The sequence below is a fragment of the Elaeis guineensis genome, chromosome 10, assembly GCF_000442705.2.
Source record: "Elaeis guineensis isolate ETL-2024a chromosome 10, EG11, whole genome shotgun sequence".
NCBI classification, from domain to species: domain Eukaryota; kingdom Viridiplantae; phylum Streptophyta; class Magnoliopsida; order Arecales; family Arecaceae; genus Elaeis; species Elaeis guineensis.
In genome coordinates, this window is record NC_026002.2 from 49,321,260 (window position 1) to 49,393,348 (window position 72,089).

Consider the following 72,089-nt stretch of genomic DNA (forward strand, 5'->3'; position numbering starts at 1 on the left):
AAAATATTGAATTTGAAAAGCTTCTTCAAGGGTGTCAAAATTAAAGATTTTGCAAGTTGGAGATATTTTTGAAGCCTTTTGAGAGTGCCAAATCTATTTAAGAGTGTTTGATAGTATTTTGGTAAGTTTCGAACTTTAAATATATGAAAAATTGGATTGAAACAAAATAGGACGACCCAATTAGGTCATCTCTTTGTATAGGGAAGCCAGCACGCACTTGTTTTAACTTGTGGCACACGGTGGGGCGTCCCATGGGTCGACTCCTGAGATCCTGAGACCAAAACAGAGAGCATGATTTTTTATCTGGCTAAATGAGGCAACTCATGGATCTACCCATTCCCAGTGAGGCATCCCATAGGTCGACCCATGCTGGGCAGGCATGCGTAATGGTTAGTTTTCAGTCTATTTTTGATGTATTTAATACACATTAAACACACTCCATTGGCTCTTAACCGACTCTAAGATACTCTCAAAACTAAATGAAGACTATAAATAATTTCTAGAGATGAAAAATAAAAAAAAATAAGAAGAATTGAAGCTCAAATTTGTGAAAGAGAAAAGAAAATTCCAGAAAGAGAGAAAGAAGCATTCAATCAGCTCACCAATCACTCTCCAGCTGCATTCAAGTGTCCAAATCATCTAAGGGTATTCAACAAAGACTTCTACTCTTTGAGTATTGTGCTTTTATTATTTTATTGTACTCATTTAAGGAGCTTTTTTGTGCTGAAATTTCCGTACTCTTTTCTTTTGCTATTGTACTTTGAGTTTTAAGTTTTGGGGAGTTCCAAAACTCGGATAGGTTGATCCGAACCTGTAATTGGAGGATTTGTAGGTTGGTTTATATTTGAAAAATAAGTATTCTTGCTTGGACAGTAAGGGTCAGTGTAATCCGACGAGTTGTAAATTAAAATTTTTTTTAGTGGATTGAATTCTCAAGTTAGGATTTGGAGAGTGGATGTAAGTGCAAGGTTAGCACTGAAGCACTATAAATCCCTTGTGTTTGATGTGCTTGCATATTTTCTTTTCCTCATTATACTCTATACTTGTTCATTTGTTAATTGTGTTTGATCTTCTTTTTTTAGTTAATTAACTCACCTCACATATCAAGTTGAGCACATTCTTTGTGAGCACTAATCACTAAAAATTTTAAAAGATCCAATTTACCCCTTTTCTTGGGCTCCACATCTGGACAACAGTTGGACTATCTTCTCGAAGCGACACCCCAATAATGATATTATAGTTATCGAAACGACAAAACGAATGAAGATCTTTCGTATTTCGAAGAATCATTAATGTCTGCAGTCGAATCGGGGCTTGAGACAACACGTGGCAACTCCCTTTGTTCAACATGACAGATCACGTGACAACATGCATGTCAGACTATCTTGGACTTGGAAGTGGAGGGCAACTGTTGGGGCGATTTAGTTAACTCCCCGATTCTAACTTTCGATCAGCCTGATAAGCATGACTTGCTGACTATTAATCGATTGGCTGACTGACAGTCGGCTATCGACAAATTTGATAGACTCCAACTATGACGACTCGACTGATTTCAGACCGATGACCATCGGCATATCAGAGTTACCGACCGATGGTCATTCGGACTTCCACAACTACAGACATACGATTGACATATTTTAATTACCGAGATATAGTCAGCTTATCATAAACTGTCAGCGCAGAAAGCGCATAATGGTCAAAACATGATCAGTGACGGATATAACCATCTATCCCACAATCACATAATACCAGAACAAGCAGGATCCATATGTCTAACCATTACGGATGGTTACCAACTACTCATTTATAAAAGAAGGTAAATGAACAGCATTTGGTAAAGCCTCTTGAGAGCTAAAACTCTATCTCTTTGAATTTTTATCTGCTGTTCACCACTCCTCATTAATTTAAGTATCGAAGGGTTTCTGTCGGACATAATTTCAGTCAGTGTAGACTTTATTTGGCAGATGCTCTTCACCGACAATAGAGGACTGGCCGTAATAATTTCTATTTGGAGTCAATAATTAAAAATTTAACGTAAGTCACAGCATTGCCAATATGTAATTACTATATTTATAGAGATATATGTACAAAAAAATATTTTTATATGAATAAATATTTTTTAATATGCAATAACCATATTTATAGAGATATACCTACAAAAAAATATTTTGTATCAATAAATATTCTTTAATTTTGCCAAATAGAAAGGGCATTGGTGGGGCCTAATAGTGTAAATCTCTCTGCCACATGGCATTCATTCCTGAAGCAGCGATGGACCCGTGTTTGGTCCCGGCCTGGCCTGCGCCTGAGGACACCCCTTTTGCTGTCCTGTTCAACGTGGCAGGAGATGATTGGGTCAATACACGAGAACAGAAGCTTTTTAAGATAAAATTTTGTATTCTACCATGCCACGCCGGCACTTGGTGGGATGAAACTTGTGTGGGGCCGCGATCGGTTTCGTTTTCTTAAAAGAAGAGCCAAAAACTTCCATTGGCCTTGGGAGAGGATGACTAGGCGGAGCATATGCCGTCAGAACAAAAGCATCTCTCTCTTATCCCTGCTTTATCCCTCCCCTCTTCGACTCTGATGTCTCTTCCTAACTTAAACCCACCTCCCCCCTCTCTCCGCTCCCCGACCTTCTTCCCCACACTCCCATGGCGGCGAACTCCTCTCCTCTTCTCCGCGATGCCTCACTCTCTTCATCTATTCCCATCTCCTGTCCCTCTCTCCCCTTCCTCTTCTCCTTTCGTCCCCAATCACTTGCCTTCCGCAACTCCTCCAGCTCCCTCTGCTTCGCCTCCTCCTCTTCCTCCTCTCCTTCTTCTCCTTCTCGCATCATTAGAGTCTCTACTGCTCCCGTCGAGCACGCCCCAGCCCCGGACTTCGACTTCGGGGAGGAGATCGCCCGTCTCGATGCTATCCGGGCCCGCCTCCGGGAGGCGAAGAGCTTGAACGAGAAGCTTCGCGTTCTTGACGCAGATTCTAGGGTTAGGGATATATTTTCCGCTCGGAGGGGAGGTATTTCTAAGGTTTTGGGTTTTCTGGAGCCGGCAGAGGTGTTCCTGCTCAAGTGTCTGGTTGCGGCCGGCCAGGGGCATGTGCTTGGGTGGGAGCTGCATTCGGGCGGTGGCGGGGGGCATCGAGTGGAGAGGAGCGCGTTGAAAAGCGCGTTCGTTGCATTGGCGGGTCTTATAGAGAAGGGGAATTTGGACGGTGAGTGGGTTGATGGTGATCGAATTGGTGATGATGGGGTTGGAGATATCGGGCTGCTGAAGAAGCTTCTGAAGACTTTGAGTGAGGTCGAGCAGTTCCATGATTGCATTGGAGGGATCATCGGGTGAGTGTTCATTACTTGATAACTTGCTCTGCTTGCTTTGTTTTCCCTTTTTCTCTATATAAAATCCACCTCATTGATGATGAAAATTAAAAGGAGAATGAAAGGAATTAATTTGATATTTTAGCATGAAAAAAAGGCCTAATTTAAGCCCTAGTTTATTTATGTACTTAAGAGTTCTATTTACCTTGGAATTGTGATGGAAGCCACGGACTTGGTAATTGAAAGGAGAAAGTCCATTATTACATGACTGTTGGAGAATGGCTTCACCTCTATTTTCTTATGAGGTGACACATGATTTAAGAGAAGCTAATAGCCTGCAGATTGGATGGCTACATATGTGGCTGATCGTACTGGAACTACTTTGTGGACTGCTGTGTCAGGCATTTCTGTTGATTTTTCACGTATTTTATTTCATATGAATGCATTTTCTCTAGATTCGTATAAATAAAATTCCGGTTTTACCAAAAGAAGAAAAGGGAGAAAGTAGCAGGAGATAAAAGGAGATATGAGAGAGAGAGATAACAAAACTACAGCACTTTTTTATTGCAAATAATCTTTCAAAATTGGTAAGCTTTCTGTTGAAATAAATATACCCAAAATTAGATTTTCTAGAAAAATAAGTTTTCCAGGCAATTTCCTTGGAAGCCAAAAATTGAAAGTGCTCACCAATGTTCTAAACTTTGTCTTGATTATGTCCTCCTGATTACTTGCCCATTGAAAGATTGTTGTATAGTGAAAATTCTAACGTATTGTGTTATAAATGCGGATAGAGTGATATATGATGATAATAACGAAAATTTGTCATTTGGCAGAGTGCCCATCAATGTATACTATATGCAAGGACAAAGAGATAAAGGGGGAATGTCCATAGAAAGATTGTTGCTTAGTGGAATGTCCATCAAGTTATAAAGGATGGAGAGGTATATTAGGATACTCAGCGTATTTTAAATTATTCAGCTTCATGGGGACTAAATTCGGAGTTTCATTACTTTAGATCTTTTTTTTCTTTTTCTTTGATCAAAGCCATTTTAAGAACCTTCTTTTGAGTTGTGCTATATTTCTTTGTTTTCTGTTTTCTATTTTTTTTCTTTGTTTTGCATTCTTATCTTTGCTCTGCATGTTTCGTAGGACTTGGAAAGAAAGACTAGAGAAGTGCATTAATTGAAGGTAGGATTTTTCCTAAATGAGGCAGAGTTGAGGAAAGCCATTTTAGGATAGCCTGAGCATGTGTGGACTTTGGCTAGAAATAGCCTTTCATGGGGGACAGTTGCCTAGATTAATTACTATGGCAGGATGGAGATGAAAGAATACTGAGATGGAAGTTCAAGGCATAAATATTGTTCTAATTTTGAAGGATTGCTCTTGGACAAGAACAGTTGATGGAGTTTGGTCCAGAACTTAAGCCATGACAATGCTCTAAGTTTCAATGTTGTTAGTGTCAGGTTTGTGAAATGTCAACTCTTATGCTTGATTGAGACTAGGAAAGATGTTTTTCATGGTTCTCCTATTCCCCTTATTATACTTAAAAAATCTATCCCACTGCCAAAGGTAGTGTAAGTTTATTTAAAACATCGGACATTCCTGGCCAGCTTTATCCATGCACATATTTCCAGTTGGTTATTTGTTTATTACAACAGAGTAATATTGAATTAAACTGCATCTACACAGTTTGGGTTAAGTAGTTAGATAATTCATTCCTTCTCCTAATATACCTTAACATGCATGCTGTATCCTATATATGTGTTTGGTTTGAGCTTGATGGATCAAAACATGATTAATTTAAATCTGGGAACATTTCTAGTCTAGGAGATGGGAATCTCTTTGCTACCCCTGTTATTTTGAGGAAACGAGAAATAAAACATTTATGTTAGAATTTTGAAAATATTTATGCTCTGCTTTCCTTTCACAGGTATCAGATTATGGCATTACAGCTTCTTTCACCCCCAAAAGTTGATAGGAAGACTCTGAACGGGTCATCTCACTTATGCAAGTCATGGAAAAGCGAAGTTGTGGAGATTCATGTTCCCACTGGGCTTCATCTTTTGGACAATATAGAATATGCATCTCAAGCTGCTTTGTGGGGAATTGAGGTTAGCTTGATATAATTTGTATCGCTGAATAAAACTCCTCTACTTTTGAAATCATGCTTTTATAAAAAAAGAATTCTCAATGGCATCTTTAAGGTGATTAATTAAGTTTCCTTCTCTTTTAGGGTTTGCCAGAACTAGGTGAAATTTATCCTCTTGGTGGTGCTGGGGATCGTCTTGATTTGGTTGACACTGACACAGGTGAATGCCTTCCAGCTGCAATGCTTCCTTATTGTGGACGAAGTTTGTTGGAAGGTTTAATAAGAGATCTACAGGTAGTAGACCTTTGTTTGTTAGAATTTGTATATCTCATCACATTAGTCACTTTGTGATAAATTAAGCATTCTAAATACTACCGTACATGGTAATGATTTATATGCTGTTTTGTTGCAGTTGCATTATTTCCGCTCAAGCTTGTGAACTTAGACTGATTTTATTTTTGACAAGTTTAGAAAAGATATTTCTTTTATTGTCTTATTTTCTAAGTGCTTGATTAGTTGCTTAGTGCTCACTGGAATATCGGGCTTTGGACCTACATAGAGTATTTTCTGATGGTGGCTGTGCTAGTTAGGTAAGACAGTATGGGGACTCTACCATACCATCAAAACAAAACACACACATGGCCCTTACACTATTTAAGGAAGATTAAGATATACAGTAATATGAATTAAAGTTGCATATATTGTGCAAACAATGATGAAGAAAATATAAACCCAAAATAGTTTAGGGAACTATGCAATAAGAGGTGAAATAAGAAACCTAACCTACCCAATTATATATTAAGTTTTGTTAGGTTAGACTGTCTCCACGACTATAAATGTCTACTCCAGGAATTGACTTCATCCAAAACTTTGACTCCGTCCCTGCACAACTTATTTGTTTTTTTATTTCTTGGTTTCTCATCCCAATCCATTTTATTGTGGCTTTTCCTCTCCCCCTCTCCCAAAATGCTCTTACTGAGGGGGTCTCAATCCTTTTTCTTCTTATTTTTGTTAATTGCAGTAAACGTGGTTTCTTTTTCATCGACTCCATCAAGCGACTTTTGTTTGATGCCTGCATTGCACATGCAGAACACAAGTCTATCTCGGTTTGGCTTTGTTAATCCTCATTCATAAAAAAGCATATATACTACTAGATTTAATTTTTAAAAAAGGGTTTAGAAATTTGTCTGAACATATATTATTTAAAGTGCTTTTTCTAATATGATATGTCTCACAAGAATTTCCAGGTTATGAGGCAGCATGGTTAAGTGCCCTTATGTGTTGGTGGTTTGAATTTGAAGGATTACAACTTCAGGATGCATCTAAATGCTTCTATCCTAATGTGTTCATGGTACACTATGATTTCCATAAAACAAAATTATTTTTGAGTGTTGATTATACTCGTGGCTATGTCCTTAACTGCCCTGTTTTCAGAAAACATCTGACCCTGTTTCCTCCATCTTCTTTCTCCTGATTGTTTTCATCTTACGAAAATGTTTTTTTAATTAACATAGGAAAATCTACAATGTGCATCATGGAGTTTGATATGAATGGATTACTGATCTATTCAAATGTTGTTTAAATCTTATTTCTTGTAGACAATGGATATGTACATCTCACGTATTAGATATGCACCATCCAAGACTTGGCATGAACTCTGTATCATACAAAATTGGAGGGAAGGTGGTGTTTTTTATAACTGATAGGCTTTGCTTTCATTAATTGTCATGTTGGTACTAGTATATATATGATTTACGTCATATAGAAAACAAAAGTAATGACATTATTTTTCTGATATTTATGTGGTAGACCGTTAACATTATAGAATTTACCAAATCCTTGTTCCATATTTTAATTTTGATGTTATTAAAAGTTTTAAAATCTACTTATGTGAACCAATAATCTATTACACTATTTTATTAATTGTTTCATACCAATCTGCATGATATTTTACACATTCTTTTTCAGAACATAGCACATAATATACAGCCTTTAAACTGAATTGCATCAGTATAAAGCTAGTTAATCTCTATACTGAATGGTAGGCTAGAGAGTTCCTCCATTTCAAAATCTATGGGAAGCAATGTATAACCCCTGTTGCAATCATGACAAGCTCGGTGAAGAATAACCATCAGCATATAACTGCACTCTTGGAAAGACTTGAATGGTTTGGGAGAGGTCGACAAAATTTTCAACTTTTTGAGCAGGTATAATTTAATTATACTCTCTAATTTCCTCATTTTTGGAAAAAAACTACGCTTTTGATTCATTGCTTTTTTGGTGTCCATTTATTGTTTGAGCCAAGATATGCCTATTCTGTTAAATCTTTCTCAACAATTCCTTACTTTTGTGCACCCCGCCCCCAAAGCCTTTGGTACCAGTTGTGGCTGCTGAAAATGGTCAGTGGTTGACAAGCAGCCCATTCATCCCAGTATGCAAACCTGGAGGTCATGGTGCAATCTGGAAACTTGCAAATGACAAAGGCATATTCAATTGGTTCTATAGTCATGGAAGAAAAGGTGCAACTGTACGACAAGTCAGGTTTTCTCTTTGTGCTTTTGCTAAAGAGAACAGTTATTCTTTTGATGCACCCTGGCATAGTTGTTATTAATAATCAGTACATTTATAGCATAACCATAACTACTTTGGTGATTTTGCAGTAATGTTGTGGCTGCAACAGATCTAACTCTTTTGGCATTGGCTGGACTAGGCTTGCGCCACAAGAAGGTACAATTTATGGTTGGTTTTAGTTGGCTACATTTGATCTTTCTAAACTATCTTTGTATACATACCCAAGGATTTAGGTCCCAACAGAACATCTCGCGAGACACCGGGATGGGGTACCATCCCATGTGTCAGAATAAGGCTGTTCCACTGGCGTCCCAGGCTCCCGACATCTTGATCGGGATGTCTTGGGACATTTTCTGTCTTAAGTGTTGGGATGGGACGGGACGGGATAGCCGTGTGTCCTGTTCCATGAAAAAACCAAGATAGCCCCGTCCCATGGGATTTAAAATCTTATATATACCTATATAAATTTAAAATTAAGAATCTTACATGAGTGCTTGGAAGCTGGATTCTTTTTTGCTTGTTACCACCAACAAGGTTGATACATTTTCATAATACTATAGACCATTAATTTTCATACTCTGTCGATATAATTAAGATCTTTTTTCTGAATAAAGTGATGAATAGCATCTCAATTCTCAACTACTATTTTATCTCTGAAACTTATGATTTTGCTACTTGCATTGTCTTGTGTAGATTTTATGTTCTGCTTGCTATAAATGAGAACCATCATAAATGCACTTCTTGCCTGATGTTTCAAGTGTTGCAGAAATTAGGTTTTGCATCCTGTCAGAGAAATTTAGGAGCTACAGAAGGAATAAATGTGCTTCTTGAGAAGCAAAACCTGGATGGGCAACGGGCTTATGGTATTACATGTATTGAATACACTGAATTTGAGAAATATGGCATTAGGGATATGCCTATTTCTCTTCGCAGGTATGCATGCTATCTGTTACTTAAGGTTCTAAAGTCATGTCATAGTGGCAAAAGAATCCATTATGTTCTACCTTGGGATGAAATATCTTATTCCTTGCGATCATTGGTTTTGATTTCTCAAACTATTGTTATCTAGGGGTTGTTTGTTTGCCTATAACCTAAGGGCAAGCCTTGGTGTAATGATAAGGTTGCTCCATTATAACTTGGGTGTCATAGGTTCAACATACAGAAACAGCCTCTTTACACGTGGGGCTAAGTTTGTGTACATCTGACCTTCTCCAAATCCTGCAGTAGCGGGAGCCTCATGTATCGGGGTGCCCTTTTGTGTTTGTTTGTAACTGGGCATCTTAGAGTTGTGAATGCTGCAATTAAACTGCAAGGATTTAAAACAATTGTTTGGATGTTTGCAATTGCAATTACACGCTGCACTTGAACTACAAAAAGGAGTCTAAATTTTACAATTGGAACTGCAGGCAAATTTGATTGCAGATTCGATTACAAGATTTATTGCAATTTGAAGCAGCTCTCAAAGGAGTCCCCTCACCACTCTCCAACCATTAAAATTTAATATCATATAATTTTCACATATTAAATATATATCAATTGTTCTAATAAATATTTTATAAGATAAAAATTTATTATTAAAATAATATATATTTATCAGAGTATCAAATAAATTTTATAATATTATATTATGATAATAATTATTGTTAATCTTAATGATGTTACTATTATTTCGACCATTATATTCTTCTTAAATTATTGTTATTATTATATGATAGTGATTCCTTTTATAGTTTATATGTAACATAATAATAATAATGAAAATTATATAATAAATATTAATTGTTATTTTAGTAATATATTATTAATATATTATGTTTATAATGATATATCTAATTTATGTAATGTCAAATTATTTTAAAGTGATGTAACTGCTATAGTAATTATTGCTATAATAATCCAATAATAATTTAACAATAATGTTGTTTTCTTTTAAAATTGTACAATTAATATGATAATTATTGTGTTATAATAGAAAAGCATAATTATTGTTATAATGTTGTTATTATGATCATAATATACTTATTTAATAATTATTATAATGTAATAGCAAAAGTTAACAGTCTACCATTTTCAAAGGGGTAACCTTACTAGGTCATTTATAGGGTTACCATATTTTTTTCAATATCATACAACCAAATAGCTGCAACTGAATTTGTGGTCTCCAATTACAAACAACCAAATAGAAGCAGTCTTTGCAATTTTAGTGTCAACTACAATCTATATTTGACTTGCACGTAATTGAATTGCAGGCGAACAAACAGCCTCTTAATAGTAAATCTCATATTTATTCTTCATAATATTTTATCATTTTAAGTTTTCTTTGATAAGGAAGATCCTCTGAATCATACTACTAAAATTACCACCCCATACAAATTTCCTGCCCTTATGCCAAATGGGTTTTTCCTTAGGTTGTGTTCTTCTGAAAGGATATTTGTCATCTTTGTTATGGGATGCAATTAGTTTAGGGCCTATTTGGTATTATTGATGTTTTGTTTTCTTGTTCCTTGACACATAAGTGAAAAACGACTTGGAGATTGATAGTAGAGTTAGCGTTTGCACAGCATTCCCTGCTTTTAATTTCATTTTATGAAAGCAATAATCTTTTCTGCTAAAAGCTCTAAAGGTTTTGCAAACAAGTTAAAAAAACAAAATGATTTCATCATACATTTTGATTAGTTTGGTTCAATGTCTTCCTGAAATTTTGAAAATAAAAACAGAAAATAGAAGCAATACTAAACAGTCCCTTAGTTTATGTATGTGCTGTTATAGATAGCTGCCTGGCCACCTCAGTTGCTCACCCAGGTACTTGAAATGGTATATGCTACCTGAAAGAAGAGTGTCCTATAAGCCAATCGCAAGTGTGTTGCGATGGGACTTTTTTTTGTAATTTTTCAACTTATGTAATGATATTTATTATTTGATAATAAAATGAGGTATTGATTCATCATTTTAGCTGCATCTTATTATGTTTAAGATAATAATAAATCCCAAAAATTAGGATAATGATTTTAAGAGACATGAATGGGTCATGCTAGTGAGACCTAAAATCCTAAAATCCTAATCTTAAACATTTCTGATTGTAGGAGCATTGAGTCAGGAATCAATGTTCCGGATAGACTGGCATATCCTATGTATGCTCGATGGAGAGAGTGGCAGATCTCACTAGCCACTTGTGTATTGGATAAGAATATAAGAATGTGGGTGCTCATTTGGAAAATGAATCCACTGAATTGACTCGATGAAAGAGAATATCTTATGGAAGCCTTACTTGCATGTCAAAGATGGTTCTCTAATTGGAAGTTGTGTATATGATCCTTAGACTTGAGACCATCATGGAATCTTGTGCACAAGAACCCATATTTTAGTTCATATCCAGGCATGACATTAAGAGATGTGCGGGGTGTTTTGGATATGGTGGAGTATGTATGGAGGTTGTGAGTAGGTCAACATGGAATCGATCACTCTTAGTAAGAGGAGATCGCATCCCATGTATTCTCAATTCTAAATGACTCGAAAAAGTCTTTTGGCCAAAAGCAGGAAGGAGATTAGAAAGAGTTTCTCATGCTTCTTGATCGGAGTCATCATTGGTTAATTGAAAATCGATATGAATATGTATTTGAGTTTGACATAGTTCCATACTCATAAATATATTTCGGATACAAGAATGATTGAAGGATTGAATTGCATGGTAACTTGCCAAGGAAGAATATATTCGATATTTTCACCAAATTCTACATCTTTTAGGTAGTCATGATATGTTGCTAGACGTCAATCTTGACTTGTAGGTTTTTGATCGAATTAAAAAGTTTAATTCGATCGTCAATTAGAAAGAATTCTAATTGTTGAGCTTGGATGAGCTCGATTGGACCTTAATCGATTAGATTAGAATCTAATCAAATTAGATCAATTTGCATCCGGACCTACTGCTGGCTAGATATGGAACCCAATGGGTCACACATAAAAATTGGCCAAGGATCTTTTTGAAAAAGGTTGATTGGAAGTTTGGATTCAATCAGGGTTTCGGTAAGCATGCTAGCACGTGTAAAAACTCTAGCTCCTTTGGAGATCAATTTGGTCTCATCCCTTGCTAATTAGCTAGCCCAATTTGGTGGGCATTCGGATCAGATCGTGCCACCTGGAAGTAGCCCAAATGAGGGCATCAAATCCCAAATTAACGCCATTTATGAAGAGTCCAAGTTGTGGTGGACTCTTGGTGCAAAACAAGTTTTGCACGTGCATGTTGGCATGAGCAGAAGAAAAGAGTCCTTCTGGTATGGGATTAAGACACGTGTGGCAGCCTACATCACCCTCCATCCTCTGGTGCACATCTCAAAGCATGAGATGGATTTTTTTTTTGAAATTTTTGGGGTGGAGAAAAATTAAAAATGAGAAGTGTCTCTCGCACGCGTGCAGAAGCGTCGCGTCTCTCCGCGTTTTGGAGAGTCCTTCTCTTGATCAAATATTTTCAAATTGGAACAATTTTTTGTGATAATGTTCTACATTTGATAAGCTATTTTTGATAATTTTTCTGTAATTTTTTCAGACTTATCAGATGGCCAAATGGACGTTGGAAGCTTCCTTGCATGCGCATGCGCGCGGTGATCAGCACTCGTGTGAAGAGGTGTGAGGATCACTTCTTTTCGTGGATTTTTTGATCTCCTTATCAGGTGATCTGAGATCAGGATTGAATCCCCTATCCACGTGGATTTTTGTGAATTTTTCTGATTTGAGAAGGGATGCGAAAACATCCCTTCTCTGATCGCGCACGCAGAAGAGGGTGCTGATCGACGTATTATGGATAAGAGTCCTTCTGCTTGAAGAAACTCTTATCTCTGATAATCAGATCAGATAAGACTTTTTTATGGGGCATGTCCCTCCCTTTTGGCGTCCCTCTGATGGCTATAAACTGGTCGGGGCGCTGGATGTCCGAGGCATTCAGATCGAGTTTTCAATTTTTTCTCCGTTGCTCTCCTTTTTTTCTTACAACCTATCTTAGTTTTAGAACAAGGTTTTGGGATTTAAGACAAAGCCTTATCTGGTCCTAATAAGGGTTGTGAGGGTCCTAAAGAAGGAGAATTAGAAATCCAGAGGAGGTTCTGAGAGGATGGAGTTAGGTTCTTGGAGAAACTTAACCGGTACAGAGCTAGTCGAGTTCTAGGGGCTGGAATTCTTGAAGCAAGGAGAAAGAGTGCTATTTTTGGTTCAATTTTCGTATGGATCACTGTTGGAGGGCGGACACTTGGACGCCTCGTGGAAATTGGATTAACGCTACAGGCATTCTTTTGATCCAAATTTACATTTATTGTACTTTGATTGATATAGTCAAAGGTTTCTGGGCATTAGGGTTTCCGGTGCATCGGGTGTTTTGAATGAAAATTTTAAACACCTAGTCCTTCCGTTGCGCCACCGGAACCCAACACTACCTAGGTGCTTCCCCCCCAAGTTTGCTTTGATAGTTGTCTACTCCATCTTTAGATGCTTAGGCAACTGGTAATTGCTTTTTGTCCAGTTGTCTGCCCAAAATGATTTCTTGATGTTGTAGAAAGCATTGCTATAAGTGTCAAGATAGTATGTTTTATGTGTAATATTTTGGAGTTATAGATTGGTTACAAAAGTAATAAAATCTTGGGCTCAAAGTTCAACTGGGTGGCATTTGAATTGTACATGGGCCAATTTTTCATGTGCATTATATATGGCAAGTTTTTTCATGCCTTTTCTTTTTGTATCAAAGAACTACATGCGCTGTTATCTGAAATTTTTTAGTATGTTTATAGTTGAACACTGGTTATTTTTTAAATTGAAATAATATTTTGTTTGTTAGAGTATAGGGATCTTGAACTCCAAGATTCCATATAGGGACCTAGGCACTTGTTCCAGGTAATTTTACTGGGCTACTGCATCAGATCCTCTTGATCTCTGACTCATGCTTGAAATCTCAAATCATACTTATGATTGCATTGGGATTTATTTACATCACATTCATGTGCCATGCCTGCAAATGGAGCACTTATTTTTGATGCCCGTTTTTACACATAAAAATTTATTACCAGGGGATGAATACTTTATAAGTAACCTTCTGGTGATTGAAAAGATGAAACTGAAAGGTGAAATTCAGGAGTTTATGCAGAACCTCTGCTATGAAACCGGTATTATCGAAACAGTCTTTGGCTCTAGCAGTTGTTGATGGTGATGTAATTGATGATAATATCTTGGTTATCGGCTTGCTTGGGTGTTCAATATCTTCAATTATCTGGGAACTTCTTCGATGCTGTACTCTTGCTTTGTCCCTTGTTAGCAGGAAACCTATGCCTAGGATATACACATGCTCTGGAACTCAAACTTGCACCCGCTTCCTAAGTGCTTCCTTACTTCAAGTGCCCTTTAAATTACTTGCTTCCTGCATCCACACCTGTTCCTGATTCTGGCAACCAAGGTCTGTCCTCATAGATATCCAACCTTGACTTATAGATGAACCATCATTTTCAATATTATGCATTTAGCTAATTATTTTCATACTCATGTAGTTATTGTTCTAGTTCCTTTTTGTCATTTTCTGTGGTTTTGTCATATCTACCTTTATAATGAAGTAATTTGATTTTCACTGCAGATGTCATATACCTTTTTTTTTCTCTTCTTTTTTCTTTGTTTTTGAATTTGCTTCTGTTTTGCATCTAAGTTTGCAGGCAGAGTTTCCTGCAAATACAAACATTCTTTATGTTGATTTATGTGCTGCTGAGAAAGTTGGATCTAGTCAAGATGCAAGTTGCTTACCAGGCATGGTGTTAAACTTAAAAAAGCCTATTTCTTATGTTGATCATCTTGGAATTCAGCGTAGGTACACGTTTATCCAGAAACTGATATCTGCCTTTTGTCATTTTTAATTCTATTTCACAGCTATGCTCTTGGTCATTCCTGTATTTGCAGCTGCTAATCATCTTTGTTAATGAGTTGTATATTTATTATTATAAAACATAAATTTCTTCCATCACCCTCCATGCTTGAAAGAATGATTTGAGGCAGTTTTTACCTGACATTTTTATCCAGATCTGGCAAATAGTTTCTCAGATTCATGATTAAATAGTTGACTAGATTAGGCATTCCTGTTAAACAGATATGTACATCACACTTCAATTTTTCCAAGTCAAAACATGTATGGAACAGGGGTTTAACTATTTAAGTGTTGTTGGCCTGAGGCGCCATAGTGTACCATGCAGTGCTGTATGGCATTGAGCTGATGCAAATGTGCTGTGCCATGCCATCCACCCACAACCCAAAAAAACAGGGAAAAGGAAAAAAGAAAAAAGAAAACAAGATACTTCAAAACTCTTATTTTAACTAAAAAAGTTGAAACAATGATCTCATATTTGCTGTTCCCATGCATTGTTGGTGCTTGTACTGGCCTGTTGTTGTATTTGCCTGCCACCACCGTCTGGCATTGGAAACCATGGTACAAAATAAGAACATACAATGCTTATTTGGAAGAACTCATATATTTGTAATATCTGCTTCTGATAACATATTCATCTACTTTACAAGCTTCTTTCAGTATTTGTGAAGTGAAAAAAACAAAAAATGGATCTTGGAAAATGTATATATTCTAGAAATCAAACAATTTCTCACCATCAACCATCCATGGCTGTTGAGCTTTCATCCATACAGGTGAAGTTCCTAGCAAATCTTTTTTACGATGTATTGACAATTAAGAAACAATGATCTTGGTTTCAAAGTATTGGTGTGTAATTGGTGCATACATGCTGCGGTCTCAGTAGTGTGATGAAGACTGTTTTATCTTGTAAAATCATGTATCCGTACGTTTCAGACAATTAATGAGCAACATCACATTGATCAATTGCATATTGACAGATGACAGGTACCAGTAATAAATTTAACTGCACCCTACCACAAAGACTTGCATGTCAATATGACTCTTATCTATCAAACCCTGATCTTTATTTTTTTTTAATGTTTGTCTTTATAACCTTGCAATATGAAGTTGATATTATGTATGTGTATTTTTTATTACTTTTAGTTGAAGAAGAAAAGAAGTCCACATCTAAGAAGACTTATGGTGAGATGTGTTTGTCATAATAATTACATGCATGTTAAATCTAAAGGGTCTAGATCATGCCTATACATCTACATAGAGCTGTGATAGGTCAGTTAAATGGTTTCTCCTTTCTTGTCTTCATAAATTTCTGGAGAGACAGATCTATACGTCTTTGCATTTCTACATGTATTTTTCTGTATATATACCTTAAATATGATAATAACTATTAGTGAAACTTTGGTTTTACTTGACATACTATATTTTCTGTTTTCCTTCATTGGGCCTTTATTTGAAACTCTGGTCATATATGACTGAAAATTAGCTTGTCAATTCATTAGGTTCTGGCATAATTTAGGATTTTCGTGGGGGCATCCAATACAATTCATACTATAAAGCAGCTTTAGGTTGGTTTTTTAGTCTTACTTGCTGGACATTGGAGACTACCTTTGGAAAAAAAAATTGTAATTATATATTATACAGAAGTTTAGCATTCACATGTACATGTTTGCAATGATTGCATTCCCATGCTAGAGCTTTCTTATTTATGCAAATACAGTTATTGCTCGTTAGTGTTTTCTAATGACTTCAGTTATATTGCATTGACAAGCCTTTCTTTTCCACATGGCAGTGCTTATGGTGGCAGGCTAGAATGTACAATGCAAAGCATTGCAGATAACTTTTTGAACACATATAACTCTAGATGCAGGGAAGGCATAGAAAGTATGAAGCTATTATGCTTGTGGTACCTTAATAAGACTCCTGAAATTTTGTGCTGTTTTTTTTTTTTTACAAGTTTCCTTTTGCCTTATGTTTACAGATGAACTGGACACGTTCATTGTATACAATGAAAGAAAACGGGTCACTTCATCAGCTAAAAGGAAAAGGAAACAGACAGAGAAATCATTGCACCAGGCCTGTGGACTCTTTCACTAGACCATGCATGAAAGCATTTCAAAAATATGAATGATGAATTTCTGTTTGCTCATGAACTCTTTTCTCCAAGGTTTATGTGATTAAGACTTGTAGTGGCTTATCAAGATACCATTTATATATACATATATATGTATACACAGATGACTTGAGTAAGCCTTATCCCTTCTAAGTGGTGCTCGTTTGACATATTCTGGCCAAATTTGTGAATTCTGTTTTGCCATTTTTGTCTGCTATGAGGAGCCATCTTCTTTATAGGTGGAAGTCTTTTTCAAATTCTTCTTCACAACTTTATTCTGGTTTCATGGGTCTCTCCTCCATTTTTCGTACTTTTTCATAAAAATCACTGAGGCCCTGCTCTTGTCAGGACTGTGTATTCTAAACTTCATTTCAGAAGTTCATACCAATGGCGAGCCTTTCCTTGCAGGGCCTATATACTCTTAGCACCCAAATGGTCATTATCTAAATGTCCTAAACTCCTTTAAATTGTAGCAGATTGTTATTGAAGATGCAGAATATTCTTGTAAGTCGAGCAGTCATTTCATATGCTAGCAATTGCATATGACATGAGTTTGGTTTCAAGTTGCAACAGCTTTTTGTAGATATGGTATATGATATAGTTTTATTTCTATTGCTGGCATAACGTTATTTGACAATTAGAAAGGCATGATTTTATTTCTAAAAAAGAATTCTTTTTGTCATTGTCATTCCTTTGGTAGTTCATTCGTGCCTATTTCTAGCATCATACTTTAGTTATCAACTGTAATGGGTAACAGAACCCAAGGGCTTACAGGGCACATGATAGTTTGGATAACTAAGCATTTTTTGGATTGAAAGAAGACCCGCATGCATATGGTGAATGGATTTGATTGACAGATACTCCATGTCTACTAGTGGCCTCTTATATTTGTGCTTTCTGGTCTTGTATAATGTTAATATGTTTCCAAGCTGTCTTCTGTCTGACATTGATTAATGTGCACAAAAGCAATAAGCAAGCTTAAAGGACACTTTAAGCAATGTTGCAGCGGTAGCTTTTAACTTCTATGGTTTCACCTAGGGATGGCAATTTATGACCAAACCCATTAACCCAACTGCAACTGATCCACTTTAGGCAGGCTTTGGGTTTGGCATGAATGTGTTCTGGTCATAAATGAGTCCACCTGCCTAAACCTATTTATTGAACGGGTCAGGTTTAGATTTTGGTCTTTGACCCATTTAACCTGTTTTGCCCCATTTAAAAATTAGGTTGGGCCATGACTATTCTTGTTAAAATAATTTTAAGATTTGTTTAATCTGTTTAAAACCTATTTAACCCATTTCAAACTCGTTTAACCTAATCCACATAACTTTTTAACCCATTTAATCCCATTTAACCCATTTAAAGCCCACTTAACCCATTATGCGGATCAGGTCGGTTTACTTGTTTAATAACAAAGTCGGGTTCCATTCTGGATTTGGACTTGTTTAATACGAAGGTTAGGTTCGGGTTGACAAATTTTTGGCCCAATCCATTTCCCATCCAACCTGATCCAATTGCCAATGCTAGCTTCGCCTGCGCATAAAAGGCATAATTTATTCTTCCAGCACCTGTCTTTTTTTGATTGCCATTCTTTGTTTAGGGCTTGCACAGTATGTTGACTCCCTGTACACAGGCTAGTGTTTTGCACACAGTTACTCCTGTTTCTCTACATGGTTATATTTGCTTCATATGCAGTACTGCATGTCATAAGTCCAGGGACTAAACACAAAATGGCAATTGAAATCAAGGGGTGGGAATAAATTTTTAGTGAGTCAATCTGGGGGGCAGATGTCAATTACCCCTTTGTAAAACAATAGTGGTACTCCTATTTTTGGTTATGTCTGAATTTTTATTTTAGTTTGTTAAAATACTATTTTTATTGTTATTTTTGTAGTTAAAATTTTCTTTCTTGTTTTGATATCCAGACGCCGGATGGTTCACTTTTGGATGTCATGCGGAACGCCTATGATCTTCTGTCATATTGCCATATAAAAATTCCTAAGGTATATCCTGTAAGTTTGTTATTTTTTAAAACCAAACTACTTTAGTTTCCTATAGTTATCCTTCTTTATAACTTTGTAATGTAGTAGATACTCCTTTTCTGGTATTTATTATATTGTTATCCATTAAAGAACATCGTCTGTTGTGCATTCCTCCCTCTTCATAATGAGTTCATTATATTTTGTTTTTAAGGACAAATCTGTCTCTGAAATTAATACCTGTTCCCTTCTCAATTATATACCCAATTTTTTTTGTCAAGTATTTATCAGGGCACCAATCTTGTGTTATATTCTTGAGATAAATCAGTCTCTAGGCATTTTGTTGCATGGGCATAATTTTCATGACATATCCTGAATGAGTTGAGTTCACATGAGCTTCTTGACACTCAAAATGCCGCCTCATTTCTCATTTGTTCGTGCAAATATCTATTATAGTTTTATTGAGTTTTCTTTTGATGTTTTTAACATTTTAATGTCTTCTCAAACTTGTTAGGTTGAAGACAACAACAAATACTTGCATTCAGAGCCCCCATTTCTCATATTTCTTCATCCTGGTTTAGGTCCACTTTGGGAGATTACTAGACAAAAGGTATGCTCAATGTTCATTTGTTAATTTTATATCTATAAGATTTTCTTTTTTTTTTTGGTGAACTTTTCTCCATGTATGCCCTTTATATGGTAGTAGTTCCTGTTTTAATGTGAACGAGTAAACTACCAGAGTTTACCATATGATATAGAATGTTGGGTTCTGAAAAAGGAAAACAAGCATAGATAATGGTATTATGGAGGTTGAGTTGTGCCTATTAGAACTGCTATGGTCTAGAAAGATGTTGGATGGTGATTGGAGGTGAAGGGAAATGTCTTCAAGGTGTCAAAATACAGTAATTCATAGTGCTTAAATTGATCCCAAAAAACTTCTGTTTTCCTTTGTATCTTACTGGTTGGTATGCTTTAACGCAGTTTAAAAATGTGAACCCCAAACCCAGAAATATCAGAATTATGCCCATCCTAATATGGTGAAAAACTAAGTATCAGTCAGTATAGCCCCATATTTAGTTATTCTTTCTTCCTTTCTTTCTTTCTTTTTGAGTCATGGTGGAAGCGCAGATCATTTCATAGAAATAATGTAACTGCAATCTATGTCAAGTACTTGGGAGTCATCTTCCAAAAGTTCAACATGAGACCTCCCTCATCAGAAGGGTGCAATGTCTAGGCTGGAGCCCTGTTTCCATATGCATTGATACTTACCCTGCAATGATTATAGACACTGAAGTTCTCCTTATCTTTTTCTGTCGCTTCTCCATAAAATTCTATTTTTTAGAGTTTGATTGAATAGTTTTCTCTACATTCTTTTCATCTCATGCTTAGAGTTTGTGTAACATTTCATTTGACATGCCTGTCCATTATGTTTGCCTTTTAGATTATGCTTATGGTCCTCACTATATAAGCATTTTGGAGATGGTCATATCTATTAGTAAGCTTGAATGGAGGAAATGCTTTATAGAATTCAAGATAGAAATACACAACAGATGATATCAGTTCTGGAACTTCTGGAGTTTTATTCTCAGATATAAACTGATTTGTAAGGCTTAAACTAATGCTTTGATTTTCGCTAATGTTGCTACAAACCTCGACTCTCTGCGTTGCAGTAATTGGGAATAGGCCATTCTGATTACTATGCAAGTTGCATTCAATTCTTTCGCTAGAATTTGTTAGGATCTGAAGCATGTTGAATAGGTTTGATAGGCGTATGCTTTTGTTTCTTAGCCATGAGCGGTAGTGGTAATCAAATTGTCAGTTTATTGTCATGAATTCCTTGATTTTGTGGTCAATGAACATTAAAAGGTTTAAAAGATATGTTTTCTCTTACTTTAGAAAACAAGTCTTCATACCTTGATATTATAACTATTATCTTGGTTTTTCAATATTCACAGTTCTTTGGTGGCTCGATTTCTAAAGGTTCTGAATTACAAATAGAGGTAGCAGAATTTTTGTGGAGAGACGTTCAGGTAGTCATCACCATGTATCATTTGGTCTAGTTACTGTTTGTGCATCCCGAAATGAAATTTCCTTTTCGAACCTCAGCTTGAAGGAAGCCTTATTATTGTTGCTGAGAACATTATGGGCTCAATTAGGATGAGTCAAAATGGAGAACCAACACTGCAATATGGAAACAGGTATTATACCATCACAGTTCAATTTAACACTGTTAAGTACTTCAACCTGAACATTTTATATTGATATATCAAATTTACTTGTCGAAGATGCGGGAGATGCAAACTGCAGAATGTTAAGGTCCAGAATAAAGGAATTGACTGGACATCTTCAAACAATGTCTATTGGAAGCATGATGTCCAGAGATTGGAGTGTCTGAAGATTATTTTGCATGGAAATGCAGAATTTGAGGCAACAGATGTAGTCTTGCAGGTGCAACAAGCAGAACATCAGCAGAATCCATTTGGATTATTGTCTTAAATTAGAATACTTACGTTCTTCCTCTATCCAGGGTAGCCATGTATTTGAGGTTCCGAGTGGTTACAGAATGTGCATTAGCTCAGATACTACAGGTATGTGATTTAATTGCACTTTGTCGGTACGGTGCTTCGCTTCATCTGCTTAACAAATATAGCCCTGTCACAGTACAGAAGGCTGCCCGTACCATCATGCTAACAAGTGTTTTGAGTCATAGTTCTTTTTAAACATGAATTGCTGATAATTAAAAAATTTCCTTGAATAAATAATTCATGAATGAATCAAAAACTTTTGAATTGTTGAATAGTATACCATCTGTAAATAATTAGGAGAGATAATTCAATGGAGAACATTGCTATTATGGTGTAACCATAACGGATTTTCTTGAAATGTTAAACTTCTTGCCTAATATTTTGCATATATTGTTTTTTTTTCTTAAGTCTCTCTATTAATTGCTGATCATTTAGCCTGCGATTTTACTTTGAATTCAGGTAATATTGTTAAGTTAGAGCACATAAGAGAGGACCTCATGGATAATGGGAGCTGGTTCTGGAAGTACAAGATAAAGGGCACGCACATTTACTTGGAAATGATAGAGTTATAGTATCTTTATGAACCATTAAAGCCCCTTGCGGGTCACGGATTGATGCAGAGGTCACTTTCTCACCTCAAGCAAGTTCCATTCTTGATCAGTGTAACATTAATTATACACGAATGTAATTTTTGCAGTAGGGTATTTTAGAGCTTTCTCATGACATAATGTGCTGTGTCCTTATTTATACCTCTTGTAATATAAAGGTATAAGCCTGATGACATTATTTGATAAGGTTAATGAATTCATCCAATTTTTAAAGACGCACAAAATTTGTGTTCATAAAATGAAATTTTTGCCTGCTGGATGTCATCATGTTTACCTGTGTACTATTGTCATGGCACAGCGATCTATCAAAATAATCCAGGTATTCCTACATCTCCATTTATATGGAAAAATTGCAGTGTAGTGTTAGTAGTAACTGTGCTATTTTGAGGTTAAAATCTGTGGTCTCAGGCTGAAGTTTCAGATAGAAGTACAGGTTCTATTAAAGCTGCTGTGTCTCCTTTAAGGACAACATTCTCACGAGTCAGCAATGTAAATGTATTTTTAGTCGAAGGTTTGTTTCAAGCGTGTTGGGTATTATCATCTTGACTCTGAGATGTAAACTATACTAGTTTATAATCCCATGCGATGTATGGGATGGGAACCTAAGAAACCCTATAATCTCTCTCAAGTGCTCTTTTTTCCCACAGATCTCTGAAAAAGATAATGAAATAGATCTCTAAAAAAGATTATGAAATGAAAAGAAGAAGGAAAAAAAAAAAAGAAAAAGAAACAGAATTCATTGCAAGTATCTATACATTCATGGATGGTGATATCTATCTTCCTAATTTCTACAACTAACTTGTTTTACTGGTGCCAGTACACATGCAAGATGCAAAGATGGGGCAAAAACAGAAAGAAAAAGTGATGAAGAAATACTTGCATCCAGTTTTAAGAATCGATCTTATGGGATGTAGAATCCTACCTGAGGTAAAAAGTAGCAAGACGATGGTGTGCCCTGCCATACGAAGGATCTATCTTGACCGCCTCCTTGATCTCCCCCAGGGCCTCAAGCAGCCGGCCCATGCCCATGAGGTCGGGCGGCAACCTTGTCGCTCCAGTGGGACACTTTCTCTGGAGATGAGATCAAGCACACTGTGGTTGGGGGTGACGCCGCTGGGCGCGCGGATGTTCCCAAGGTTCGCGTAGAGTATGACACACTGGTGGTCGTGGATCATGTTGTCGAACTCGCCAGATAGAGGCCGAAGCTTTTCATTCTTATAGAGGCTGCGAGCACCTTGGTCGATCTGGGCGGCGGCCTTTCGGCGAGCATCTGATGATGATCATGGGGAGCGGCAGGCACATCGGAGGGTGCCGAATGATGACGTTTGGAATTGGAGCGCTTGAGCTTGGAGAGGTTCACCGTCGAGGGGGTCGGCTGGTTTTGAGGGGATGACGAAGCATTGTGCTGTGGGAAGACCATCATCGCAAAGCATTAGATGGCCTGCGTTGTCCGCTGGTTTTCCTCCCTCGCTGGCCTCTTCTCATTCTTTTTTTAGGACACGTGGTAGCCTCTCATCCTTTCTAAAACACCGTGGGCCAAACGGAGGCTTCTCAACTCCTAAAAAAAAAAAAAAAAAAAAAAAAAAAAAAAAAAATATATATATATATATATATATATATATATATATATATATATATATATATATATATATATATCAAATAAGAGGAATGACTTAATGTGAGAGATGAGAGGACATCATAATAATTTTTAGATCTATATCAATAATTCAGATGAGCACCGCACAGACGTTAAAAAAATTAAAAATAAAAAAAAATAAATAAATTTTAAAAATATTTGGATAATTTGGACAATCATATTCTCAGAACCATTAATGTGGTTAAAAATTATTATTATATTTTCTCATATTAAGTCACTCGTCTCACTTGATACACTTTATATATATATATATATATTATATTACTTCAGATTATTCATGCATCGTATTGAACAGTATAATGTTCTCCAAATGAACATTCATAATCAGCATTTTGCACTTTTATTGTGTTTATTTCTTACCCATTTTTTCTTCCTGAGATTTGCTAGCTTGGGTGTGCTTCGTATTTGCTATTTTTTGATGTTACAGTAGCAGGAGGATCATGTTTGCATTGCATTTTAAACCATATTTGGAGGTTTTCCGGCTTTCACACTATTCCATTTGCCACTAAATACACCCCTTTGGTTCACATTTAGAAATCAGTGCTATGATTGCCAAAAATTATCAGATTTTTATCTATCAGTTAACGGATCATATGAGAACTGATGAAGATGTGCCCGATCTGGACGAAATCGTTAGGTGATAAGGTCACCGCCATCCATCAAATCCTCTTTTCTCCGTAATCGTCACGGGAATTGCATGTCCCAATGATGAGCTCGAGGCTTCCAATCCCTGATTATAGGCTGAAGCCAGAGACCATGTTCAGTGACATGCCGTATGATCTGATGTTATCTGAGAATTTTGATTGCCCGAATTCTTTCGTTGCCTTGACGCTGGGTATCATTATAAGTATGTTTAAGTCTAAATATTTATGAAGACAAAAACACTTTGCCTTTGAACAACCTGAACTTCTGACGTTACCAGCACCACATTCCTTGCAAAATCAAGCTATAGGAGAAGTGCTCCTGGCCTCTCAAGTCCCCGTGAAGAAATTTTGGGAAGAACTGAACGACAACGTTCTTTTTAAATTGATTTAGAAAATCAGAAAGTTTAGGATGCATTTGGTTACAATTTTAATTTTTAAAAAATATTTTTTATTTTTTTCATTTTTATTATTGAGTAAAAATAAAAAATGTTTGGTAACTATGTTACTATAAAGCAAAAAGTAATGTTTAGAGGCGGCAGGTGAAGAGCTCGATGAGGAAGAAGAGTTCAGGAAGGGAGGGAGAAGGAGATAGAGAGGTGAAGAGCTCAACGAGGGAGAAGAATTTGGGCTCTTTACTTTTTGATTTGGCGTTTTAGATATACGAAAGTAAAAAAAAGCAGAAAAGTAAGTTTTGAAAAGTAAAAAATTTTTGCTTTACATAAAAAATAATTATTTTAATTTTTTGATTTTTACTTTTTGCTTTTTATGGTGTTACCAAATATTGCTTTTTAATTTTTACTTTTTAAAAATTAAAAAGTAAAAAAATATTTTTTTAATGATTAACCAAACGGATCTTTGGGGTGCGTTTGGTTACATTTTTTGATTTTTGATTTTTAAAAAATATTTTTTTTGATTTTTGTTATTGAGTAAAAGCAAAAAAATAAAAAGTATGTTTGGTAACTACGTTGCTATCAAGCAAAAAGCAATATTTAGGGACGGCAGGTGAGGAGTTCGACAAGGGAGAAGGATTCAAAAAAAAAAAGAGAAGGAGGTGGAGAGGTGAAGAGCTCGATAAGGAAGAAGGGTTTAGGCTCTTTACTTTTTGATTTAGCGTTTTAGATATACAAAAGTAAAAAAAATAAAAAAATAAATTTTAAAAAATAAAATATTTTTATTTTACATATAAAGTAATTATTTTGATTTTTTACTTTTTATGATGTTACCAAATATTACTTTTTAATTTTTATTTTTTAAAAATTAAAAAATAAAAAAAATATTCTTTTTAATAACTAACCAAACGCATCCTTAGATTTTTTCAAGATGCAGTGCAAAAAAAGTTCCAAGTTTTGATTGCTAGTTTTCTGTCCAAATTAAGAATATATACATATCCATGGTGGTCATAATGTTTATAAAATTTGGATCGATCGGGACTATTTCTTTGATTCAAGGTTGTGTAGTGAGAACTACTTTTCAGTCCTCGTTAATTATATTTTGTAGAATAAAATCGAAAATATATATGTTCTGCTCCATTCGCATGGTTTGTAGATTTTGGACCAACGTGGAATCTTATAAAAATTGCCAATAGATCTGCTAGATCTTCGAGTGGCAGACAGACCAAGAGATTGGCTCTTTGATGGAAGTCACATTTCTGCTCTGAGGAAAATCGCATTATGCTTCAAGGACAAGCCTAATTAATTTCAAACTACTTTCTCCCTGATTCATTCCAAATTTATTTTCAATAGACTCATTCGACAATCTATTTGGTTGACTTCACCGTGTCCATCTGATGTCGAGCTGATGCCCTTAAATGGACCCAGTCAAGACTAAGCTTCCGCTCACCTTAAGAGACGATGAAGACTCCTGGCCTTTACCCTACTCTAGCATAAATTTTTCTTACCAAACTTAATAATCTATTCCAACCCAAAGCCCACGAGGTTTGCATTGCTATAAAAAATAACTAATAACTGTTTTCCATTTGCCATTCTCAAGGAATACTTAACCATGGTTTACCCCACTAAAAAAAAAAAAAAAGGAATCCATTACCATATCCACATTAATATCCATTACATTCTTCTTCCAGAATCCAATCAATCACCCCATACAACGAGACATACAAGCGACCTTCTCGCATCGCATCAGCCCGACAATTTGGCAAGCTGCTGCATTGCAAGGGAACTCCGAAAATGCTTAGTTACAGGTAAACCAAAGTATACCACATGCACACAATATGCACTTACAAATCTTCTTACGGATTGAATTACCCAGCACTTCCAAGAACAATTGTGTTACGCAATCACGGCTGTCCACATTCTGCACGTGAGCCATGATGCAGCAGCTTCCATGTACCGCAGCAAAAGAAGGGTGGCCGTGATTGCAGGAGTCGACTCTCAATTAGTTCAACAACTCAGGATTTGAGAGGATCCGAAGCTTAGAAGAATCATCATCCAATAGGATTGTGAGACTGCGAGCAGCATCTGTTGAGCAATCTGAGGAGGGCCTCAGCCTTCCTCCTAGCCTTGGGAGATCCAGCGGCAACCAAGCTTTGGAGAGACGGAAAACTCCGAGGATTCATCAACAAACGCTTGCCCATCTCCTCCCCTCCATCCCTGCACAACCCCAACAGCACCGATATAGAGTTCTCCTTCCCCTTTGGAGACCCAAACCTCAGGAGATCCACAAGTATGGGCACCACCAACCTGCTGTCCCCAATCTCCTTCATCCCCTCTTCACACCCACAAAGAAGGGCCAGTAGCGCGAGCACATCATCGGTCACCCCGGCCTTGTCGTCCGTCAGCAAGTCCACCAGCACCGGCACCGCCCCAGCAGCCAGCACCCCAGCCCTGTTCGCGCTGTACACAGCAAGGTTGTGGAGCGCGGTGGCCGCGTCGCGCTTCCCTGCCGCTGTCCCTTCCCTGAGGAGCCCCACCAGCCCGGCGATCGCCCCCGGCCGTGCTCCGATCACAACCTTGTACTCATCCACCATGGAAAGGCTAAATATGGTCGCCGCTGCGTTCTCCCGTGCTTCCATGGCGGTTCCCTTCTGGAGGACGGTGATGATAGCGTCGATCGCCCCGGCCGCCATTATGAGGGTCTTGTTGTTGCCGAGGATGGAGAGGTTGAACAACGCAGTGACCACGTCCTCCTGGGTCCGAGAATCCGGAGACACGAGTAGGGTAACCAAGAATGGAATTGCACCGGCCTCGGCGATGATCCGGCGGTTATCCATTCCGGTCTTGGCCAGCAACCGTATCTCATAAGCCGCCTGCCGTTGAATATCCGGTGAGCCCATCGCCAGTTTCCCCACCAAGAACTCCGCAGTCATCCTGACGGCCTCCGTCGCCGCTCTCGTAGCTGAGATGTGATCCATGGCGTGGGAGTTTCTGTTATCGTTACCGTTACCAATCTCTCGATCCCAAAACGAGGAAGGGACGTTATTCTCCTTGCACCATTGATCTATTAAGCTCTTGAGTGCGTAATTTGGTATCAGGGCCATGTGAACTAGCTTCTTGCCACTCTTCGGGCAGGAATGGTGGCCGGAGTTGAGCCAGCGACCTATCGAGCTCCGGTCATAGGTGTGACCCGATGAAACGATCACAGGGTCTCGCATCAAGTCAAGGGTGATCGGGCACCGGAACTCATCGGGAAAGTCAAACGAGAGAGCTGATGACGCCGACCAAGTCGACGACCAGCTAAGGTGGCCTTTAGGGATGGCCATCGATTGTTGCTTCGGTTCCTGATTGATTGACTCACTGCCGCCACGAAAGATTACCGAGTTAGAGTACGAGACGAGGGCAATGAGAGTGTTAATATTCGAGATGGCGACGAGGCCACCTGTGCCCGCCTGCTTTGGGATCTCGGCCTCGAGCTTCGATATCTCTTCTTCATAGTCCGACGCAGTCCGCAATCCAACTCTCCTCATGATCTCCTGCACCTTCTTGCGATCCAAAAAACTTCTACCGGTGCTCTTGCTATGGTCATCGCCGTCTCCGGTGTCTTTGGCCATCACTTGGAAGAGCTCTTCCCTTAGCCTCAGTTCTTGGGGATCGAGGAACATGTCAGCCCGCCTGACCTGCTTGTGGAGGAGCTCGACCAGCTCGCGGATATCCACGGTGAGGTCGAGAAGGCTCAAGGGGAGGATGTCGAGAGCCCGGCCCATCTCTTTGGCACACGAATGGAACTGTTGGGAAAAGAGCTCGGTTTGGACGAGATTCCAGAGGGTGCTGCCGGAGGTGAACTCGTCGATGAGGGACTTGGTCTTACGGATGACGGAGAAGAGCTCGGTGAGGCAGAGGATGGAGGAGGGAGGGAGGGGAGTGTTGGAGTCTCGGATGTCCTCGAAGAACGATAGGATGAGTCTGATTCTCCGAATCGTGGAGGAGAGGTTGCGGGATTGGAGGAAGTGAAGGGGTTCCATCGACGCCACCTCGGCCGAGACATGGACGAGGGATTCGATGAGGGAGGCCGAGGGGAGGAAGCCGGAGAACACCGCCGGCGCCGGAGGTGGTGGGGGATCCATGGAGTCGGCAAAGTGGGTGGTGGTGGGTGCGTCTTGGCCTTCATCGACGAAACCTCTAGTTCTAATTCTTAGATTTGGTCTAAAAAAATGAAAAAAAGATAAGATTTTGACCGTTTGTGTTTGGGTGGTAGCTGCCAGTAGGGGAGAGTAGGGCGACAGGTTTGCGGGAAGGTGCCACGTGGAGCGATGGGAGGGAATGGGGGTTAGCTATCGCGTGGCGCCGGTTTCCGTTTAGGTGGCGCTCTTAGCAGCCGTTGGTCAGCTCTTTGGGATAAATCCAAATGCATCGTTACAAAGGGGAAGGCCCTCGAGTTCAGAATCATCCAGCAGACACTTCGGCGTACCCCGCGGAGCACGCCATCTTGAGTAGGATTCTGGAAGCTGGTACCCCGTAGTCTTTGAAATTTTGCAATTAACACGCTCCAATCATTAGATGGCAGGCAAAACAGAGGGCAAAGAATAATTCTTTGATGGATACTTGCAATCTGATTAAATATAATTTAATGAGTTGACAAATGAGTATTAAAATTGAGGTTACCCTCTCTTGAAACCTCCTCAATTGGAAAGAAATCTAACTTGAAGACTGATTCAACTCGAATCCCAACCGGATTGGATTTAAATTGGCCCGGTAGATTAATTAAAGTTGCACATTGGGTTGGGTTACCTTACTGATTACTCCGGATCAAGTTAAACCTTTGGCAAGGTCTTCCATGTCTGATGCTTTATGCCTGCTAGCATGGATTTTTTATAAATGGGTGGAATCAAAAGGAATAAGATTCCCAACACCATTAGTGATGACCATAAATGAGATTCATTTACCTGGTTCTAATTTAGGGAAACTTATTGTGACCACCCCCCCCCCCCCCCCCCCTCTAAATTTGAACATAACACTCTCTCAATTTTAAAAAGTTTCGGACTGATTTTTCAAATTTCCAAATCATCTAAAATTGACCTTTCTTTTTATCTTCATTAATAGAGTTGTGACAATGTAACCATTACCTGATAGCATAAAGTGGTTGTAGAATAAAAATACCTTTGATATATATTAAATGGGGTAGAGTCTTAAAAGATCTTTTGTACAAAATAAATATCAAAACATAGATCTCAAAGCATCCTTAATATATGACCCATAGTTAAGGATTACCTACCTATGTACCGGAGCATTCAGGAGGATTTTTATGAATGGACCTTTCTAACTATCCCAGTTTGTATGATATTTTATTTTTTGACTTCATTGTATGTATTCATACTAGACGAGTATGATCTCTTTGCCTTATAAAAAAAAAATAAAAAAGATCACATACTAATATAGATCTCAAAGCACTCCAAAACATTCATTCATCCATTTATATAGATCTAAAAAAATTTTTAGTATATGATCCATAGTTAAGGATCACTCATTGCACAAATCTCAAAGCAGTCCAAACTCTTTTATTCATCTACCTGCATGGATCCCAAAGCATCCTTAGTTTATGGTCCTTAGTTAAGGATCACTCATATATAGTGCAGATCTCAAAGCACTTCGAATCTCTTCATTCATTTGCTTGTGTAGATCTCAAAGCACCATTAGTATATGGCTCGTAGTTAAGGATCATCGATGATATAGATCTCACAGCACTTTACACCCCACCATTCATCCACTTGCACAAATCTCAAAGCACCCTTAGTATAGGATCCATAATTAAGGATTAGCCACAACAAAGATCTCATCCACTTGTATGGATATTCTCAAAGCATCTTCATCACCCTTGACACAAATCTCAAAGCAATCCAAACCTCTTCATTCATCTACTTGCATAGATCTTAAAGCAATCTTAGTATATGGCCCATAGTTAAGGATCACCCATGACAAATATCTCAAAGTACTCTAAACCCCTTCACTTCATCTACTTGCATAGGTCTTCAAGCACTCCTAAATATGACCCATAATTGATGATCAACCACCATGCAGATCTCAAAGCATTTCAAAACTCTTTTATTTATCCTCCTGCATAGATCTCAAAGGTCATTAAAATATGACCTATAGATAAGGATCACCTACTGCATAGATCTTAAAGCACTCTGAACTCCTTCATTCATAAGGGTTGTGCCTCCTAAATTTTCCATCATATCATCCTCGTGACCATATCACAAGCATCATCGCCAGTTGCTTCTTCTGCTCCCTTACTAGAGTTGTGCCTCCTGAACTTGTTCTCCTAGCGATCATGGTAGATAAATGAATACCTAACTACACTCTAACTTATTTTCTGCTACCTTCTCCCTTCCTCCTTGATAATGCTACTAACTGCTTTTACTAGCTCTTCTATAGGAGTGAAGGAGAAAGCTTTGTTAGCATACATGGCCCTTCTTATATGGTAGGTAAGGAATGAAAGACTTTTCAAGCTAAATCCTTCCGGCCAATGGATCTTATTCGGCAATGTATGTGTTTTTACTCTGATTTTTCTTTATCACCACCATCATCTCCCCATGTTTCAACATCCCTATTAGGGAATTGGGGTCTTTTTGCACTGAGTCAGTAGCATTTTCTTTCTTCTAATTTGGTCTCTTAGAGGCCCTTTCTCCATAGGATACTTATGAATGATCAACTTTGATGGTGCGGCGAGAGCTAACAGTGCTGCAGCAAGTTTTGTTATTAGGAATCACGAGGGATCTTTATTGGCTACTAGAGGCAAATAGTTACTCCAATCCTCAATCCCTTATGCTGAGATGACTGGGATATGGTTGGGCCTCCAACATCTTATCACCCACATGGAGGCTAGAAATGTGCAGATTGAAGGTGATTCAGTTGTTGTTCTTAATTGACTTCAATATTTACCGACAAATCGGTTATCCCAATCTCCTTGGATGAAGGCACTACAAAAAAATTAATTATTAACGACGGTATGCTAAATGTTGTTGTTAATGGTCAAAAAGCCATTGCTAATATTGTTAGCGACTAAACACCATTGCCAATAAACCATCAAAAAAAGTTGGACACTGAATACTATTATTAGCGACGGTAGAAAAAACCATTGCTAATAAAGCATTAATGATAATAATTAGCGATGGCAGTCTGTCGCTTATAATAATTTTTAGATTATTTTTTAATTTAAATTTAAAAAAATAAAAAAATATATTAGCGACTACTATAATTCTTCGTCAATAAGCTATAGCCGTCCTTAATAGTTAGCGACGATATTAGCGATAGATTTAGCCATCGCTAATAATAGATTTTTTTAAAAAAATATTCTAATAAATATATTTACTAAAACCTACTATAATTAAATTAACAATCAACATATATTTATAGACACTATAACAAATAATAATTAACTATCACCATCATAAATAAAAAAATTAATATTATATAAAAAATAAAAATTATCTAATTATATAAGATAATATTGTTTAAATATCAAAATTAAATATATTACATTAAAACTAAAAATAATAAATGAAGATTTTTCTCGTCCTCCTCTTCCTTTTGCTCCTGTCGTCATTTGCAACAGCAGATGGATGAGAGCTGGATGTCCCAGCATCTTATAATAAAAAAAAATAAAATATTATTAATAACTTTAGAACTAAATTAATTAAAACTATAAAACTAAAATAATTAGTATGCCTCAAGCTTAAACCTTTATGGAGAGATATATTTTGATATACTTCTTCGATCTTTGAATAGATTATTTCTATACATTTCATTCGATGATATGGAGCTATAGACACCTCCGACTAGTCCATCAAATAGTTAGATTGAATTTTGATCCCCTGGATATCCCCTCTCTTCGCTTGAAGTCTAAACCAGCATGAAGGGGTATATTTTCATATATTCCTTCAATTCTCGAATGGATTGTTACTATACATTTCATTTAATACTATAGAGCTATAAACACCTTCAATCGATCCATCGAATGGTTAGATTAAATTTTAACCTCTTGGATATCCACTTCCTCTCGCTTGAAGCCTAAACTGACATGGAGGGATATATTCTAATATGCTCTTTCGATTCTCGAATGGATTATTTTTATATATTTCATTCGATGATATGGATATATTTATACCTTCAACCCATCTATCGGATGGGTAGATTAACTTTTGACCCTTAGGTCCCCTTCCTCCGACTCAAATCTAATTATATGAAGCTTTTAAATATAAAAATTTAAAATAAGTAAAAAAAATTATTAATGCTGTTTGACTTACCTACTATGATGGCTATGACAACGAGCTTAGCTGATCGCACAGAAGCAAATCTCAAAGAATCTCAACAATCATCTCGCAAATGGTATCCCGAAAGCTCCGAGGTTGCTAGCAATAAGGCTCTATACAACCTCCTCGACAAGTGCATCCTTCCACATCTAGATTATTGAGGTCAGAGTGGAGGACGTCAAAAACCAATGAGCTGCTGGAGGGTCGAAGCTATATCCGAACCTTATGATCCGGCTCCTACTCACCCTTCGGTGGCTCTAAGCCATCCTTCAAGATCAAGGAGAGGCTAAGAGAATGAGTTCTCACTGTGCCATGCTATGACATACTCCACATAATTAATCCACCTTATAGTTTAGAAATTCATTAGTGATATTATATATATTAGTATATATAAAAACTTAATAAATAATATTTTAAGTTATCGTGATCAATCTAGACCTAAAATCTAAGTAATCATCGATCCTCCTAGACTGATATGTAGCCTCCCACAACTACAACTGCCTTGGTACATGATCCAACTGCTATATCTATAATAAGTAAATAATAAAATTAAATTAATAAAAACATACATATGATCAACTAAATATGAGATTAATATAAGTTTAAAATTTTTATCAATTGATCGTCATATTAAACTTAGCCTTCAAATTAAATAATTCTACACAGCTGATGTTACAGTGTGTGTTTCACATCCTGACCATAGTGGTTCATTGGCATCTCTCAGCATACGATAGAAATCATCACTTGTAGCTTCTGGATCATCTTTCACATTTCAGTTAAATTTAGGATCAACCGCATCTACAACCATGTCTAATATTTTATCTATGTCCTTGTCCTGCTCATTTTTAACCCTTGCAACTCTCTGCCATATCTCTCTATATAGGTACCAATGCTTGTAGTTGGATATAAATCCACTCCTATATAAATGCACAATCATTAATTATATTTCTATCAAGTATTTTTCTATTGCCATATCTTTTATAAGAGCAACGAGCCCATCCTTGATGTAAGAGTGCCGCATTCCTAAAAGTATAATCACAGAAGTACTCTACATCCTTCCTATATTCAATAGAAATCATCTTGTCGACTACTCGACAGTCTATCCAACTACATGAAGAAAAAATTTGTCTGATCTAATCAGATCACGATGGTGCATCTGAAATTTTTTTTTATTCTAAGAATTATATAATAATTATGGATTATCTTGTTCACAGCAAAATAGAAATCAATATCTTCAGAAGAACTTAAATTCGATGCCTCGCGAGGTCTGAACGTACAGACTCTCTACTTCGCGCGTACGTCAAGCTCCATAGGAAAGAGGGATGATCCTTTTGGGCATTAATCTTTAGAAAGAAAGCAAGAGGTGGTTGAGATCTAATCTCATAGGAGGAGAACACCTTGGATGTGAACCCTCATGCCAAGGTATATTTAGCACCTCAAAAACACATCAAGAAAGGACCCTCCTTTCTTGTGTCGCACCCTTTCTCTCTTTCTCACCATGTGGTATCTTTTTTTGGTCACATAAAAGGATTGCTTAACCATCGGTTAGTTGTTGGTCCCTCTTTTAAATAGATGCCCACATGATCTGATTATGTCCTAACTAATTTAAGACTCTTAACCAAGTAGAAAACCAACATGAAAAAGGAGAGCACCTTATCTACTCATGCGAGAACCCTTCACATGCGTCAATATGGGGTGGAAATAACTTTTGCACTCCTCCTCTTTGATCAGCCACAATATGAGAGAAAGTCCCTGGTGTTTGGGACTCTTTTGTTCTAAATCAAATAGGCTCAAATTTGACTCAATTTGAATCCGATTTGAACTAGATTCGAAGAGCCTGTTAATCCTAATCCAATTAGAATTTTGATCCAAATCTAACTTAAATTTTTAATCCAATTAATTCTTAATTAAATCAAATCTAATTTAAAATTAATTAAGATAAATTCAATCTCTCATAAATTCTTTGAATCATTGATCAAATCATTATTATCTCTGAAATTAAACATGAACCTCATGTTCAGTACTAGCTAGATATAGTCAACTATTTAATTCTGTATAATCTCAAGCTTAATTCTCAGTTAAGCTAATCTATTTATTCAATCAGGTTACATACTTCCAAATTGAACATATAGACTTAGGTCAATTCTTTCCTACTTTGTTTGATTTTTGTGTGTGACTCTATAGGTTCGAACATTAAGTCAGTAGCATAGAAAACAATTTTCTATACTAATCGAAGTTACCATCTAACAATAATTTCTGACATCCGGATAGGTCGAATATTTACAAAGCAACACTCAAGAATCAAAAAATATGACTATCGCATAATTCATCCCTTTGACCTTGAATGCTCTAGACGACTTAGGATTTAACTATCAATGTTGTATTAGTCATCCATATTATATTTTAATTTTTTTTAAATCCTATAATCCATCACATGGATTGCCCCAATCGAGATCTTACTCAATTGAAATATAGTGATGCATCAACTCTTGAAATCTGAAGGAGTCAATCTCATCTTGATCCACATATCGACTACCATAAGTATTTGACTGCGTCTAAAAATCTTCTGTCAATAAATTAAAAATTCAGGTAGTCTGGCACTAAAGCATAGTGAGTTGCTTGTAAGTTATCATAGTCATCTCAGGTCGGAGGGATACTTATGCCCATATTCTTCACGAGCTACTCTTAACAGTAGAGTGCTCCGTAGGTGAGTCACTTATTCAGTTATGATGTACTCCTACATCTCACCTGTATGCCATACTAGTATCTCCACACTCCTTAGTTAAGAAGACAATTCACCTATATAGCACATAATAATTTACACTCGATAAACGTCATCATCCTTTAATAACGTATCATTTGATCGCGAATATGTTTAAGAACTATTTGATAAATCTTTCTTTATCGATTATTATATAGTTTTAAAGACTTTATCACAATATTAGAGTTCAATCAAGAAAAATATAACTTTATGATAAATATGTCAAATAACTTTTATTAATTCATAATTCATATATAAATTACAAAGAGCATAATCATTCAAATGATTGACTTTAGGATATATTTTCTAGCAACTCTCACTTGAATTAAAGCCATTCAGTACAGTATATAATATCCATCTTCTATTCGAGTTTGTCGAACTCTTTGATTTTGAAGGTTTTAGTAAATGAGTTGGCTAAATTCTTCTTTCCATCGATCTTCTAAAGATCGATATCATCTCGATCCATAATATTATGGACAAAGTGATAGCGATACAAAATATACTTGATTCTCTGGTGAGACTATTATTCATTAGCCTGAGCTATAACTCCAGTGCTGTCAATACAGTATGACTGAACCATCAATGGAGGGTGCCACTCTATAATCGCTGATGAATTTTTCACAACCAAAGTGGTTCTTCAGCAGCATCAGATGCTACAATATATTCCACCTCACATCGGCTACGGTATGCTTCTTGAAATTTTTCAAGCAGATCACTCCATTTAGGGTAAATACATAATCTGATAAATTTTTGGTGTCATCATGATCTAATTGAAAATTGGAGTCACTATATCTCAGAAGTTTTAAGTCAGATTCTTCATAAATGAGCCATTAGTCCTTAGTATTTCTCAAATACTTAAGGAGAGTTCTCACAATCTACCCATGGTTCTCTTTCGGATCAGACTGATACCTACTCACTACCCCTATTGAGTGTGCCATATTCGACCTCGTATATGTCATGGCATATATGATAGATCTCACTATCAAAGCATATCAGATTCTACTCATATGCTCTCTCTTGTGGAGTTGTCAAACAGTCTTTCTTAAAGAGGGTAATTCTATGATCTATCAGAAGATATCCTTTCTTGAAATTCTCCATGTTGAATTGTTTCAGCACGGTATCTATATATGTGGATTGGGCAACCCAAATAATCTTTTAGATCTATCTTTATAAATCTTCATCCCTAGGATGTAGGATGTTTCTCTCAAATCTTTTATGGAGAACTACGATGATAGCCATAGCTTCATACTTTACAAAGTTGGGATGTCATTTTCTATTAATAGTATATTATCCACGTACAGTACAAAAAAGATGACTACAAAATTATTAGCCCACTTATATATACCGAGTTTTTCTCTATTCTCAATGAAGCCATATGTTCTGATCTTATCAAAACGTATGTTCCAACTTTGAGTGCATTACCATAGGAGAAAATATCTCATCATAGTCAATACCATAATGCTCATGATACCCCTTGGTAATCCAACAGGCTTTATAGGTCTCCACTTTTCCATCTGTGCCTCTTTTCCTTTTAAAAATTTATTTACACGCTATAGGTCTCATCCCTTCAGATGAATTAACTAATATCTATATATCATTGATCTCCATGGACTCCATCTCAGATTTCATGGCATCAAGCTACTTGTCAGAGATGGATCTCTGCATGGTATCCATATAGGTGATCAGATCTTTGTCATTCTCATCTAGTTCAATAGGATCACCATCTCAGACCAAGAAACTATAGTATCTATCCGGCTGATATGATACTCTATCGGATCTCCTTAAAGATGCCTCAACAATAGACTCTGGATTTGATCTAATCAAATTCGATTTTATATTTCTACTTGTCTGTGTCGATTTTTCTATTCGTCGAACTTTCTTAAGTTCAATCTTAGTGGCATCAGTTCCTTCCTCAAAAAACTTCTTTTCTAAAAAAAATATTTTATTGTTGACGAACATCTTTAATTCTTCAATGGTAGAAATAGTATGATCTGGACTCCTTAGGGTACCCTACAATTAAGCACTTATCGGATTGGGATCCAAGCTTATCAATCTATAAATATTTTACATAAACTAAACAACCCCAAAACCTAAGGTAAGAGGGTATCGGTCTATGCCCAATCCATATTTTATATGAAGTTTTTATGATCAATTTGCTCGAAATATTATTCAGAACATAACAAGCAGTCTCAAGAGTATAACCCTAAAAGAAGTTGGCAGACTCACAAACTCCATCATGGATCGAACCATATCTAACAGAGTTTGATTCCTCTTTTCTGACACCCCATTATGTTGTGATGTCCTAGAAGGGATCTATTATGAGAGAATCTCACTCTTTTCTACATATATCAAAAACTTATTGAAAAGATATTCACCTCCTCGATCTGATCGAAGAGTTCAAATACTCTTTCTAGTTTATTTCTCTACTTCATTTTGAAATTATTTGAATATTTTAAATGATTCAGACTTGTGCTTCATAAGGTAAATATATCCATACCTCAATAGATCGTCAGTAAATGTAATGAAGTAGTAATATCCTCCTCTAGCGTCTATATTCATTGGTCCACATACATCACTATGTACTAGACCTAGAATATCACTGACTCATTCATCTTTTCTAGTAAAAGATGATCTGATCATCTTTCAAGAAGATAGGACTCATAGATTGGTAATGATTCACAATCATTGATGTCGAGATTTTCTTCTTTAGTTAACCTGTTTATCCTATTCTTATTTATATGACCGAACCTACAATGCCATAGATAGGCATCTATGATATTATCTATTCTAGGATGTTTGTTTAATGTGTATATTACACTAACAGACTATGATGTCATGTTTCAATTATCTATGTATAATCATGACACCATTCATAATGATATCATAGAAATTTTTTTTGATTGAAAAATTACAACCATCCTAGGTCAAAAGGCCTATGAAAATAATATTTCTAAAAAAAGATGGATAATAATGATAATCATCTAAAATAATGATATTTAAATTGAGAACAAGCTGAATATTTTCTATAGCTAGAACTAGAACTACTCTTCTATCTCCAACATTCAGGAATCGTTCACTCTTCTCAAATTTTCTACTAACCTGAAATTTCTGCAACAAATTACAGATATGAATCAGACTTCCAGTATCCAATACCCAGTTAATAGCATCACAGATAGAGAAATTACAAGATGTTATCATATAAGTATTTTGTCCAGTAATCTTTTGCTAATTTTTCTTTCTAGGCTTGTTTGGATCAAGAAAAGCTAGATATAGAGGATAATTCCTCTTCCAGTGCCCCTATTTCTTGCAAAAGAAGCATTCTGTCTGATTCTGATATATCTTAGACTAGTTAGATCGATTGGGCTTGGAAGCCCTAGTACGATACCACAGCACTATACTTATCTTTCTTCTCTTAAAAGATTGATGCCCTGTTGAGGACAAATCCTCAAGTGTGTCAGAAGACTTGTTCAACATTTGAAGCTTTTTTTTGACTGAGCATCCTTCAATTTATATCTAAATTCATCACTTATAGTAGCTTTCATTATGCAACGTATTGTCGTACAGTCATTGAACCACTTCTAATAAGTATCTCTAACCATCACATCTGCATTGGGAGCTGGTACTTTAGGTGTTTGATCCTATAAGCTTGTCACCATCCAACAGTGAGCAAAGTGACAAATTACTAGCCATCACTGAAAGAAAAATAATAAAATCTATTAGTATATGAATTATTTAATCTTAAAGACTTGAACTTTAGTTTAAAGGTCCTTCCACTACTTTATATGAATTGGTAGCCTCTACTTTCAATTCGAAAAATTATCTCAATTTTTTAGCAGGTACTAGAATTGACATAGACTGTACATGGGCCCGACTTTGGTCGGCCAATCTATGTGCATCTATAGGTAGGTTCTTAACCAATTATTTTTTTAAACAACTTTTAGTAATTAATTTTGCCCCAAGTTTTATTTTAGTAGGCTAGGACCGTCTCTAAAAATTCTGATTAGGTCTAACCATTAACATGATCATGCTTAGCCCATCTAACCAACAAATGATCATATCCGACTGTGGTCGGCTAACCTAACCACTCATCAGAGAGTCATGACTAAGTTATCATATTATGAATGATAATTCTAATAGCAGATAAGCACCAGACCTTTGGACCTCCAATGATTATCAGATTAATGGACCCATTATCATCCAACTTAATAGGAGGCTATGATCAGTTATCCTCATAACTAGCTCATTGTATGGACCTAATAATTTAAAAGATTTGATTAGTGATTTGATAAATAATTGACTGACGAGTCTTAAATTCTCCCACTGACTTCATCAAATCATAAAAAGGACTAGACAAGCTGGTCCATTAGACTGGCGAGTCTAAATCCTCTCACTAACTTCATTAAGTCATAAAAAAAACTAGAGATAAGATGGTCCAAGGGCACTTAAATCAGTCGAATTGATTTAATGATTTGAGAATGAGAGAAGAGATCAATCAGTAGTCAAAAGTCCTCCCACTGACTTCACCAAGTCATTGAATTGGATTAGAGATAAGCCTGATCTGGAGACACCTAAATCAATCACACTGATTTACCTTAATGGCGTGGATCAACTTGAAATAATTAGTACCTTAATCAAAATATAATCTATCAAATTAGTCAGGTAAGTGAGATTGGTGGGAGGATCTGCCTTAGCTTCCCTTAGTCACCATCGAAATTGCTAGGTAAGCGGACTGCCAATTAAAAATTATCGATCATATTGCTAAATAATATTGCCAAACTTATCTTAGACACCAATTGATCAATTAATTTTGATTCGATCAACCAAAGGACTCGGGCTAAACTATTGAGCCATGATCCGATCCATTTGATATGGTCAAAAATATGAACTTGATCAAGCTATAACTATTGAGGTTGATCTAGAAAAATTTTGATCTAATCTAATTCAACACTTGATTAGATTTAATTAATTTTTTTAATTAGTCGATATTTATTTCTAACCCTAGATCTAACCCAATTAGAAAATCTGATTCATGCTAATCTATTTGTCCATCAATTTATGAGGTATCTTAAGATCTTCAATTCTCAAATCTAGATCACTTAATTCCAAATTAAGTGTGTAAAATATGTATTTTAGTTTGTAGAACTATTCTACTAAGATTTTAAGTGAAGCACATATAATTTTTATATCCTAAAATTTAATTTTCAGATCTATGTTTAACAATTAAACATGCATCAACTTGATCTAAATCTTATACATATATCACATGTATCATAACAATATTTAGATCAATTTTAATTATATCATATGTAATATGCAACTCAGATCTTAAAATTAATTTTCATATCTAAATTTATTTTATTAAAATTATAATATTACTCTTTGGATTGATTTTGATGATTACAAAGTATTTGAAGGGGTTACTAATGATTTTCGCTTGAAAAAGACTTATTGCATTTCAGGGACAAAATCATAATTTTATCAAATCCTAATTTGAAAGCATCAAGAGTAAGAACAAAAGATTTATGATCAATTGGAGAAAATTTTATAGTTTTTGGACATGTATTTTGAAAGATATTCATGTTTGAAAATTTGAGTCGACCCCATGAGTCGACTCATGGCACAAAGGGCTGATTGGCACGCAGAATTTTTTGGCTGGCACAGTCTGTGAGTCGACCCCATGGATCGACCCCCAGGCATGAGTCGACCTCTACTGTTTTTAGGTCAAAATTACAGAACCATTATTTTCTGCTGTTTTCCACAGAGGTCGACCCCATGAGTCGACCCATGAGCATGAGTTGACCCATGAGTCGACCCCTGTGACGAAAAAGTTTCACAACTACTAATTTTTAACCCATTTTAAGTATATTTAATGCTCATTTAATGTGGTCTAACAGCTTTATTTCCACCTAGATTACTCTCCACCATTCCTAAAAGTTATAAAAGGGATAAAAAGGTGGGAATCATCAACAAGAGAGATTTTTGAAAAAAAAATTTCAAGCATATTTTTCAGCCCTAAGCAAGAGCTCACTCAAAGTATTCAAGAAGCTTTTAATTCAAGCTCACCAACTCCTCAAGTGCTCATTCAAGTCTCCAACCACCTTGAAGAAATCAGAAAGAGGATTCTTCTATTTGAGTTATTTAAAGTCTCATTCGCTCATTAAAGGAGCTTCTTGTGTATTTTCTGTGCTATTAATTGTAATACTCTTTTTGAGTTATTATTTTTATTTTGAAAGGATTCCAAAATGTGATAAGGTTGATCCGAACCTTGAATCGGAGTGTATTGGGTTGGCTTGTACTCGAAAAATAAGTGGACTAGCTTGGGATAGCTAGAGTCGAAGTTTTCAATGAGTGTATTCAGGTTGAATACAAATTAATGGATTGAAATTTTCAAGTAGGAGCTTGGAGAGTGGATGTAGGTGCAAGGTTGGCACCGAACCACTATAAATCTTCTTATTTGTGTTGTGCCTAATTGCTCCTCTTTAGAACTTCTTTATTCTCTTGCATTCTTGTATTTAACCATTAGCTTTGAATCAACTATACTCTCCTTATTTATCTAGCTATTGTTAAACAATTTTCATAAGGTATAAGTTAAGTTTAAAATTTTTAGGAACCCAATTCACCCCCCCTCTTGAGTTGCATAGCTGGGCAACAAGTGGTATCAGAGCCCGATGCTCTAGCCCTACTTTGATCTAACCAATCAAAGAGCTAAAGATCTATGGCAACTCAAATTGGTACTTCTCTAGCCGAGGGGCAGTCCACTAACCGACCTCCACTTTTCAATGGGTCCAACTATACCTATTGGAAAGCTCGGATGAAAATCTTCATTCAAGTACTCGACTATGATATGTGGAGTATCATAGTAAACGCCCCTCACACACCCACTAAAATTGTTGATGGTGTGGAATCAGCCAAACCCGAAAAAGATTAGGATGAGATTGATAAGAAAATGGCCAAACTAAATGCTAAAGCTATGAATATTTTATATTATGCTCTTGATGCTAATAAATTTAATCACATTTCAACTTGCTTGTCTGCTAAAGAAATATAGGATAGATTAGAAGTAAGCCATGAAGAAACTAATCAAGTAAAGGAGTCTAAAATTAACATGCTCGTGCATAAATATGAACTGTTTAAAATGGAGCATGATGAGTCTATTACTGAAATGTTTACTCGTTTTACTGATATTATAAATGGTTTAAAGAGTCTTGGTAAGTCCTATTCTAACAGTGAGCTTGTAAGAAAGATTCTCAGGTTCTTACCAAGAACTTGAAAAGCCAAAGTGACCGCTATCCAAGAAGCCAAAGATCTAAACATCCTACCTTTGGAAGAGCTTCTTGGATCACTGATGATACATGAGCTGAGCATGAAACAACATTAAGAGGAAGAAGTCAAAAAGAAGAGAACAATCGCCCTCAAATCCACAGCTCAACTAGATGAAGAAACTGATGACATCGAAAATGAAGAGCAGGATGAAGAGATGGCTCTCATTATCAGAAGGTTCAAGAAGTTTTTGAGGAAAAGGAAACAAGGAATGAGGAAAAGGCCACTCACAAAAGGGGAACATAGCAAAGAAAAGGATAAAGACCAATCCCTTATCTGCTATGAATGCAAGAAACCGAGACACTTCAAGTTTGAATGCCCACAACTGAAGAAGGGTCCCAAGAAGTACAAGAAGAAGGTCATGGTGGTCACTTAGAGTGGGAGTGATGACTCAAGCTCCGAAGAGGAAGACTCAACTGAACAAGCTAACTTGTGCCTTATGGCACATGAAAATGAGGTAAATTTTGAAACTCCTAGTGACTTTACATTTGAAGAACTTCATGAAGCTTTTTATGATTTAATTGATGAACTAAAGAAACTAGGGATAAAGAACAAAAATCTAAAATCACAAAATCAATCTTTACTGAATCAAAATGAAAGCATTTCAATTGAAAAATCTACCCTATTTCAAGAAAATCAAAATTTAAAGAATGAAATTGTCAAGCTAAAATAAATAGTTGAAAAATTCACCTTGAGCTCAAATAAACTTAATATAATTCTTGAAAATCAAAAGGCCGTATATGATAAAGCTGGACTTGGCTATAACCCCTTGAAGAAACAAAAGTATCTGAAAAATATCTATGTAAACTCTTCAAGTAACAAGTTTTCTAATATTACTTGCTTCAAATGTGGTAAAGTAGGACACAAGTCATACACTTGTTTCTCTAACAAATCTGTAAACTCAAATGTAAAGAAATTATGGGTTCCAAAAGGAACCATTGTAACTAACCAAAAAGGACCCAAGAAAGCTTGGGTATCTAAAGTAAAAACTTGACTTTTGCTTGCAGGTGTGTCTAGCATCCCAAGGAGCAAACCGGAGATGGTATCTTGATAGCGGATGCTCGAGATACATGACTGGTGATGAATCTCAATTTATCACACTTGATGCTAAGAATGGAGGGATGATCACTTTTGGAGACAATGATAAAGGAAAGATCATCAGTATAGGTAACATTGGTATCACTCTCTCCAAGTACATTGAAAATATTTTGTTAGTAGATGGTTTAAAGCATAATTTACTAAGCATTAGTCAATTTTGTGATAAAAGATATAAAGTTATTTTTGAATCTTCTGTTTGCATTGTAACTAGTCCTATTAATGAAGGCATCAAATTTATTAGACATAGACATGGTAATGTTTACATGGTAGATTTGAATGATCTATCTAAGATAAACATGCAATACCTAGTATCCTTGAATGCCAAGATTAATGAGACTAGTTGGCTTTGGCATCGTAGGCTTGCACATATTAGCATGCATTCACTTTCAAAACTCATTAAGAAGGAATTGGTTCTTGATTTGCCAAAATTGAACTTTGAAAAGGATAGAATCTGTGATGCATGCCAACTAGGTAAACAAACAAGAGTTTCATTCAAATCTAAAAATATTGTTTCAACTTCTAGACTATTAGAACTCTTGCACATAAATTTATTTGGACCTACTAGAACTACTAGTCTAGGAGAAAAATGATACAGTTTTGTAATTATTGATGATTTCTCTCATTTTATATGGGTTTTCTTTTTGGCACACAAGGATGAAACTTTTCAAGTTTTCTCTAAATTCTACTGAAAAGTCACAAATGAGAAAGGATTTTCAATTCAAAATATTCGAAGTGATCATGAAACTGAATTTGAAAATCAAGACTTTGAAAAATTTTGTGATGAAAAAGGAATAGGCCATAATTTTTCTGCACCTAGGACACCCCAACAAAATGGAGTAGTAGAAAGGAAAAATAGAACCCTTGAAGAAATGGCTCGTACCATGCTATGTGAAAGTAACCTTCCAAGATACTTTTGGACGGAAGCTATTAACACAGCATGTTATATTTTAAATCATACTTTAATTAGACAAATTTTAAAGAAAATCCCCTATGAGGTTTGGAAAGGAAGAAAACCTAATATTGTATATTTTCATATTTTTGGCTGCCGATGTTTTGTGTTAAACAATGGTAAAGAAAGACTTGAAAAATTTGATGCAAAATCTGATGAAGTAATCTTTCTTGATTACTCCTCCTCTAGTAAAGCTTTTAGAGTTTTTAACAAAACAACCTTAGTAGTAGAGGAGTCAATACATGTTGTCTTTGATGAAACTAACGATCTTCCTTCAAGGAAGAATGAAGGTGTTGATGATGCAGATCCTCTTGTAGAAGGGATGAAGGAGATCACTCTGAAAGATTCAACAATTCAAGATGATGAGGAACATGAAAACAAACAGAATGAGGGAGGTGAAGAACAACAAGAACAACCTCAAGGTACAAATGATCTACCCAAAGAATGGAGGTATGTTCACAATCACCCCAAGGAACTAATTATTGGTGATCCTTCACAGGGTGTAAGAATTCGTTCTTCACTTAAAGATGCATTCAATCATTTTGCTTTTGTCTCTCATCTTGAACCTAAAACTATTGATGAAGCTGAAAAAGATTATAATTGGATTAATACAATGCAAGAGGAACTTAATCAATTTGAAAGAAATAATGTATGGACTTTAGTATCAAGACCTAAAAATTATTCAATAATTGGCACAAAATAGATTTTTAGGAATAAATTAGATGAACATGGAAATGTAATAAGAAATAAAGCAAGATTGGTTGCTAAAGGTTATAATCAAGAAGAAGAAATTAATTTTGATGAGACCTTTGCACTTGTTGCTAGATTAGAGGCAATTAGACTTCTACTTGCATATGCTTGCTTTATGAAATTTAAATTATTCCAAATGGATGTCAAAAGTGCCTTTTTGAATGGATATATTGCTGAAGAAATCTATGTAGAACAACCCCCAGGTTTTGAAAATCATACTTTTCCTAATCATATTTTTAAATTAAATAAAGCTCTATATGGTTTGAAACAAGCACCCAGGGCTTAGTATGAAAGGCTAAGCAAATTATTACTTAATAATGGTTTTTCAAGAGGTAATGTAGACACAACCCTTTTTATTAAAAGAAATCAAGATGATATATTAGTTATATAAATATATGTTGATGACATTATTTTTGGATCTACTAATGAAACTCTTTGTCAAGATTTTGCAAAGCTCATGCAGGGGGAGTTCGAGATGAGCATGATGGGAGAACTTACATTCTTCTTCGGAATCCGAATCAAACAAACAAAGGAAGGAATCTCCATCACCCAAAGCAAGTACACAAGAGAATTACTCAAAAAGATTTAGAATGGAGAACTCCAAAGTAATTGGCATACCCATGAGCCCTTCATGTAAGCTTGACAAGGATGAAGAAGGTAAAAGTATAGACTTAAAATTTTATAGAGATATGATTGGCTCTCTATTATATTAACTGCAAGTAAATCTGATATTATGTTTAGTATTTGTCTCTGTGCTCGATTTCAATCTAATCCTAAAGAATCACACTTGAATGCAGTTAAAAGAATCCTTAGATATTTAAATGGTACACAAACTCTAGGATTATGGTACTCTAAGGACTCATTAATTGATTTAATAGGATATTCAGATATTGATTTTGCTGGATGTAGATTAGATAGAAAAAGTACTAGTGGAACTTGCCAATTTCTTGGAGTTAACCTAATCTCCTGGTTTAGCAAGAAACAAAATTCGGTAGCACTGTCTACGGCCGAGGCCGAATACATTGCAGCCAGAAGTTGTTGTGCTCAAATCTTGTGGATTAAGCAACAACTCAAAGATTTTGGTATCAAACTTAATGAAACTCCCATAAGATGTGATAACACTAGTGCTATAAATCTTACTAAAAATTCAATTCAGCATTCTAGGTGTAAACATATTGAAATCAGGCATCATTTCATAAGAGAACATGTTCAAAATAAAGACATAATTCTTGACTATGTTTGTACTGAAAAATAATTAGCCGACATCTTTACAAAGGCCCTAAGTGAAAATAGATTTTGTAAAATTAGGAGAGAACTAGGAATTCTTGATCCATCTGCTTAAATGTCTCTCTGATTCCAAGGGATCAATATCAAAAACTCTTTGAACTCAATTCTCATCATTTCTCTTGGACTTAAAAGCTCAAAATTATCATTCTCATAATTGATCATTGTGTAAATATCCTTCTCCTAAAGTTTTAAATTTTTGGAAAATTATTTCATCACTTTTTTTTTTATTTCTATGAGCTATGAGTCGACCCCTAGGGTCGACCCAAGGGCAAACTTGCAATTTTTGGCAAAATCCCACGGGCTCTCTTTCTTTTTGTTGAAAACCCCTCCTTGAGCCGACCCGACTCATTGTCTTCTTCCTTCCTCCAAGCCATAGGTCCCCTCCTCTTCTTCTCCAAACCTAAGTTTTCCCCCAAGACTCTTCTCCCATCGCCCCTTACACCTCAAATCGACCCTTAGGAATCAAGTTCTTCCACATCTCCTCCCTTATGTGGAGCGGTTTAAGCGTGCCCTAGATTCCACCCGTCTCTTCCAAAATGGGGTATCTCTCCTCCAAAAATCCCTATCCTTCCACTAGAAACTCTTCATCTCACCCTCACATTTGCTCTCCCAAGCTCCGTACTAGTCTCGTCAGCGAAAATGGCTCCGAAAATGAAGCTCCCACAAAGAAGAAAATCGGTCCGCGGGTTGGAAGAAGGTGTGCGCCGGAAGAGACAGGCAACCGAGACCTCATCAGCTTCAATCCCTGCTCCGGCATCTGCTCCAGCTACCTCTCAGTCTCTAATAAGCCCCAGTAAGATTTCCTTATCTGATAGGAAGGTAGAACCCGGGAAAAATATAGATTTCAGATTTTTTGAAAAAGAGGGGTTCTCTATTGGTTCAAAAATCAAGGATCAAGGTTGGAAATTCTACTACTCACTTAAAGAAATTACCTATGTGGATCTGGTTAGAGAATTTTATCTAAACTTGAGCTATGGCAATGGAATAGTAAGATCCACTGTTAAGGGTATAGAAATCTGTCTAGATCCTGTGCTTTTGGCAGAAATTCTTCATTTACCCTGTGAGGGATACTCAAACATGGAACTCCCAGTCAAGGAAGAGGAAATTAATGTGATTCTAGGAAGAACCTTCTCGGGAAGCCTAAATAAATTAGATGCCAAGATCCTTTCCATTGAGATGAGGATACTACATCAAATGGTAACAAAGCTATTCTTTCCTAGAAGTGGTAGACATGATCTCCTCTCAGGCCGAGACATTTGCATTATGTTTCATGTGATTACTCAAACCCCCTTGAACCTCCCAGCATTAATGATTGAGGCTATGAGAGAAACCCTGAATAGATTCAAGGCACATCTGCCTTTCAGTATGGCCCTCACTTTAGTATTCAGGAGGTTTGGAGTCAGCTTTGAGGGGGAGGCTATAGCTAGGCTTTCTCACTCTGACACAATCAACCAACATACTTTGCACCGCATGGGATTTACTAAGACAGATGGTGGTTGGACTAAAGGTGTGGAAGAGAGAGCTGAGGACAGAGCTGAGGAAGAAGGACCATCCTCACCCCTCCGTGATCTCAGGGCAGCATATCCAGACATTCAGTTCATTTCGGATCACGAGGCTGGACCATCAGAGTCTATGAGGAGGCACACTCCAGTCCAGCAGCCAGACAGCAGAGCACATCCCTCAGAGATCAGATTAGCTGATGACCAGATAGAGATGATCTCTCAGCGTGTGGCTTCCTTACTATCTCGACAGTTGGGTACTTTAGCTTCTGCTCAGGGATCGATAGTTCATGATATATCTGATCAGACACTGATCCCTCACATCTTCACTGTCTTCCAGATGATTACAGTCAGTCAGCTCGTATCGAGTAGCTTGAGGGTTGTGTGGTGAGACTGACTGCTAGAGTATTCGACTTGCAGAGGCAAGTACTGGATCTAGCCCATCCATAGCCGCATGGGGACATCACTGAGGTCTCAGACCTATCTACGGAGGCAGCCAGACTTAGAGGAGTCTTAGAGAGCAGATTTGACTTTCTGAGGAGAGAGATCAGAGGCTCTAGTGAGCATGCTTCCATCCAGTTCACTGCACTGCTACAGTCTGTCTCGAGAGCCTTAAACCTTCTGGACACTATCAGACTATCACTTGTAGCACACTCCTTTGCTTCACAGCCTTCAGGATCCTCACATCCCTCCACTCGTGCCGGCACCTCCACCCATGGCAGAGGCAGACGGGGTCGAGGATGAGCCTTTGGTCGTGATCCTTCATCTCCTCACCCCATCTCCGATTCATGTGACTCTGATCCATCCAGTCATGATCTCTACTAGATCCTGAATAGTTAGCCTTTTCTTTAGTTTTAGTCTAGGATCTATCTTTTGGGCCATGTAATGATGTTGACTGATTGACTTTTGTATTTTGGTATATGTATTGGAACTACTATGTAATCAGTCACTTTTTGATTATAAATATATATACTCTTTGACTTTCAATGAATGACTTTCAAATTAAGTTGCTTTTAATTATGAGTATGCAAAATAACTCCTATCCATGATATAAAATACTATGAATTGCAATATGGTATCAAATTGGTATATCTTTTATGTTTGCTATATTAAGGGGGAGTAAAATAATAAGCAATTAAGAAATAAGCAATAAAGAAGGAAGCTAAAGAAGTAAAATTCATCCCATCAAAAGGAAGAAATAGAGAAAATATATTCAATAAAAAAAGGGGGAGTAAAGAATCTTAATTGATGCTGTCAAAAAGGGGAAGAGATACCATGAAGAATCAAATGAGCAAATGAGATGAGCAAACTGTTAAGCAATTGAGCAAATTTTCAAACTGTTAAGCAATTGAGCAAATTTTCAAACTGTTAAGCAAATGAGCAAATTTTTAAATTGTTAAGCAATAAGCAAATTGTTAGGCAAATGAGCAATATAAGCAAATGGGCACATGTGTCATGTGCCAAAGAATCAAAATCATCAGCTCTTCTTTCCAAGCAAATGCATAAATAAGCAATTTTCAAATTGGTAGCAAAATTCACATTTATCTTCAAACTACCTATGATGCATTTCATTCTAATACATGGCTATAGTACTTAAATAATGCATCTTCATAAATTTGAAATTCATGCTCAATGTCTTATATATGCTTTTGCTCAAGTATTTTGTCATCATCAAAAAGGGAGAGATTGTTGCTCCTTGAATTGATTTTGATGATTACAAAGCATTTGAAGGGGTTACTAATGATTTTCGCTTGAAAAAGACTTATTGCATTTCAGGAACAAAATTATAATTTTATCAAATCCTGATTTGAAAGTATCAAGAGTAAGAACAAAAGATTTGTGATCCATTGGAGAAAATTTTATAATTTTTGGACATGTATTTTGAAAGATATTCATATTTGAAAATTTGAGTCGACCCCATGAGTTGACTCATGGCACAAAGGGCTGATTGGCACGCAGAATTTTTTGGCTGGCACAGTCTGTGAGTCGACCCCATGGGTCGACCCCCAGGCATGAGTCGACCCCATGAGTCGATCTCTGCTGTTTTTAGGCTAAAATTATAGAACCATTATTTTCTGCTGTTTTCCACAGAGATTGACCCCATGAGTCGACCCATGAGTCGACCCCTGTGACGGAAAAGTTCCGCAACGACTAGTTTTTAACCCATTTTAAGTGCATTTAATGCTCATTTAATGTGGTCTAACAGCTCTATTTCAGCTCAGATTACTCTTCACCATTCCTAAAAGTTATAAAAGGGACAAAAAGGTGGGAATCATCAACAAAAGAGATTTTTGAAAAGAGGATTTCAAGCATACTTTTCAGCCCTAAGCAAGAGCTCACTCAAAATATTCAAGAAGCTTTTAATTCAAGCTCACCAACTCCTCAAGTGCTCATTCAAGTCTCCAACCACCTTGAAGAAATCAGAAAGAGGGTTCTTCTATTTGAGTAAAATATATTTAAACTCTCATTCGCTCATTAAAGGAGCTTCTTGTGTATTTTCTGTGCTATTAATTGTAATACTCTTTTTGATTTATTATTTTTATTTTGGAAGGGTTCCAAAATGTGGGAAGATTGATCCGAACCTTGAATTGGAGTGTATTGGATTGGCTTGTACTCGAGAAACAAGTGGACTAGCTTGGGATACCTAGAGTCGGAGTTTCCGACGAGTGTATTCAGATTGAATATAAATTAGTGGATTGAAATTCCCAAGTAGGAGCTTGGAGAGTGGATGTAGGTGCAAGGTTGGCACCAAACCACTATAAATCCTTTTGTTTGTGTTGTGCCTCATTGCTCCTCTTTAGAACTTCTTTATTCTCTTGCATTCTTACATTTAACCATTAGCTTTGAATCAACTATACTCTCCTTATTTATCTAGCTATTGTTAAATAATTTTCATAAGGTATAAGTTAAGTTTAAAATTTTTAGGAACCCAATTCACCCCCCTCTTGGGTTGCATAGCTGGGCAACATATAATTAATTATAAATTATTTTAGATCTAATCTAAATATATTCATAATTAAAATAATTTAAAATTTTTTTTGCCATTTTTTTCATGAGATATGATCACAGTAGCATCCCTACACGTCATAAGAGAACTTGTCGAATGGATAAGAGAGGGACTCAATCTCTGCTTCCTCTTTTGATTGGACAGCTTGATGATCATCTCAATTTGAGCACTGGGCTACTTAGATTAGAAATATAGTTTCTAAAATTAATTGCATCTACATGTATATTATTTAATAATCTACATATATGATATGCAAAAAAATTCAAGCGTGCACTTATGAACATGATCATATCATTCGTATTTTGTGTCTAATCTAATTAGATCAATGTATCATATACATATTTTAGATTTGAAACTAAATTTATATAGCATATAAAACATTCAATTCAAATCTAAAATCATATAGAAAAATAATTCAAACATATGCATGAACGCATAAAAATAAAATTTAGTTTAGACCTGATTTTGCCTTATGCAAAATTTTGTTTGAAATCAGATATGAAAATCTATCAAAATAGATTTAATTCAGATCTTGATTAAGTCTAACTTCCAATCTAAAATAATATCATAAAAATTTTGTTAAAATATATTTAAAATAGATTTTAATTTGATTTCTATTTCAGTAAAAGTCTACATCAAAAAAAATTTATTATAATAGATTTCTAACAAATCATCATCAATCATTGATTAGGTTCCTAAAATCTGATCAAAACTAGATCATAAATTTTATATTAATAGGTCTAAATTAGATTTATTATTTATCATAAAAATTTAAATATATATCATGTATATGCATATAAAAAAAAATTAATTATACATTCATGTATCAACCTGACTTTGATACCACTTGAAGAAAAAATTTTTATTCTAAAGATTACATAACAATTAAAAAAATTGGATTGTCAGGGTGCATTTAAAAAAATTTTTTATTCTAAAGATTACATAACAATTATGGGTTATCTTGTTCATAGTGAAATAGGGATCAAAATTCTTAGAAAAACTCGAATCCAATACCTCGTGTTGTCCAGCTATGTAACCCAAGAGGGGGGGGGGGTGAATTGGGTTCCTAAAAATTTTAACCTTAACTTATATCTTATAAAAATTATTTAACAATAGCTAAATAAATAAGGAGAGTATAGTTGATTCAAAACTAATGGTTAAATGCAAGAATACAAGAGAATAAAGAAGTTCTAAAGAGGAGCAATTAGACACAACACAAACAAGAGGATTTATAGTGGTTCGGTGCCAACCTTGCACCTTCATCCACTCCCCAAGCTCCTACATGGGAATTTTAATCCACTAACTTGTATTCAACCTGAATACACTCATCAAAAACTCCGACTCTAGCTATCCCAAGCTAGTCCACTTATTTTTCGGGTACAAGCCAACCCACTACAATCCGATTCAAGGTTCGGATCAACCTTCCCACATTTTGGAACCCTTCCAAAATAAAAACAATAACTCAAAAAGAGTATTACAATTAATAGCACAGAAAATACACAAGAAGCTCCTTTAATGAGTGAATGAGACTTTAAATACACTTTACTCAAATAGAAGAACCCTCTTTCTGATTTCCTCAAGGTGGTTGGAGACTTGAATGAGCACTTGAGGAGTTGGTGAGCTTGAATTAAAAGCTTCTTGAATGCTTTGAGTGGGCTCTTGCTTAGGACTGAAAAGTATGCTTGAAATCCTCTTTTCAAAAATTTTTCTTATTTTTTTTTTGATTCCCACCTTTTAGTCCCTTTTATATCTTTTAGGAATGATGGAGTGCAATCTGGGCTGAAATAGAGCCGTTAGACCACATTAAATGAGCATTAAATATACTTAAAATGGGTTAAAAACTAGCTGTTGTGAAACTTTCCCATCACAGGGGTCGACTCATGGGTCGACTCATGCTCATGGGTCGACTCATGGGGTCGACCTCTGTGGAAAATAGCAGAAAATAATGGTTCTGTAATTTTGACCTAAAAATAGCAGAGGTCGACTCATGGGGTCGACTCATACCTGGGGGTCGATCTATGGGGTCGACTCACAGACTGTGCCAGCCAAAAAATTTTGCATGCCAATCAGCCCTTTGTGCCATGAGTCGACTCATGGGGTCGACTCAAATTTACAAACATGAATATCTTTCAAAATACATGTCCAAAAACTATAAAATTTTCTCCAATGGATCACAAAACTTTTGTTCTTGCTCTTGATGCTTTCAAATCAGTATTTGGTAAAATTATGATTTTGCCCCTGAAATACAATAAGTCTTTTTCAAGCGAAAATCATTAGTAACCCCTTCAAATGCTTTGTAATCATCAAAATCAATCCAAGGAGCAACAATCTCCCTCTTTTTTATGATGACAAAATACTTGAGTAAAAGCATATATAAGACATTGAGCATGAATTTTAAATTTATGAAGATGCATCATTTAAGTATTATAGCCATGCATTGGAAGAAATGCATCATAGATAGTTTGAAGATAAATGTGAAATTTGCTACCAATTTGAAACTTGCTTATAAATGCATTTGCTTGGAAAGAAGAGCTGATGATTTTGATTCTTTGGCACATGACACATGTGTCTATTTGCTTATGTTGCTTATTTGCCTAACAATTTGCTTATTGCTTATCTGCTTAATAATTTGAACATTTGCTCATTTGCTTATATTGCTCATTTGCTTAACAATTTGAAAATTTGTTGAAAATTTACTCATTTGCTTATATTGCTCATTTGATTAACAATTTGAAAATTTGTTGAAAATTTACTCATTTGCTTATATTGCTCATTTGATTAACAATTTGAAAATTTGTTGAAAATTTACTCATTTGCTTATATTGCTCATTTGATTCTTTACTCCTCCTTTTTGACATCATCAATTGAGGTTCTTTACTCCCCCTTTTTATTGAATATATTTTCTCTATTCCTTCCTTTTGATGGGATTAATTTTACTTCTTTAGCTTCCTTCTTTATTGCTTATTTCTTAATTGCTTATTGTTTTACTCCCTCTTAATATAGAAAACATAAAAGATATACCAATTGGATACCATATTGCAATTCATAGTATTTTACATCATAAATAGGATTTATTTTGCATACTCATAATTAAAAGCAATTCAATTTGAAAATCATTCATTGAAAGTCAAAGAGTATATTTTTATAATCAAAAAGTGACTGATTACATAGTTGTTCCAATACATATACCAAAAGTCAATCAGTCAACATCATTACATGGCCCAAAAGATAGATCCTAGACTAATACTAAAGAAAAGACTAACTACACAGGATCTAGTAGAGATCATGACTGGATGGATCAGAGTCAGATGAATCGAAGATGGGGTGAGGAGATGAAGGATCACGACCAAGGGCTCATCCTCGACCCCGTCTGCCTCTGCCACGGGTGGAGGTGCCGGCACGACTGGATGGGTGAGAAGATCCTGAAGGCTGAGAAGCAAAAGACTGAGCTACAAGAGAGAGTCTGATGGTGTCTAGAAGATTTAAGGCTCTCGAAACAGACTGTAGCAGTGCAGTGAACTGGGTGGAAGCATGCTCACTAGAGCCTCTGATCTCTTTCCTCAGAAAGTCAAATCTGCTCTTCAAGACTCCTCGCAGTCTGGCTACCTCCGCAGATAGGTCTGAGACCTCAGTGATGTCCCCATGTGACTGTGGATGGGCTAGATCCAGTACTTGCCTTTGCAAGTCGAATACTCTGGCAGTCAGTCTCACCACACAACCCTCAAGCTGCTCAATACGAACTGACTGATCAAAAATCATCTGAAACACAGTGGAGATGTGGGGGATTAGTGCCTGATCAGATATATCATGAACTGTCGATCCCTGAGCAGAAGCTGAAGTACCCATCTGACGAGACAGTATAGAAGCCACGTGCTGAGATATCATCTCTATCTGGTCATCAGCCAATCTGATCTCTGAGGGAAGTGCTCTGCTGTCTGGCTGCTGGACTGGAGTGTGCCTCTTCGTAGACTCTGATGGTCCAGCCTCGTGATCTGAAACGAACTGAATGTCTGGAGATGCTGCCCTGAGATCATGGAGGGGTGAGGATGGTCTTTCTTCCTCAGCTCTGTCCTCAGCTCTCTCTTTCACACCTTTAGTCCAACCACCATCTGTCTTAGTAAATCCCATGCGGTGCAAAGTATGTTGGTTGATGGTGTCAGAGTGAGAAAGCCTAGCTACTGCCTCCCCCTCAAAGCTGACTCCAAACTTCCTGAATACTAAAGTGAGGGCCATACTGAAAGGCAGATGTGCCTTGGATCTATTCAGGATTTCTTTCATAGCCTCAATCATTAATGCTGGGAGGTTCAAGGGGGTTTGGGTAATCACATGAAACATAATGCAAATGTCTCGACCTGAGAGGAGATCATGTCTACCACTTCTAGGGAAGAATAGCTTTGTTATCATTTGATGTAGTATCCTCATCTCAATGGAAAGGATCTTGGCCTCTAATTTATTTAGGCTTCCCAAGAAGGTTCTTCCTAAAATCACATTAATTCCCTCCTCCTTAACTGGTAGTTCCATATTTGTGTATCCCTCACAGGGCAAATGAAGAATTTTTTCCAAAAGCATAGGATCTAGACTGATTTCTATACCCTTCACAGTGGATCTTACTGTTTCATTGCCATAGCTCAAGTTCAGATAAAATTTTCTAACCAGATCCACATAGGTAATTTCTTTAAGTGAGTAGTAGAATTTTCAATCTTGATCCTTGATTTTTGAACAGATAGAGAACCCCTCTTTTTCAAAAAATCTGAAATCTATATTTTTTTCAGGTTCTACCTTCCTACCAGATAAGGAAATCTTACTGGGGCTTATTGGAGACCGAGAGGTAGCTGGAGCAGATGCCGGAGTAGGAATTGAAGCTGATGACGTCTCGATTGCCTGTCTCTTCCGGTGCACACCTTCTTCCAACCCACGGACCGATTTTCTTCTTTATGGGAGCTTCATTTTCGGAGCCATTTCCACTGACCAGACAAGTACGGAGCTTAGGAGAGCAAATATGAGGGTGAGATGAAGAGTTTCTAGTGGAAGGATAGGGATTTTTGGAGGAGTGATACCCCGATTTGGAAGAGACGGGTTGAATCTAGGGCACGCTCAAACCGCTCCAAATGAGGGAGGAGATGGGGAAGAACTTGATTCCTAAGGGTCGATTTGAGGTGTAAGGGGCGATGGGAGAAGAGTCTAGAGGGAAAGCTTGGGTTTGGAGAAGAAGAGGAGGGGACCTATGGCTTGGAGGAAGGAAGAAGACAATGAGTCGGGTCGGCTCAAGGAGGGGTTTTCAACAAAAAGAAAGAGAGCCTGTGGGATTTGGCCAGAAATTGCAAGTTTGCCCTTGGGTCGACCCTAGGGGTCTACTCATGGCTCACAGAAATTCAGAAAGAAAAAAAATGATGAAACAATTTCTCAAAAATTCAAAACTTTAGGAGAAGGATATTTACTCAATGATCAATTATGAGAATAATAATTTTGAGCTTTTAAGCCTAAGAGAAATGATGAGAATTGAGTTCAAAGAGTTTTTGACATTGATCCCTTGGGATCAGAGAGACATTTAAGCAGATGGATCAAGGATTCCTAGTTCTCTCCTAATTTCACAAAATCTATCTTCACTTAGGGCCTTTGTAAAGATGTCGTCTAATTATTTTTTAGTACAAACATAGTCAAGAATTATGTCTTTATTTTGAACATGTTCTCTTATGAAATGATGCCTGATTTCAATATGTTTAGACCTAGAATGCTGAATTGGATTTTTAGTAAGATTTATAGCATTAGTGTTATCACATCTTATGGGAGTTTCATTAAGTTTGATACCAAAATCTTCAAGTTATTGCTTAATCCACAAGATTTGAGCACAACAATTTTCGGCTGCAATGTATTCGACCTCGGTCGTAGACAGTGCTACCGAATTTTATTTCTTGCTAAATCAGGAGATTAGGTTAACTCCAAAAAATTGATAAGTTTCACTAGTACTTTTTCTATCTAATCTACCTCCAGCAAAATCAGCATCTGAATATCCTATTAAGTCAATTAATGAGTCTTTAGAGTACCATAATCCTAGAATTTATGTACCATTTAAATATCTAAGGATTCTTTTAACTGCATTCAAGTGTGATTCTTTTGGATTTGATTGAAATCGAGCACAAAGACAAACACTAAACATAATATCAGGTCTACTAGCAGTTAAATATAGTAGAGAGCCAATTATACCTCTATAAAATTTTAAGTCTACACTTTTACCTTCTTCATCCTTGTCAAGCTTACATGAAGGGCTCATGGGTGTGCCAATTGCTTTGGAGTTCTCCATTCCAAATATTTTGAGTAATTCTCTTGTGTACTTGCTTTGGATGATGGAGATTTCTTCCTTTGTTTGTTTGATTTGGAGTCCGAGGAAGAAAGTAAGTTCTCCCATCATGCTCATCTCGAACTCCCCCTGCATGAGCTTTGCAAAATCTTGACAAAGAGATTCATTAGTAGACCCAAAAATAATGTCATCAACATATATTTGTATAACTAATATATCATCTTGATTTCTTTTAATGAAAAGAGTTGTGTCTACATTACCTCTTGAAAAATTATTATTTAGTAAAAATTTACTTAGCCTTTCATACCAAGCCCTGGGTGCTTGTTTCAAGCCATATAGAGCTTTATTTAATTTAAAAATATGATTAAAAAAAGTATGATTTTCAAAACCTGAGGGTTGTTCTACATAGACTTCTTCAGCAATATATTCATTTGAAATAATTTAAATTTCATAAAGCAAGCATATGCAAGTAGAAGTCTAATTGCCTCTAATCTAGCAACAGGTACAAAGGTCTCATCAAAATCAATTTCTTCTTCTTGATTATAATCTTTAGCAACCAATCTTGCTTTATTTCTTATTACATTTCCATATTCATCTAATTTATTCCTAAAAACCCATTTTGTGTCAATTATTGAATAATTTTTAGGTCTTGATACTAAAGTCCATACATTATTTCTTTCAAATTGATTAAGTTCCTCTTGCATTGCATTAATCCAATTATAATCTTTTTCAGCTTCTTCAATAGTTTTAGGTTCAAGATGAGAGATAAAAGCAAAATGATTGAATACATCTTTAAGTGAAGAACGAGTTCTTACACCCTGTGAAGGATCACCAATAATTAGTTCCTTGGGGTGATTGTGAACATACCTCCATTCTTTGGGTAGATCATTTGTACCTTGAGGTTATTCTTGTTATTCTTCACCTCCCTCATCCTGTTTGTCTTCATGTTCCTCATCATCTTGAATTGTTGAATCTTTCAGAGTGATCTCCTTCATCCCTTCTACAAGAAGATCTGCATCATCAACACCTTCATTCTTTCTTGAAGGAAGATCGTTAGTTTCATCAAAGACAACATGTGTTGACTCCTCTACTACTAAGGTTCTTTTGTTAAAAACTCTAAAAGCTTTACTAGAGGAGGAGTAACCAAGAAAGATTGCTTCATCAAATTTTGCATCAAATTTTTCAAGTCTTTCTTTACCATTATTTAACACAAAACATCGACAGTCAAAAATATGAAAATATGCAATATTAGGTTTTCTTCCTTTCCAAAGCTCATAGGGGATTTTCTTTAAAATTTATCTAATTAAAGTATGATTTAAAATGTAATATGCTATGTTAATAGCTTCCGTCCAAAAGTATCTTGGAAGGTTGCTTTCACATAGCATGGTACGAGCCATTTCTTCAAGGGTTCTATTTTTTCTTTCTACTACTTCATTTTGTTGGGGTGTCCTAGGTGCAGAAAAATTGTAGCCTATTCCTTTTTCATCACAAAATTTTTCAAAGTCTTGATTTTTAAATTCGGTTTCATGATCACTTCGAATATTTTGAATTGAAAATCCTTTCTCATTTGTGACTTTTCGGTAGAATTTAGAGAAAATTTGAAAAATTTCATCCTTGTATGCCAAAAAGAAAATCCATGTAAAATGAGAGAAATCATCAATAATTATAAAACCATATCATTTTTCTCCTAGACTAGTAGTTCTAGTAGGTCCAAATAAATCCATGTGCAATAGCTCTAATGGTCTAGAAGTTGAAACAATATTTTTAGATTTGAATGAAACTCTTGTTTGTTTACCTAGTTGGCATGCATCACAGATTCTATCCTTTTCAAAGTTCAATTTTGGCAAACCAAGAACCAATTCCTTCTTAATGAGTTTTGAAAGTGAATGCATGCTAATATGTGCAAGCCTACGATGCCAAAGCCAACTAGTCTCATTAATCTTGGCATTCAAGGATACTAGGCATTGCATGTTTATCTTAGATAGATCATTCAAATCTACCATGTAAACATTACCATATCTATGTCCAACAAATTTGATGCCTTCATTAATAGGACTAGTTACAATGCAAACAGAAGATTCAAAAATAACTTTATATCTTTTATCACAAAATTGACTAATGCTCAGTAAATTATGCTTTAAACCATCTACTAACAAAATATTTTCAATATACTTGGAGGGAGTGATATCAATGTTACCTATACCGATGATCTTTCCTTTACCATTGTCTCCAAAGGTGACCATCCCTCCATTCTTAGCATCAAGTGTGATGAATTGAGATTCATCACCGGTCATGTGTCTCGAGCATCCGCTATCAAGATACCATTTTCTGTTTGCTCCTTGGGATGCTAGACACACCTGCAGGCAAAAGTCAAGTGTTTGCTTTAGGTACCCAAGCTTTTTTGGGTCCTTTTTGGTTAGTCATAATGGTTCCTTTTGGAACCCATATTTTTTTTACATTTGAGTTTACAGATTTGTTAGAGAAACAAGTGTATGACTTGTGTCCTACTCTACCACATTTGAAATAAGTAATATTAGAAAACTTGTTACTTGAGGAGTTTATATAGATATTTTTCAGATACTTTTGTTTCTTCAAGGGGTTATATCCAAGTCCAGCCTTATCATACACGGCCTTTTGATTTTCAAGAATCATATTAAGTTTATTAGAACTCAAGGTGAATTTTTCAACTATTAGTTTTAGCTTGGCAATTTTATTCTTTAAATTTTGATTTTCTTGAAGTAGGATAGATTTTTCAATTGAAATGCTCCCATTTTATTTCAGTAAAGATTGATTTTTTGATTTTAGATCTTTGTTCTTTATCCCTAGTTTCTTTAGTTCATCAATTAAATCATAAAAAGCTTCATGAAGTTCTTCAAAAGTAAAGTCACTAGGAGTTTCAGAATTTACCTCATTTTCATATGCCATGGGGCACAAGTTGGCTTGTTCAGTTGAGTCTTCCTCTTCAGAGCTTGAGTCATCACTTCCACTCTAAGTGGCCATCATGGCCTTCTTCTTGTACTTCTTGAGACCCTTTTTCAATGGTGGACATTCAGATTTGAAATGTCCCAATTTCTTGCATTCATAGCAGATAAGGGGTTGGTTTTTATCCTTTTCTTTGCTATGTTCCCCTTTCATGAGTGGCCTCTTCCTCACTCCTTGTTTCTTTTTTCTCAAAAACTTCTTGAACCTTCTGGTAATGAGAGCCATCTCTTCATCTTGCTCTTCATTTTCGATGTCATCAGTTTCTTCATCTAGTTGAGCTTTGGATTTGAGGGTGATTGTTCTCTTCTTTTTGACTTCTTCCTCTTGATGTTGTTTCATGCTCAACTCATGTGTCATCAGTGATCCAAGAAGCTCTTCCAAAGGTAGGATGTTCAGATCTTTGGCTTCTTGGATAGCAGTCACTTTGGCTTTTCAAGTTCTTGGTAAGGACCTGAGAATCTTTCTCACAAGCTCACTGTTAGAATAGGACTTACCAAGACTCTTTAAACCATTTATAATATCAGTAAAATATGTAAATATTTCAGTTATAGACTCATCATGCTCCATTTTAAATAGTTCATATTTATGCACGAGCATGTTAATTTTGGACTCCTTTACTTGATTAGTTTCTTCATTGGTTACTTCTAATCTATCCCATATTTCTTTAGCAGACAAGCAAGTTGAAATGCGATTAAATTCATTAGCATCAAGAGCACAATATAGAACATTCATAGCTTTAGCATTTAGTTGGACCATTTTCTTATAACCTCATCCCAATCTTTTTCGGGTTTGGCTGATTCCACACCATCAATAATTTTAGTGGGTGTGTGAGGGCCGTTTACTATGATACTCCACATATCATAGTCGAGTGCTTGAATGAAGATTTTCATCCGAGCTTTCCAATAGGTATAGTTGGACCCATTGAAAAGTGAAGGTCGGTTAGTGGACTGCCCCTCGGCTAGATAAGTGCCAACTTGAGTTGCCATAGATCTTTAGCTCTTTGATTGGTTAGATCAAAGTAGGGCTAAAGCACCGAGCTCTGATACCACTTGTTGCCCAACTATGCAACCCAAGAGGGGGGGTGAATTGGGTTCCTAAAAATTTTAACCTTAACTTATATCTTATGAAAATTGTTTAACAATAGCTAAATAAATAAGGAGAGTATAGTTGATTCAAAGCTAATGGTTAAATGCAAGAATGCAAGAGAATAAAGAAGTTCTAAAGAGGAGCAATTAGGCACAACACAAACAAGAGGATTTATAGTGGTTCGGTGCCAACCTTGCACCTACATCCACTCCTCAAGCTCCTACTTGAGAATTTCAATCCACTAACTTGTATTCAACCTGAATACACTCGTCGGAAACTCTGACTCTAGCTATCCCAAGCTAGTCCACTTATTTTTCGGGTACAAGCCAACCCACTACAATCTGATTCAAGATTCGGATCAACCTTCCCACGTTTTGAAACCCTTCCAAAATAAAAATAATAACTCAAAATGAGTATTACAATTAATAGCACAGAAAATATATAAAAAGCTTCTTTAATGAGCGAATGAGACTTTAAATATACTTTACTCAAATAGAAGAACCCTCTTTCTGATTTTCTCAAGATGGTTGGAGACTTGAAGGAGTACTTGAGGAGTTGGTGAGCTTGAATTAAAAGCTTCTTAAATACTTTGAGTGGGCTCTTGCTTAGGACTGAAAAGTATGCTTGAAATCCTCTTTTCAAAAATCTCTCTTATTTTTTTTTTGATTCCCACCTTTTAGTCCCTTTTATATCTTTTAGGAATGGTGGAGTGCAATCTGGGCTGAAATAGAGCCGTTAGACCACATTAAATGAGCATTAAATGTACTTAAAATGGGTTAAAAACTAGCCATTGCAGAACTTTTCCATCACAGGGGTCGACTCATGGGTCGACTCATGGGGTCGACCTCTGTGGAAAACAGCAAAAAATAATGGTTCTGTAATTTTGGCCTAAAAATAGTAGAGGTCGACTCATGGGATCGACTCATGCCTGGGGGTCGACCCATGGGGTCGACTCACAGACTGTGCCAGCCAAAATATTTTGCATGCCAATCAGCCCTTTGTGCCATAAGTCGACTCATGGGGTCGACTCAAATTTACAAACATGAATATCTTTCAAAATACATATCCAAAAACTATGAAATTTTCTCTAATGGATCACAAAACTTTTGTTCTTGCTCTTGATGCTTTCAAATCAGTATTTGGTAAAATTATGATTTTACCTCCGAAATATAATAAATCTTTTTCAAGCGAAAATCATTAGTAACCCCTTCAAATGCTTTGTAATCATCAAAATCAATCCAAGGAGCAACACCTCGCAAGGTCTGAATGCACAGACCCTTTACTTTGCATGCACGTCAGGCTCCATAGTGAAGAGGGATGATCCTTTTGGGCATTAATCTCTTGAAGGGAAGTGAGAGGTGGTTGAGATCTAATCTCATAGGAGATGAACACCTTAGATGTGAACCCTCATGCCAAGGTATATTTAGTGCCTTAAAAACATGTCAAGAAAGGACCCTCCTTTCTTGTGTCACACCCTTTCTCTCTTTCTCACCATGTGGTATCTTTTTTTTTTGTCTTACAAAAGGATTGATTAACCATCGATTGGTTGTTGGTCCCTTTTTTAAATAGATTCCCACATGATTTGATTATGTCCTAACTGATTTAGGACTCCTAACCAAGTAGGAAACCAACATGAGAAAGGAGAGCACCTTATCTACTCACGTGAGAACCCTTCATGCATGTCAATATGGGGTGGAAATAATATTTGCACTCCTCTTTGATTGGCCACAATGAGAGAGAGAGTCTTTGGTGTTTGGAACTTTAGTTTTAAACCAATTGGGCTCAAATTTGACTCAATTTTGATCCAATTCTAATCCAATTCGATCCAGATTCAAAGAGCCTGTCAATCTTAATCCAATTAAAATTCTGATCGAAGTTTAACTTAAGTTTTTAATCCAATTAATTCTTAATTAAATCAGATCTAATCTAAAATTAATTAGGATATAAATTCAATCTCTCATAAATCTCTTGGATCATTGATCAGATCATTATTAATCTCAAAATTAAACATGAATCTCATATCCAGTGCTAGCTAGATACAGTCAACTATTTAATCCCGTATGATCTCAAACTTAATTCTTAATTAAGCTAATTTATTTATTCAATTAAGTTACATACTTTCAAATTGAACATATACACTTGGATCAATTCTTTCCTACTTGATCCGACTTTTATACGTGACTCCATAGGTTCGAACACTAAGTCAGTAGCATAGAAAACTATTTTCTATACTAATCGAAGTTATCATCTAGTAATAATTTTTGATATTCGGATAGGTCGAATGTTTGTAAGGTAATACTCTAAAATCAGAAAATATGGTTACTGTATAATTCATCCTTTTAACCCTGAATGCTCAGGATAACTTAGGGTTTAACTATCAACCCTGTATTAGTCATCCATATTGTATTTCAATCTTTTCAAATTTTGTGACCCATCACATAGATTGCCCCAATCGAGGTCTTACTCAATTGAAATACAGTGTTGCATCAACTCTTAAAATCTGGAGGAGTCAATCCTATCTTGATCCATACACTGACTACCACAAGTACTTGACTGTATCCAAAAATCTTCTGTCACTGAATTAAAAATTCAGGTAGTCCGACACCAAAGCACAGCGAGTTGCTTGTAAGTCACTATGGTGATCTCAAATCGAAGGGACACTTATGCCCATATTTTTCACAAGCTACTCTTGACAGTAGAGCGCTCTGCAGGTAAGTCACTTTTTCAGTGATGATGTACTCCTACATCTCACCTGTATGTCATACCAGTGTCTCCTCACTCCTTGGTTAAGAGGATAACCAACCTATATGGCACATAATGACCTACATTCGATAAATATCATCATTCTTTAATGACTTATTATTTGATCGTGAATATATTTAAGAACTATTCAACAAATCCTTCTTTATTGATTGTCATATAATTCTAAGAATTTCATCATAACATTAGAGTTCAATCAAGAAAGATGTAACCTTATGATGGATATGCCAAATAATTTTTTTTAATTCATAATTTATATATAAATTATAAAGAGCACAATCATCCAAATGATTGGCTTTAGGACATATTTCCTAATACTATGGTCTATGGCACACTACCTAAGGATTCTGCATATACAAATACAAGAAAATTACTAAATTATTATTCTATCATTTCGAATGACTTATATAATAAATGCATCCTACTATCAACTAATAGATATAGAAGGTCCTATTCCATTCAGAAATTATATTAATTCTATAGGTCAATTATAGTAATCAAATGATATGCAATAGGGGCTGAAAAAAATTTTACAATATTTTTTCTTTGTTCTCCCCACACGGCTTAAGATGTATGAGGAGAACTAAAAAAAATACTGTCCAAAATTTTTTTCGAACCCTCAACATACCAGTTGATTACTATAATGATAATTAATTATATTTTTCAAACTATCTATACTGAATAATTAATTAACCAATATACATAATTCTTCTATCTGTATAAAAATATAAAATATATAGATATCGTAGAATATATACATTAATTAAAAGATGGATCTATGGTTCTATGCAATGCAATATTTTTAAAATTTTTAAATTAGAGGGTTCCAAAGTATCAAGCAGCATTAAAAATGGAGAGGGCCGGGATCGCATCTCATGCATGAGGACTTGAGGCCGCCAGACGATTAGGCCACACACCCTGCACACCAGGAACTGCTGTCCAAGATAGTTGGATTGTGAATCTCGTGCTGATGGGTCGAGTTGGGACAGCCATGGAGGCAGCCCCCCTAGCACCCCAGCAAGGCATCCAGGCAAATCCCACCTCGAGGATTCTAAACTACTGAGAGTTAGAATTTGACGCCTCAAATTCAATCCACAAGAGAAAAACTCAGATACGAAGAAGTCCAGCATGCAGCGCATGATGCGAGGAGCCCAAAAATTGGCTTGGAGATGCGGTGCATGCAGGCCTATAGCAAGGTAGGGCCCGCAGGTGCATGCGGGTCTGCAGGCGCGTGCAGGATGCATGGCCCAGGCATGAGTTGGTCGGCATGGGCATGCAGTCGCGTGCGGGCCAATGCGGGCGTGCGGCCCAGGTCCAGGCGGGCACATGGTCCAGGCACATGTCCTATGCACGGGTGGAGAGATTTAGTGTGGTCCACCATAGACTGCATGGGATGTCACAGTCTACGCAACCTCTATAGATTGTGCCAATTTAAATGGCAAATATCGCAGTGTATGAGAGTTTTCGTATGATCCAACAGCCCAGGAAGCTTGCAGGGCATGATCCGATGGTGGTGGTTGCACGTAGGCATGATCAAGTGGGCAGGAGCATGATCGAGCGACCAGGAAAGTGTGCAGAAGCAATCGGATGGCAAGGATGTTTCTGCAGTTCAATCAAGGTTGTGATTTTGATCTAGAGTGGATTTTTGGCTCTATAAAAGAGACCTGATGGTCATGTTGGAGATGTCTAGCTAGGACACCATCTCCACAGGATCTTTTCGATACCATGCATCATAGTAAAAAAAAAATAAAAAAAAATAAAAATATAATTAAATACATGGATCAGCCAAAAGGCTCATCTTCATGAGACATGCAATCTTCACTATGAAAAAAAAATATTATAAGAGAAGATCACACTTTCAACCCTCATACATCCAATCTCTCCCTCACAAGAAGCTCTGCCTCACAAAAGCTCTCTCTAAGAAGAGCCCCTGAACCCTTAAAGCGATCACTGTCTGCTGCCTGCTACCTCTACTTAGCTTATGTCTTAGGAACTCTGTCGAACTACACCACACCGCTACACTCACTCTATTCTGCCATAGGTCTTTTAAAGACCTAAATCCTAGTTAAACTCGATATAAGAGTCCTATCATAACTCAAATAGACTTCTGTTCATTGGATCTCAGCTGCATGTATCTTAGGCCCTCCGATCGCACATTCTGCATGAAATCTGGTATGATACTATGCCTAAATACCCCTGAAAATGTAGGAAAATCATGTTCGGTCCATAGTAGACCGTGAGGATTGTGAGGGAAATGTTCTCGCATTCCACACTCCATCCTGTGGACCGTCGATCCACCATGGATCGAGGTACACCCCTAGGCTGTGCCTGCATGTGCGCTCGCTGGCTGGGCCAGCCTGCGCATGCTGGGCTATGTGTGCGCCCACATCCATTAGGCCTGGCTACACCATCATCGGCCTCCGTCGCTTCGTGGGCTGTGCTAGCTTCTCTCGTGCTTAACTTCATCATATGGACTCTGTTTGGACTGATTTTGGGCTCGTTGGACTTCGTTCGTCATCGTAAATTTTGCTGTGGACTCAGTGTTGACTGAATCTCAAAGTATCAAATCCTAACAATCTTCATCTCAATTCGATATTTGACCTCCTCCTAACTCTGAGAGCTTCTTGATCTCCTTGCCCTCATGTCTTGAGGCATATGCCTGCTGATCATGGATGGACAAACATGAGAGTCGAACCAAGTCGCTCGATTCCACCTCCATCCTAAGCTGTGCTCCTCCTGATCTGAGATCTGCTCGGGATATCCTCCTACGATAATAGAAATCTCACCCTGCGATATCACCTCTTATCCTTTCAAGTCTCACATCTCGTGCTCGATCTACCTCCACTTGGAGCTCGACCTTGCTCTGAGCTCTCTCTGGCTCTTGAAGCTCCACCTTACATTGGGCTCTCTGTCAGATAGTAATGTCCTATCATCTCCTTCTTTTTCTTCAGTATAATTCTATCACCGTGTAATACTTTCAGGATTCCTCCACCAACCACCATCCTGTAGCCTCTCAAATACAGTCTGCTCAATGAGATAAGGTTCCGTCTGAAATCAGAGATGTATCAGACCTCCTCCAATCTTCACACTACACCATCATGTGTCCTCCAGCTGATCATTTTGATGGCTCTGATCATATAGCTCGATCTATCCGATAGATAAACAGTACCCTCACTACTCTCCAAAGAGTCAAACTGTTCCTCTCTACAACATACATGATAGGTGCATGCAGATCTAAAATTCACTACTGAAAAGAAGTAGATACCTTATCAGATATCTCCAGAACATCATCCTTTGACTCACTACTAACCGTCGCTGCAGTAGCCCTCGTCCGATCCCTAAGTTAAAGATCATCTTTGATTAGATGCCCCAACTCGTCACACTGCTAACATCTGGTCTTACTTAAATCCCTCATCCTAGACTTTGACCACCTTTATCGCAATCTTTTATCGCTCTATCTGCTACCTCTTGCTCCTCCAAAAATCACCAAAACTGAGCTGTCGCTTGAGTTCGAAGCTGGGTTCTCCCTCTTGAGAACCTCATTCTAGAGAATTACCATGGTGATCTTGTTCATCTTGATGGTGCTCTTTTTCACTAGAAGAACAGTCATCAAGGACTCATACAAAAGAAGGAGTGATGCTAGCAAGACCAGTGCCCTGATCTTCTCCTCAACTTTCTCGTCAATACTGAAAAGATCGGTGAGGATCTTCTGAAAGTAGCTCAGAAACTTTTGCATGCTCTATCTCTCAGTCATCTGTAGTTGGTAGAATTGTCTCTAGAGGAAGAGAGTATTGGTGAGAGACTTCACCATGTACAACTCCTCGAGCTTCGACCATAGCATTGTCAGAGAAATTTCATCAAGTATATATATCACCACCTCATCCATCAGGTACATACAGATGGTACTTACTGTTTGCATCTATAGTCGCCTCCGATCCTGCACCTCTATGATAGTCAGCTTCTCCTCACACAAAAGAGTATTGATCAACCCTTGCTGGATGAGCACGTCCTTCACCTTTGCCTGCCACAAGAAGAAATTGCTCTTTTTATTGAACCTGATGATTTTTATCTTGATTGAGCCTATTTTCTCCATCTTCAATTTTGCTCACCACCATCGCAACCTACACCCTGGTATCGTCTCTCTCTGATACTACTTGTTGGAGACGTTTGGGCAGGATACTACTCTATAGGACCTTTTCGATACCATATGTCATAGCAGAAAGAAAGAAGAAATAAAATAAAAATATAATCAAATATATGGATCAGTCAAAAGGCTCGTCTCCACGAGGCATACAAGCTTCACTATGAAAAAAAAAAAATTACAAGAGGAGATCACACAATTAACTCTCGTATACCCAATCTCTTCATCACAAGAAGCTCTCCCTCATAAAAGTTCTCTCTCTAGGAAGACCCCTTGAACCCCTGAAGTGATCGCTGTCTGCTGTCTGATAGTCTGCTTGAAGCACCTCTGCCTCTGCTCTCTGTCGGTGCCTCTCCAGGGTCTGCTGCTGCCTCTGCTCAGCCTGCATCTCAGGGACTCTGCTGAACCGCACCATGCCGCTACACCCGCTCTGTTTTGCCATAGGTCTTTTAAAGACCTGAATCTCAGTTAGACTCGATGTAGGAGTCCTATCATAGCTCGAATAGGCTTCTGCCATTGGATCTCAGTCACATGTCTCTCAGACCCTCTGATTGCACGTCCCACATGATATCTGTGCCCAATTACCCATGAAAACATAGGGAAATCATGTTCAGTCTGTGGTGGACCATGAGGAACATGAGGGAAATGTTCTCGCAATCCACACTCCATCCTGTGGACTGTCGATCCACCATTGATCGGGGTACACCCCTGGGCTGCGCTTGCATGTGCGTCCACTGGCTGCACTGACCCGTGCATGCTGGGCCGCGCACACCTACGTCCATCGAGCCTGGCTGCACCACCGTTGGCCTCCATCGGCCTTCACCGCTCCATGGGTCGTGCTAGCTTCTCTCGCACGTAACTTTGCCGTATGGACTCCGTTTGGACTGATCTTAGGCTTGTTGGACTTCATTTGTCATCACAGACCTCGTTGTAGGCTCAGTGTGAATTGAATCTCAAGCCATTAAGTCCTAATAGGCCAATGAAGAGGAGAGTGCAATAGAGCATGTCAAGGGAGACCATAGAGCATCTTATGGAGACCGAGGGTGTCTGAGGGAGATCGAGAGCGAATCTCAAGGAGATGAGGGCATCTCAGGGAGACAAAGAGCACGTAGCAAAACATCTCAGGGAGATCGAGGATCTCAATGCATCTTAGGAAGATCGAGGGCATCTCAGAGAGATCGTGAGGGCATCTCAGGGAAGGTCAGAGAGGGACCATGAGAACGTCGGGGGCATCAATAGCAGTTGGGAGTGTCTTGAAATGGCCAAAGAAGTGACCTAAAAATAGAGGCTGAGACATGATGTAGTGGTTGAGAGCTTCACAGGAAGCATCGGGGCATCAAGAATCCTAGTACGATAGGTTTGTGAGAGGGTCTCCTTGGGTTATCTTTGAGAGCATGTATGGGCGAGTGCTTCTAGGTTGAGAGAGATGGTTGGTATATGAGAGTTGAGAGTATGTAACCTCTTGTATTTGTTTCTTTCTCATAATTAAGTGAAGCTTGCATACCCCATGGAGGTAAGTCTTAGGTTCATCCATATATTTGATTGTGTATCTTTTTTATTTCTTCTTTCTTTCTGCTGCAACAAAGTGGTACCAGATCTCTGACACCAAACAGCATTGCAAATGGGGAGGGCTGGGATGTGCATCCTGCACACACAGGCTTCGATCGCAGGATGACCAGGCCATGTGACCCACGCACCAGGGACTATCACCCAAGGATGTCGGGTCATGCATCTCATGCCGATGGGCTAAGTTATGGCATCCGCAGAGGTGGCACCCCCTCCCACACCAATAGAGCATCCAGGCAAATCCCACCCAGAGTTTCCAAAGTGCTGAGCAGCATTATAAATGGGGAGGGCTTGGATGCATGTCCCATGCATAAATTAAATTCAAATATTATTAATTTAAATAAACATCATAAATTTAAATTCAAACATTAAAAAATTGGAAGAGGAGGAAGAGGCGTGTGGCAATAGCTCCATCGTCGTCGTCACCGCCATCGCTAATACTGATCAGGGGATGGGAAGAAAAGGAGGGAATGGTGAGGGAGGATGGTGAGAGTGCGGAGATGATGGCATAGGGATTGGGGCATGGGGACAGGGGCTTCGATAGGGTTCTGATGGCATTGTAGGGGACAATGGGCGAAGGCGGGGGAAGAAAGTGTTCAGCCTTATGTGGTGCTCCCAAGGCTAAGGGGACCAAGGCTAAGGCTGAGGTCCAAAGTCCATGAGGTGGTCATGGATTTTCTAGGGCTAGTTTGGGCCCTAGGACGAAAGACTATAAGCCTTTTGGATCTTGAGGTTCAGGGGTTTTAGTCCTTGAGGGGCTAACTTATCTTTGGACTAGGATTAAGTCTAAGATTATGAGATTGAATCAAGTCATGGGTATACATGGGCTTGAATGAGCATAATCTTATATTGAGTTAGCCAGGAGAGTTTTTGGATTAGGTCATATTGACCCTGTATATAAAGATACACTGTATTCTGACTTGATGAAGTGAATGAATACTAAATTATTTTCTTTCTAACCTTCTCTCTCTTTTTTCTTCTCTCTCTAGTCTTCTCCACATTCTAGCAGCAAGAAACCCTAGGGTTTTTTGGCCGCCAATCCCAAAAAGAAAAGAAAGGAGGCGCTAGGGTTTCTAGCACCCTCCTTTGTGCATGCCCCCTTTTGTGCTCCCCATCTTGACCGCCCAAGAGGAGTTCCACACCTCCATCTTTTGCTTTTTGGAGGCCTCATCAAGGCTGCTTTCAGATCCCAAAAGGTGAATTTCAGATCCGATAGAGAAAGGGTTCGAATCGTAGAAGAAAATCCTATCGACAGGATTTACAAGGCTGCTGAAATCTTGAAGGTTGTTTTTATGTTGCTGTGTTGCTGGCCTTCAAGGACCTTCACGACCTGATCCTAACTATTTTCTAACATCCACAATTTGAGAAAGTTGCTCCAATAATTGGTATCAGAGCACGGATTGTGTGGAGAAAGAAGGAGACTCCAAAAATTAAAAATCTTCAAAGACTGAAATTTTAGCAAGGACCCTGTTAAGGTATTTCTCAAATCCCTTGGAGTT

The 72,089-nt window shown here is 37.1% G+C and overlaps 2 protein-coding genes across 2 annotated transcripts; one reads left to right on the forward strand and one right to left on the reverse strand.

Moving 5' to 3' along the window:
- The first annotated feature begins 2,530 nt into the window (after positions 1 to 2,530).
- LOC105034415 (UTP--glucose-1-phosphate uridylyltransferase 3, chloroplastic) lies at positions 2,531 to 22,308 on the forward strand. The gene is made up of 17 exons (XM_073244103.1): positions 2,531 to 3,337; positions 5,247 to 5,427; positions 5,550 to 5,699; positions 7,451 to 7,612; positions 7,774 to 7,946; positions 8,066 to 8,132; positions 8,743 to 8,909; positions 14,653 to 14,811; positions 16,652 to 16,743; positions 16,841 to 16,937; positions 18,900 to 18,975; positions 19,466 to 19,561; positions 20,907 to 20,981; positions 21,058 to 21,149; positions 21,237 to 21,399; positions 21,479 to 21,539; positions 21,936 to 22,308. The coding sequence occupies exons 1-17, from the start codon at positions 2,655 to 2,657 to the stop codon at positions 22,046 to 22,048; spliced, it is 2,607 nt and encodes an 868-aa protein (XP_073100204.1). The 5' UTR covers positions 2,531 to 2,654; the 3' UTR covers positions 22,049 to 22,308.
- Positions 22,309 to 26,422: 4,114 nt separating this feature from the next.
- LOC105034418 (U-box domain-containing protein 1-like) lies at positions 26,423 to 28,994 on the reverse strand. The gene has a single exon (XM_010909571.4). It carries the CDS (start codon positions 28,899 to 28,901, stop codon positions 26,826 to 26,828), a length of 2,076 nt encoding a protein of 691 aa, XP_010907873.1. The 5' UTR covers positions 28,902 to 28,994; the 3' UTR covers positions 26,423 to 26,825.
- Between the last annotated feature and the right edge of the window lie 43,095 nt (positions 28,995 to 72,089).

Bases quoted from the DNA above. Each gene is read 5' to 3' on its own strand.
- LOC105034415 (XM_073244103.1), top strand. From the start codon at position 2,655: ATGGCGGCGAACTCCTCTCCTCTTCTCCGCGATGCCTCACTCTCTTCA. The intron at 8,133-8,742 runs GTACAATTTATG...CAAGTGTTGCAG, and splicing joins TAGGCTTGCGCCACAAGAAG to AAATTAGGTTTTGCATCCTG. The intron at 21,540-21,935 runs GTATGTGATTTA...CTTTGAATTCAG, and splicing joins CATTAGCTCAGATACTACAG to GTAATATTGTTAAGTTAGAG.
- LOC105034418 (XM_010909571.4), bottom strand. From the start codon at position 28,901: ATGGATCCCCCACCACCTCCGGCGCCGGCGGTGTTCTCCGGCTTCCTC.